The sequence below is a fragment of the Alnus glutinosa genome, chromosome 13, assembly GCF_958979055.1.
Source record: "Alnus glutinosa chromosome 13, dhAlnGlut1.1, whole genome shotgun sequence".
Lineage (NCBI taxonomy): Eukaryota > Viridiplantae > Streptophyta > Magnoliopsida > Fagales > Betulaceae > Alnus > Alnus glutinosa.
Genome location: NC_084898.1, coordinates 12737543 through 12809631, shown reverse-complemented (window position 1 = coordinate 12809631; position 72089 = coordinate 12737543). Strand labels below are relative to the sequence as shown.

At 39.0% G+C, this 72089-nt stretch overlaps 1 protein-coding gene and 1 pseudogene across 1 annotated transcript; one reads left to right on the top strand and one right to left on the bottom strand.

Annotated features, from left to right (window-relative positions):
* Positions 1–35258: 35258 nt before the first annotated feature.
* Positions 35259–44441, bottom strand: LOC133854983 (phosphatidylinositol/phosphatidylcholine transfer protein SFH11). The gene is made up of 11 exons (XM_062291271.1): positions 44000–44441; positions 43783–43882; positions 43335–43601; positions 43142–43219; positions 42886–42987; positions 42731–42780; positions 42521–42629; positions 42371–42451; positions 41562–41660; positions 41419–41460; positions 35259–35456 (listed from the first exon to the last, which is right to left on the bottom strand). The coding sequence occupies exons 1-11, from the start codon at positions 44368–44370 to the stop codon at positions 35421–35423; spliced, it is 1335 nt and encodes a 444-aa protein (XP_062147255.1). The 5' UTR covers positions 44371–44441; the 3' UTR covers positions 35259–35420.
* Positions 44442–48651: 4210 nt separating this feature from the next.
* On the top strand, positions 48652–55366 carry LOC133853904 (uncharacterized; annotated as a pseudogene).
* Positions 55367–72089: the final 16723 nt, after the last annotated feature.

Here is a 72089-nt window from a genome sequence, read left to right as displayed (position 1 = left end):
ACAACCAACCAGGACATAGATCTCATCAATGTCCCCGGAGACAGATGGTAAACTTGATCGAACCCGAGCCAAAAGAAGGATCCGAGCATGGAGATGATGATACACCCGAATATGAGGAAGAGGAGTTGGCTGACCCTGATGAGGGAATACCACTTTCCCGATCCTTAGTAATTCAACGTTTACTCTTGACCCCGAGGCAAGATGATCAATCTCAAAGGCACAAGATTTTTCGTACTCGTTGCACAGTCAACCAAAGGGTATGTGATATGATTATTGATGGTGGTAGCGAGGAGAATGTAGTGTCTAAGGAGATGGTTTCGAAGTTGGGTTTGAAAACTGAGAAGCACCCAGCCCCATACAAGATCGGATGGATCAAACGGGGAACCGAGACGATTGTAACTGAGAGATGCCGTTTCACATTTTCAATCGGTAAGCATTACTCGGATTCTATTTTGTGTGATGTAGTGGAGATGGATGCATGCCACTTAATCCTAGGAAGACCTTGGCAGTTTGACGTGGATGCACAGCAGCAGGAAGGGCTAACGTTTACACTATCTTTCGGGATGGTCGGAAGATAACATTTCGACCCTTACAAGAAGTCGAAAATTCAACTCATTCCAAGGGTAAGCCGGTCCTCCTATCCACTGGTTCAGAATTTATAGAAGTTAAGGAGGCTCAAGACATCATAGCATCGGTGGCCAAGGGAACTCTGGGCTCCGCTTTACAAGAAGTTCCTGAGATAATGCAACTGATATTAGAAGAATTACGAGACATCATGCCTAAATAGATGCCCAAAGGCCTGCCGCCCATGAGAGATATCCAGCACTATATTGACTTAGTGCTAGGAGCAAGTCTCCCAAACTTGCCACAAAATTGAATGAGCCCAAAGGAGAATGCTATTTTACAAGAGCAAGTAGAGGGGTTAATTCGAAAGGGACATCTAAGCGAGAGTATGAGTCCATGCGCAGTACCGGCCTTACTTGTACCAAAGAAATTAGCGAATGTGCGTGGATAGCCGGGCAATAAACAAGATCACGGTCAAGTATCGATTTCCTATTACCCGAATAAGTGACATGTTTGATATGCTATCTGGGGCTAAGATTTTTTCAAAGATTGACTTGAGGAGTGGATATCACCAAATCCGTATACGACCAGGAGATGAATGGAAAACTGCGTTCAAGACTAAAGAGGGGCTTTACGAGTGGATGGTGATGCCTTTCGGTCTTTCAAATGCACCAAGCACTTTCATGCGACTAATGAATCAGGTACTAAAACCTTTTATTGGAAATTTTGTCATTGTCTATTTTGATGATATTCTTATCTATAGTTGCAACCTGATGAATCACATGGATCACGTGAGAAAAGTGTTGGAGGTCCTCCGTGAAAATAAGTTGTTTATCAACTTAAAGAAGTGTAGTTTCATGATGGATCAATTACTCTTCCTCAGATTTGTAGTCAGTGCCGATGGAATCCGAGTGGATGAAGAGAAGGTGAGAGTCATCCGAGAATGGCCTACGCCCAAGACAGTGGGAGAAGTAAGAAGTTTCCATGGGTTAGCAACTTTTTATAAAAGGTTCATTCGAAATTTCAGCAGTATTGTAGCACCAATCACCGAGTGTATGAAGAAAGGAAAATTCAACTGGGGTGATGAAACTGAGCAAAGTTTCTCAATCATCAAAGAAAAACTATGCACGACACCTGTACTTGCCTTACCCGACTTTGACAAGCTGTTTGAAGTTGAGTGTGATGCATCAATCGTCGGGATAGAAGCTGTGTTCTCTCAAGAAGGGAAGCCTATGGAATTTTTTAATGAAAAGCTCGAAGAAGCAAGACAGAAGTGGTCAACATATGAGTTGGAGCTTTATGTTGTCTCAAGAGCTCTCAAGGTGTGGGAGCACTACCTAATCCAACGAGAGTTTGTCCTTTATACAGATCATCAAGCGTTAAAGTTCATCAATAGTCAAAAGAATCTGAATTGGATGCATGCTCGGTGGGTTTCTTATATCCAACGGTTCACTTTTTCTCTCAAGCATAAGTCGGGCAAACTGAATCGTGTAGCTGACGTTTTGAGATGTCCAGCTACCCTGCTGATAACCATGAAAGCTGAAGTGACTAGATTCGAGTGCCTAAAGGAGTTATATGAGGAAGATGAAGATTTTGGTGAGACCTGGAAGTGTTGCAAGGCGGGGCAACCAGTTTCCGAGATACACATTCAGGAGGGGTTTTTATTTCGTGGGAATCAATTGTGCATTCTGAGGAGTTCCTTACGGGAACAAATAATCCAAGAATTACATGCTGGAGGTTTGGGTGGTCATCTAGGAAGAGACAAGACTATTGCTCTGGTGGAGGAGCGATATTACTGGCCGCAACTGAAGAAAGAAGTAGGTAATTTTGTCCGACGATGCCAGACTTGTTAGGTCACCAAGGGGCAAACTCAAAATATGGGATTATACATGCCTCTACCAATACCGGAAACACCGTTGGAAGATGTATCTATGGATTTTGTATTGGGTCTCCCGAGAACCCAATGAGGAGCAGATTCTATAATGGTAATTGTGGATAGATTTTCCAAAATGGCTCACTTTGTTGCTTGTAAGAAAACATTTGATGCTGTTCAAGTGGCCAATCTATTTTTTCGAAAGGTGGTTCGATTGCATGGGAACCCAAAGTCTATCACTTCTGACCGAGATACCAAGTTCTTGTCTCACTTTTGGCAAACATTATGGAGACGGTTCAACACAGCATTGAACTTCAGTAGCACGAGCCATCCGCAGACTTACAGACAGACAGAAGTTGTTAATCGAACTCTAGGTAATTTACTTCGTTGTATTACAGGCAACAAATTGAAGCAGTGGGACCTGGTTTAGCTCAGGCTGAGTTTGCCTACAACAACATGGTGAATCGATCTACTGGGAAGGCACCGTTTGAAGTCGTCTATGGGAGAACTTCGAGACTTGCAGTAGATCTGGCAGCTTTACCTAAGTTACAGGGAGCAAGTGTGGCAGCGGAGCATTTAGCAGAACGGGTGAAAGCTACCCAAGAGGAAGTTTGTCAGCATCTAGAAAAATCATATGCTAAGTACAAGGCAGCAGCAAACAAGGGTCGGCGATCAAAGATTTTTCAAGAAGGAGATCTTGTGATGGTATATCTACGCAAGGGGCGATTCCCGACTGGTGTTTCTGGAAAGCTGAGGAATAAGAAGTACGGTCCATGCAAAATACTTAAAAAGATTAACGATAATGCATATGTCGTTGATCTTCCCGAAGACTTGGTAGTATCTTCAACATTCAACGTAGTAGACATTTTTGAATATTTTCCACAAGAGGAGTCGGAACTTAACTCGAGGACGAGTTCTTTTCAAGAAGGGGAGACTGATGTAGCACATGAAGGTCCCTAGAAGTTTCCTAGAAGGTCCCTAATAAATACTTTTTATTCTTCGATTTCCTTTTAGAATAAGATTTACTTTTACTACTAGGATAAGGTTTACTATTGTTACTAGAATAAGGTTTACTATTACTATTAGGATTAGGAAAGTAAGAACTTATATACTGAAAAATGAAATTGACTTCTAAAAAAAAAGCAAGTGTGTGCACAAAGTGTTAACAAAAATTAACAATGCGGAAAGTAAATAACACAAGGATTTTTGTTAACGAAGTGGAAACTCAAGATGAGAAAAACCACTCCGGGTAGCCAAACCCAGGATATTCACTATTCAGAAGACAAGACTAGATACAAAGTAATAACACTCACATACCCCTAATGCAGTGATCGTACCTTGCTCTCTAACGTGTAACCCAATACGAACGCCTCCCAACTAGGTCTCCTACCTGAAGGGATCTTCAATGGAATCCTTTACCTTAGGGCTGACCCCTAAGATAGACTTCAATTTAAGCGCAGCAACAACACACACAACAACGGCTTTAGAGAGAACAAATCAGCTCTATAACCTTACAGAATAACTCTCTAAGCTCTAATGGAATTCAATACCGAATTCTTGCAGTTCTCAATGCCTAGGGGCCTCTATTTATAGGATAAGGGTTCAAATGGGCGACTGCCTTGATAAATACGGGCGCCGTCCGGACGGTGGTCATAGGTCGTCCGGACGGATAACTGTACGATCGAAATTCCGAAAATTTTGCTGAAGATCTTTCCTGTTTGAGAGCCGCGTCCGGACGGTGAGGCACTGTCGTCTAGACGGTCGCACGTTCGCTGCAAGTAATTTCCATATAAAGGCTTCGCGCGTCCGGACCAGGGGGATGGTCGTTCGGACAGCTGATCTGATGCACACAATTTTCATATCTGATGCACGCGTTTTCGGACCATGCTAACTGGCGTCCGGATGGTTGGATTTGAATTGCGATACTTGCCTTATGGATGAGCGCGTCCGGACGGGAATCCACGTGGTCTGGATGGTTGAATCAATCTTCCCTTATTTGAACTTGGAAAGAAAATCTAAAGCTTATTCGAACACTGAGAGTCGTCCGGACGGGTTGCTGAAACGTCCGGACGGATGCAAACTGTAGTAGTTCGAAGCTTCTCGATATAGAGGAGGGTCTGGACGAAAAACCATGTCGTCCGAACGGATGATGCTTTAGTCTGATGTGCGTCCAGACGGTATGACACGTCGTCCGAACGGCTGGAGCTTTAGACAGCTGAGCGTCCAGACGGGAAGACACGTCGTCCGGACGGCTGGCAGGGAACCGACTTTTCTGTCTTGCAAATAGTGCAGAAACTTCTGAAATACTTTTGAATAGCGGAATCCCTATTAAAAAAACATATTTACATACAAGTGATTTTGTACAAACAGAATATAGCCAATCACACTCTAACATATACTTTAGGTGTTTTTTTTTGTTTTTTATTTTTATTTTTATTTTTATAAGTATATACTTTAGGATTTCGTTTTTAAAGTCGGCGTCTTAAGAGTTAAGTGGTTTGGACTTTGAAAAGTCTTTGGAGTTTGGTCTCTCAACAAAACCCACTGGCCGATTGACATGCTTTTTTTTTTTCTTCTTCTTCTTCTTCTTCTTCTTTCTTAAGCCTACTAAGCATTAAAAGAAACAAGCATCAGCCTTACTACCTTAGCGTGTGGTCCACAAACAGTCAAACAACAAAAGTTATTTAAATGGTATGTTTAATAAAGTGACATCGTGACTCAATTGTCATCGTCTTCCCCGTTTCGTCTAACCTAAACCTAAAACCCCGAAAGGTTGAACTTGTAGCAGAAAAAATGCCAGACGTCTTGGCACCGATTTAGTCGTTTTCACTTTAGTCTAATGAGTGGGTGTCAATTGCCCCTGATGCGGCAAAGGGTGGGCAACCAATGGATCTGAGAGTTTTCCTACCGCGGCAAGGAAATTTTTTTGAGTTTGAGGAGGGGCATTTAACCCTTTCGACCCCCTCCCTCCGCCCCTAGAGATGATAATGGATGGATTTCGTTCCATGAAAGACCTTCATAAAAAATAATTCGAAGGAGATCCCAATTTTTTTTTTTGTACATGTCTATAGTTAGGGCTTGCAAAACGGATTGGCGTGTCGAGTTTGGGTTGACCCACTTTACCCACCAACTCATGAAGCGTCAACCTTGACACGAATTGTTTAGCTAAACTAGTCGACCTCTCTACCTTGACACGACTCATTTAAATAATGAGTTGACACAACACGACCCTTTTATTTGCGTTGACACGACCCAACACGACCTGTTTGACCTGTTATTTGATAAATTAAAAAAAAAAAAAAATCACCATAATATAACCTTGGTTACAACATCCAATCTTTGAGGTTGACCAACACAGTAATTGATGATGGATAAAAGAGGAAAAAGAAAAGAAAGATGGGAAAGCTTTGTACTTTGTAGCTTTCAAAGCTTTAGAGAAGTTCATTTCTTTTGTGATTGTTTCAAAGAAAGCTATATTGAAGTTTACTTTTCTTAGAAAAAAAAAAAAAGACAAAATAACAAAAGTCGTATAGAAGCCACGTTATGGATCCACACTTCTGTGTCAAATTCCTTTCTTAAAGATCTCCTTATGGATTCGCACTTTCTCAAGTGTTGGGGAAATTATCATTCCCAAAGCCAAGTGGGCCCACGACCGAGCCTCGGGCCCATTCGATCCAACCAACCGGGCAAGATCGCTCGGTCATCAGGGTCTCGAATACCCATTGCAGAATCTTATGAATATTCTTGGTACTATGGCTGGGATAAGAACACCTAAATGACCCCAAACATTATCATCTCGGGAAGGCTAGAAAAACATATCGAAGGCCCATAAACAGTTGATCCCGGGAACGACTTTCTCGAGATCACCACGAGGCGATATGGATGAAACATGTTGAAATGTTTATCTTGATATTACGGCCGAGATTTACAGAATAAGGTTTGATCTTATAATCCCTAGCAATTCGCAAAATAACTCTATCCCGGGTTTTCTGGGATTGACCATTATCCCATAAAATATGGGATAATTACCGAATACCTATATGAAGTCAGCTGACAAGGAGTATCCTACCCGAACTGGACTCTTAGAAAGATAAGTCTGATTCCATACAAACTAGGGATTAGACTCCTAATTGAATTATATCAAAGCACTCCAATTATCTTAGAACTGTGTGCCTATAAATAGGTTGGTACCTCAAGTACGAAATTAACTCTAATCTCTCTAATTTTACTCTGCTCTAGTTACTCCCTGAAATTGTCTACAGAATCTGATGTACGCATCGGAGTGAGATCAGTCGGCACCCCCGACAAGTTGTTTACTATTTTACAAATCTTGGAGAAAGCGAATCAAAAGGCGACACGTCACCAAACCGAAAACTGTACTAACAGTTTGGTGCTATCTGTGGGAACTGATTATCATCATTTTTCACACAAAAATCCGCAATGGTGACTATACAAAATACTAGATTTAACACCCATGATGACAGGCAATCCTCAAACCCGAAATCAAAATAACCACCCTAAACAAGGGACTTGCCCAGATGCTGAAGAGCATGGAAGACCTGATAGCCCAGAATGCTGTGTTGCAAGCTGCCTGCATTCCGGATGTGCATGTCCCTAATCTGAAGGTGCATCTTCACAATCCGTAACAATCTCATATAGCAACGATTGTTCCCCCCATTGTGAATCCTGAGAATAGAGAAGACCATAGCCATACTGGCACTCGACGAAGAGGAGGAAAACCGAGCCACCTGGGAGAAGGATCTGGTGAAAGGACTGTTCATCGGGAGGCCATTCCTGAGAATCCTCCCCAAATTGAAGCCGTGAAGAAGATGAAGACATGATCACCAAATTAGAACAGAGGTGTGATCTTTTATCCGAGGTGGTCCAACTACACGACAAGGGAAAGGCTTCCTTGGTGAACAACCTCTTGCAGAAAACAGCCTCGCCGTTCACCAACTAGGTGGCCAACTTTCTTCTCCCTGAGAGATTCAAAGTCCCGAACATTCCAATCTACATCAAACTCGAAGATCCAATTGAGCACTAGGAAAATTTTCGAGCTCATATGGATCTCCAAAGGATACCCGATGAAGTGGCATGCTGGGCCTTTCCTCTCACCTTATCATGCAATGTCCGGGACTGGTTCACGAAGCTTCTCCCAAAGTGTAAAGGTGATCCTAACACAGTTCTTGGCCGGGAGAGAAAGAAGAACGCCTTCTAGTTCCCTGATGTCCTTACATCAAGGCCTTGATGAGTCGTTGAAGGGACTATTTCATGAGGTTCAACTAGGAAAATCTCAGCACGGAGGGTACAACAGATGATTTGGCCTGGAAACCGCCACAGAACCTGCATGAGTTTATGGATAAAGCTCAGGAATTCATAAACCAGGAGGAGACACTCTTAGTCCTCCTAGGATTCGAGCCATCTCGGGCATCAACTTCCGAGATGCCGAAGAAGAAAAAGAAGGTTGATCGGGAAGAGAGATCTAATAAGTGCCAAATATTGTATATTTGGATCCCTTAATTTGCATTTGTTAAACCTTTAGCTTTGTTATTTTCTGATTTCTTGGTTAGTTTTGGTGTTTCAGTGTTTTGTAGGACTTTGAGATAAATTGTAGTATTTTTGTGGGATTTGCAAAGAAGCAGGAGAAGAAGTCTTTAGAGCCATTTAAAGCATGGGTGTTAGGGCTAACGTGGCAGCATCTTTGGAGAATCAAGCATCTGGAAGGCGCACAAGTACTCGAGCGCAATGTCGCTCGAGCGACCCAAATAATCGCTCGAGTGCAATGTCGCTCGAGCGACCCATATAGTCGCTCGAGCGATTATCAGGGCTGACGTGACATGCGTGAATTTCAATGCTCTGACGGCTGCTGACACCCTAAACCCTAGCACACTTTTCTCCTATTAGGATTTTTGAGGAGTAGATGTGCCATTTTGTAAAAATTGGGTTTAACCTAATTTTCTACTATAAATACTCCATGCTAGGCACCACTTAGAGCATCATTTTTTTCTTCAGAACATTGTTTTAGCTCTTGTCTTGTTCTTTTCTTTTGTAAGTTTATACTTCTTTCATATTTCCTTTAATTTAAAGTTATTTAGTTTTTGTTCTTTCTTTCTTCGTCATTTTAATTTGTTTCTTTATGTTTTCAATTAAAGTTAGCATGTTATTTTTAGTCCTAAGAGGCTAAAATCTTCAACTAAGGTTGAAGATGAAACCTCGTCATTGATAACGCACGTTCTAGTTATTTTATTTATATAATCCCATTTTTCTTTTTGTCAAAATATTGTTCAAGTCCAAATTCAATTGATTGATGTATGTCTTTTGATTGAATAATTACTTATTTAAAATTGGATATTTGATGTGTTTCAACCGATGGATACATTGAATCATTCGATTGAAAGAGGATATTCATTGTGATTTGTTTGTCAAAACGGATACATTGGATGATTTAATTTCAATTGGGTATTCATTGTGATTTATTTAATGGTTGGATTCATTGAATAATTTAATATGCATTTTTTTGGGACTTTGAACAATCAATAAGACATAATTGTTTATTAGGTGTATGAATAAAATACAAGAATGTGTTGTTTGATATGGCGAGGTGGATTCTAAAACCTTAGTGTTCTTTTTTAATTGTTCTTATTCAATTTTAATTTAATTTATTATTTTGCTTTATAAAAATCCCAAAAATTCGGCACTAGGTTAAAATAGGATTAATTTAATTAAAAATTAATTTTTACAACGCAATTCCCTGCGGATTCGACCTCGCACTTGCACACACTATATTGCAAACGACTCGTGCGCTTGCGAGTACTTTTAAAACTCACATCAAGCTCCATCGACTTTAAAAGGCGACAACTGGACTCCCCTCAACGCCCCGATCACCAAGGTTCTCATAGAGGTGAGGAGATATCCCACATACCAAAAGCCACCCATTAGAACTGCAGACATGTATTGTGCCTTTCATGAGCAATGACCACAATACCGAGGGATGTATATCCCTCAAGCTCTTGATCGAGAAATTCATTGAGAATGGGAAGCTTGTCTGGTTCCCTGTCACTCAAAGGGATCAGCAGGATCAGGCTCGGCCCCAGCAACCTAGAAGAGACCAGGACCAAGAGCCCAGACGATGAGAAAGAAGTTGAGAAAAGACTCGTGAAAGAGCTAGAGAGCTTACTTCCTGAGTAGACGACTGGGAGAGGCATGAGAGAAGTAGAAACCGAGCTAGACAAGGAGGCCATGACAACCTTCCAGAGATTTACACTTTATCAAGTGGATTCGGCGAAGGAGGAGAGACTAGCTCAGCTCGGACGGCCAATGCTAGGTAGCTGAAGGACTTTCAAGTATATTCTAAAGATAGACCTGCGAAGTCAAGAAGATGTGAAACCCTGGTGATAGGATTCTCTGATGAAGACTATGCGGGAGTGTCACTCCCTCATACCGATGCATTGGTGGTCACTTTGGCTATCGCCAACCACAAGATATTCTAGATTCTGGTAGATAACGGATTCTCGGCTGACATCCGTTTTCAATCAGCCTTCAATCATATAAAGATTCCCCGGGATAAAATTGTCCTAGCCAGATACCACTTGGTGGGTTTTGCAGGAGAACAGGTCTTATCAGTTAGTTCCATCAAACTCCAAGTCATTGCATGAACATTCCCGAGTTAGAAGACTATAATGGTGAAATTCCTGCTAATGGACAGATCCTCGGCCTACAACGCCATCATTGGAAGAACAACACTGAATGAGCTGAAAGTTGTGATGTCTACGCCACACCTGAGCATGAAGTTCCCGACCGCAGAAGGAGTTGGAGTAGTGAAAGGTGATCAAGTGGCAACCCGGCAATGATACAACACAATCTTGAAGAGTCCCTTCGATAAGACAAACCTCGGGGAGAAAACCAAAGAAGATGGAAAGTAGCAATCACAGTTGGAGGAGCCAATCGAAGATCTAAAAGAGTTTGAGATCACAAATCCGAAAAAGAAAATAAGAGTAGGCTTGCAACTCCCCCAAACAATAAAAGAGAAGTTAGTGGCATTCCTACAACACAATAATGATGTATTTGCGTGGAGTTATGAAGACACGTCGGGGATAGACCCCTTAGTAATAGTCCAAAGTCTGAATGTGGACCCGAGCCATAGACTAGTGAAGCAGCGAAGAAAATGTTTCACTTCAAAATGAAATCAAGCCATCACTGAAGAGGTAAAGAAACTACTGCAGGTCGAATTCATAAACGAGGTAGACTACCCTGAGTGGTTGGCCAATGTTGTGCTTGTGAAGAAGTCCAATGGCAAATGGAGGATGTGTGTCGACTTCACTGACCTGAACAAGGCATGCTTGAAAGACAATTTTCCATTGCCTCGGATGTAGGGTTGGAAATTTTTGACACGACCCGCGAACCCGACACGAACACGACGCGGGAAAATAGGGTTAGGGTTTACTGTAATCGGGTTCGGGTCATAATCGGGTCAACCCGATTATGACCCGATTATATTCGTGTCTGGCGGGTCAACCCGCGGGTTGACCCGCCAGATTCGTTTAGGATTATGAAAAAAAAAAAAAAAAAAAAACTAGTCTAAGTGTCTAACGGTAACCCGGCTAACCCGACTAACCCGACTAACCCGAAAGTGAGAAAATCTCAAAAATCAAAATCAGATGATATTCTGATTTCTGAAATTAGTGAAATCTGAAGACTGAACTCGAAACCCAAACCGACGAAACGGTGGAACTGGAACCCTAGCCGGCCCGCACTCCGCCCGTCCGCCCACCGGTCACCGCACTCCGCACGCCCGCCCACCGGCCACCGCACTCCGCACGCCCGACCAGCGCGACTGCCAAGTGCCAACCATCCGGGCCATCCGGCCAGACCGGCCTTCTACGCCATCCCCACCATCTCCGCCAACTGCCAAGGTCTGGTTTTCGACTTTCTGCTTTCGCCACTCCCTTTATTTTTCAATTTTTCTTTCGCTTACATTGTGAATTTGTGGATCACTTAGGGTTTCGGTTGCTTATATTTTGACCATGGGTTTGTTGGGTTGCCTTGAGTCTTGATGACCACTGAAATTAATAGAACAAACAGATGATTAATGAGCTAACATTTTCAATAGCAAAACAAAGAAGATAAGAGACTAAACGGATAATGCAGTAATATATTTGATTGGTTAAGGTATTTGCCCAACATGAGATAAACAAAAAGAAAGTTGACCAAGATGGACGTTCCTTAATTAATTAGTGAAGCTTTAAACCCAATTAATTATCTGTTGATTGAACAAATTTCTGCTTGAGCTATCTATCCATAATCCCGTAAGCTAAGTTCAGGATAATTAAGTCGTCCCCATCAATCGATGAGATGCCATATATGCTCTGCCATTCCATCATATGTGTGACAAAACTTCCCTCTAATTGTCAAAAACAATCATGAAATGCCGCCCTGTTGTTTGTGGTATATATGTTGTGTTGTAATATGCACCCTCTCCTTCAGACAATTTTCTTACCAGTTGTTGTTTGTCTGTGTTTAAATGCCCTGCATGCTTCTTATGATTTTGTTTCTTATCTATTTATCTTCTCTCACGCAGCTCACCAACTTGCTCCCAATCCAATGCTTCTTGACCAAAATTTCTTGTCATGGGGGCTTTTCTTTTCTTTTTTTTTGAAGCATGAAAATGATGGAAACATGTTTTGGAGGATGAATTTCTGTGAAAAATGCCAACCACCCAACCTCCTTACAAATAGATAGATAAAGATTTCTTGATGAATAAATACAAAACATTTAGATAGAAAAAGCATGCAAGATATCTCTCTTGGAAATCACCCAAATGAAAACAATTAAGGAAAAAGAAAGAAAAAGTTGCAAAAGCAAGCAAGCAACACAAAGATGTTGCCCAAAATTTTCAGGCTCATAATGATTGAAGCAATAATAACCATTATTCACATTAGTCCCCACCCCCTTAAAGTGGTAATTGAATTGGATGATCCAGATTTTTTATGCAAAGTTACTTTGTCAGTTACCAATGTTATTTTATTTTCGGTATTTTGCTGAACTATTACAATTGGTATTAACTAGGTAATGGTTTTTTTTAAAAAAAAAAAAAACCTCATATCCTAATTCTATTACGGTGTGTGCTCTACTACAGTACTACTGTCATACATATTGGTATCTGATGCAAAACCAAGACATGACTCCATGAGTTCTTATAATCTTAAGACATTTTTCATTTGCATGGGGTAACATGCTCCTCAACATCTTTGCCTGAGTAATAAGTAATCTTAAACACAATTATGTTCTCTATGGTGCTGTTTTCTTCTAATTTATTTGAAACATCTCGCAGGACCTGTGTTCAATCATGAATCAAGATCAAGAGCAGCCTGAGTAGGTAAAATTATTAGCATTTTAAGTTTCAAGTTGTCTTTGTGAGCTAGATTTTATATATTATCTAATTTGGATTGAAGAACTAATTTACTAATAATGATATTTGCAGATGAGTAATGAAGTACTTGGTGATGATGATATTGTTGGAGACTTTGAAGATGATGTGATTGAATTGACTACGAGAGAAGAAGAAAACGACTCTGTTTGTGTGGAGAAGGAGAAAGGGAAAAATTTGAAAAAAGGCCAGAAGCATAGAAAGACTTCAGCCGTTTGGGATCATTTTGATGCCATTCATGGTAAGGAGGGTGAGAAATTAAAGGCAAAATGCAAGTTGTGTGGTGCTGTGTACTTGGCTCCAAGTACTTATGGAACTGGAAATTTGAAGCGCCACATAGAAAATTGTCCGAGGAGAAGCACTCGTGATGTTGGGCAGATGCTCTTATCTAAAAGTCAGGGATCTCTGTCTGTAAGTAACTCTAAATTTTGTCCCAAAAAATTTAGAGAACTGTTGGTTGCTTTGGTTATTAAGCATGATTTGCCTTTTCGATTTGTTGAGTATGATGGTTGGAGAGAGATGATAAAATACTTGCATCCTGATGCACCTCTTATCTCTAGGAATACCCTTAAGGCTGATTTGAAAAGTTTGCATATGAGGGAGAAGCAAAAAGTTAAAGTTATGTTGAATGGTTGTCCTGGTAGGATTTGTTTAACATCTGATTTGTGGACTTCTTTGACTACTGATGGATATATGTGTCTCACAGCACATTTTATTGACAAGAATTGGGTTTTAACTAAAAGGGTGTTAAACTTTTCATTCATGCCCCCACCACATAATGGTATATCTTTGTGTGAAAAGACGTATAATTTACTAGAAGAGTGGGGGATTGAGACCAAGGTTTTCAGTATAACATTGGATAATGCTTCTTCTAATGATGTTTGTGTTGGTTTATTAAGAAATCAATTGAACATAAAGAAAGCCCTTGTTTGTGAAGGCGGGTTTTTTCACATTCGTTGTTGTGCACACATACTTAATTTGATAGTTCAAGATGGTTTGAAAGAGATTAATAGTGCACTTCAAAAGATCCGTGACAGTGTGAAGTATGTTAGAGGATCACAAATTAGAAAACAAAATTTCCTTTTGGCTGTGAATAAAATGTCATTGGATAGTAGAAAGGGGCTAAAACAAGATGTGCCAACCAGATGGAATTCTACATATCTTATGCTTGAGACTGCTATTCATTATCGGAGTGCTTTTAGTTATTTAGAGATGATTGATTCAAACTATCAGCATTGCCCTACTGCACCTGAGTGGGAACAAGCTACTCATATATGTAGTTTTTTGGCTCCTTTTTACCATGCTACATGTGAGTTTTCTGGTACCAAGTATCCCACAGCCAACCTCTACTTTCCTGTAATCTTTGATATTTATGTAACTTTGAAGGAAGAAGTTGAGAGCGAAGATGAATATAAGAGATTAATGTCAGCACAAATGCTCTCTAAATTTGAGAAATATTGGTCAGAATTTAGTGTAGTATTGGCTATTGCAGTTGCGTTGGATCCTCGTTACAAGCTTGAACTTGTAAATTTCTGTTATACGAGGCTTTATGGAGTTAATAATTGTAAAGAGTATTGTCATGTTCGTGACAAAATGATCTATCTTTTTTTGGAGTACGGTGGTTCCTCATCTACATCTTCAAGCGCCATATCTCTTGATACAATAAATGTTAATTCCCAAGCATCCCAACCACAAGTCAAGGCTGTCAAGCGGACTTCCGCAACGATGAAGGTAAAATTATATGTTTATGTTGTGATTTATGTGTTATTGTTAGTAACTTAGAATATAATATATATACTTTTAACTCCTTAGTAAATTATGTTCACGTTATCTTTTTTATTGTAGGCGTTTTTTAATTCTGGCGGGAATGCTCATGCAAATAAGAGTCAATTAGAAATTTATTTCGATGAACCCAGACTGATAATTGCTGAGGGTGGAGATTTTGACATTCTTCCCTATTGGAAAGGAAATGAATGTCGTTATCCTATTGTAACTGCAATGGCTCGTGATATTTTGAGCATTCCTATTTCCACGGTTGCTTCAGAATCTACATTTAGTGTTGGTGGACGTGTAATTGATCAATATAGGAGTTTGCTCAAACCTGATATTGTTGAGGCACTGATATGCACTCGGGATTGGTTATTTGAAGAGGAAGGTAATATTTGTTATTTGTATATTTATTTTTTTCATTAACTTATATTATTATTTTTTATTACACTAATTCCTCTTATCTTTTGATGTAGAATTGACAAAAATGAATGTTGAAGAGCTTGAAGAAGATATTTTGACTTTGAATCTCAATTCCAATGATGTTTCGGTTCCAAGTTCATCAGGAACAGCTTCTATTAATATTCCTTGACATTGGCTTATATGTGGATGCGTTTTCTTTAATTATGGGTTTTGTTTTGCCCTTACAAACTGAAACTGAATTATGTAACTTATGTCTTGCCCTTAGTAGTTAGTAGTTGTAAAAATTTTATTTTTGTTTAGTTAACTTAAGTTTAACTTGAGAGGAATAGCTTAGCATTTTTCTTTTTGTATTCCTCTTAAATTTTAACAGAATATAGATAATTAAATATTAAATATTTGATAAAGAAGCTTAAATATGGTTGATGAACTTGATGGGGATATAACCGATTATTAACTCAGAATTGGCCCCCCTAGTTGGTAGATTCACTACCTAATATTAGTAAAAGAAAATGCAATTAAGTAGAGTAGGTTTCAAATTTTTTTCATTTTTTGGTAGTTGGTCACTTTCACAAGGCATGCAGAAATTTGGTAAGATAAATAAATATGACAACTTATGCGTTATATTTTGTATAAACCATATACTACAATTCTCGTAATATTCTAACACTATGGGTTGCTTAAAAAAATTGATTAATTTGTTGGACAATTGAAGTAATGGAAATAATGTTGATTTAATTTGCACTTACCAAGAGCCAATGTAATTGTCAAAAATTACTGCAATTTAACCAACAAGATGAATTTACTGCAATTAAATATGCTAACTATTTAATATTGTTATATTGTTATATACTAACTATTAATAACTTAATATGTTAATTTAACATACTAAATATTGTTATCAAAGTATTATAATTAATATGTAATACTATATATATTATACTATGTTTACTATTTACTAATATATTATACTATGTTTCAATGAGTGATCACAGCAGAATTCAAGCCCAAGTTTATGAACAACCTCTATGCATTTATTAATAACATAAATATATAATATGTAAGTATATAAGGCATATTATAAAATATATTACATAACTATAGTTTATAAGTAACAAATTAATAATATGTTATTATATATAACTACAAAGTATAAACAATGGTATATGTATAATGTGAACAAATAGAAAGTCTAATATATTCTATATAACTAAGTAACTATAATATAAGTATAATATATAACTATTGTTAACCATGTGTGATGTGATATATGTGTTTATATATATATGCTAACTATTTAATATTGTTATATACTAACTATTAATAACTTAATATGTTAATTTAACATACTAAATATTGTTATCAAAGTATTATAATTAATATGTAATACTATATATATTATACTATGTTTACTATTTACAAATTTACTAACATCCTCTCATTAGTCTCATATTTGTAGAATATAATCAATATATAGATAAACTGAAATAGATAAAATATTTGTAGAATTACTAGAATATATATTATGTAGGACCCTAACTGGCTAACTCCCTAAGTAACAAAGTGTAAAATTGTAAATAATAAAAACATATTATTAGGAATTCAAGTGGTTTTTCATTTTTCTTAAATTTTCGATACATTAGTTAATTTAGTTCTAATCTATTCGGTTTAATTTTGCTTAAATATTAGGAATTCTCGTGTCGGGTCGTTTCGGGTCATGTCGGGTAAACGGGTGACACGATTATTAGTCGGGTTTGTCGGGTCGTGTTCGGGTCGCGTATCACAACCCGATTAATAATCGGGTCGGGTTCGGGTTGACACGTTTAAATAATCGGGTCAGTCGGGTTGACCCAAACCCGACCCGAATGCACGAATTGCCCACCCTACTCGGATGGATCTCCTAGTAGAGTCGACATCTAGACATGATCCCCTCAGCTTCATTGATGCCTTTTCTGGATACAACCAGATACACATGAATGAAGCAAACCAGGAGAAAATGATGAGTGCCAAATATTGTGTATTTGGACCCCTTGATTTGCACTAGTTAGACCTTTAGCCTTGTTATTTTTCTAATGTTTTGGTTAGTTTTTGTGTTTTCTGTTTCTGTAGGACAATAAGAGAGGAATGACAAATTTCATAAGAAGATAACTGGAAATTCGGAGACCCTGACAAGTCGATCGATAGAACTTAAAATTCGATCGATCGAATATTTGCCCGAAGTCGATCGATCAAAATAAAAGTCGATCGATCGAATTTTCCCAGAAACTGCTTTTGCAGAGCGCGCCAGAACGCCCAATCAGAAGCCAAAAAGCAGTCCTCCCTCTGATTTCCGCTGCAGAACACGCTGGTTTCGTGTTTGGGGTTGTCTCTAGCTGCAGAAGAACCCTAGAGGAGGGTAGAGGAGTCATTTCTTGCCATGGCTTTCCTCTATAAAAGCCATAGCCATCCCCTTGTTGAGAGAGTAGTAGAGAGAGTAGGAGAGGAAAGAATAGAGCAGAAACTCTGTAGTTAGTTTTAATTTCGTGCTTATTGTAGTGTAATTCAGTAGTTTATTTTCAGAATACTTTCTCTTTGTAAAGCTTTTCTTTCATTTCCATGGTTGTTCATCATTTTCTTGTGGTGTTCTTAGTCATGGAAGGCTAGTAACCTCAACTAGGGTTGAGGATGAAACCTTTCCATTGATGACACTCACAACCTTGTTGTACCACTTGCACATTTAATGATATATCATGTTAGTTGTTCAAGTTCCATTCATTTAAAGCTTTATCTTTTGCAATGAATGTGGTTAGTGGTGGATAGAGGACATTTTATGTGTTTCAACCGACTAATACATTGTTTTATCGGTTTGAAGGATGATATCCATTGTGATTGAATGATACATTGGATGTTTTGATTTCAATCGGTACTCTTTGTGATTTGTCAATGTGTTGGATTCATTTAATGGTTCTTGGGTTCATGGTTAAGAAACTTGAATAACACCCAAAGCTTAATGTTCTTTGGGTGTTCAAGTGGAAACCAAGAGTATGAGTTGTAGGATTTGGTTTGGTGGATTCCTTAACCTTAGTTCCTTTTATTTTACATATTTTATTACATCTCTTTCATTTAGTCTTTTGTTCTTGAATCAAGTCTCAAACCTTTGGAACTAGGTTAAAATGAGGTTGATTAAGCAAGATACCAATATTTGACCATTTCCCTGTGGGATCGACCTCGCACTTGCATAACACTATATTGCAAAACAATTCGTGCACTTGCGAGTACTATTTAAAACACATCAAGTTTTTGGCGCCGTTGCCGGGGAAATCGGTTCAAAAATTGGTTTTTGTTTGATTGATTTTGTTTTTCTACTAGTTAGATAGATTTTTGTTTCATTTTTACTGTTGTTTAGCTTCTGTTCTGCATTCTAAGTCTTTTCTTTGTTTTTCCCGGATCTGTTCTGCAGCTTCTGTAACTCACTGGGTGCCTTGAAGAATCGATCGATCGAAAATAAATTCGATCGATCGACTTTCGATCGGTCGACTTAGAATCTGCACTATAAAAGACGATCGATCGACAATATATTCAATCGATCGACCTTCGATCGATCGAAATATACTTCGATCGAACGATTTCTTGCACAGCAGCAGCTCAGAACTAGGTAAGTATCACTGTTCCAGTTTTTTTTTTTTTTAGGCCATTTTGTTCATTTTTGTTCATAATTTGTTTCTGTTTAATAGTATTTTGCTATTTGTTTAAATTTCCTTTTAGTTCATTATAACTTAGTTCAAATTCTGTTTAGTCTGTGTTTTATATTATCCTCAATTTGTTTTATTTTGTTCTAAAAAAAAAAGAAGAAGATTTTCTGTTCTATTTTTGTTTCTGTTCCTGGCCCTGCAAATTTCGAACATTCGATCGATCGAATAAAAAGTTAGATCGATCGACTTTCGATCGATCGACCATTACATTCGATCGATCGACCTCAACTCATAAGGCAGCTCCTGGATAAGATCAGTAGCAGAAAATTTTTACCAAAAATTCTTTTTGGTCCCAACTTGTAAGTATTCTTATCTTTATTTTTACTACTGTCTTAGTGTAAATTGTATGCATTTGTGTTAGTCTTTCAAATTTATCTTAGTTGTGTTATTTTTCTTTGTTATAAAAAAAAAAAAAAAAAAAAAAAAAAAAAAAAAAAAGAAAATATTTTGCTAGCAAGGGTACTTAGCAATCTAAGGGCAATGTCAAGGTGAATTCTGGCAAGGATTGGTCTTGGGATTTAAGTGTGTCCATTGTGACCCCCCTCACCTACCTGGGAATTAGCCTAGATTGTACTTTGGAGAACTTGGTTCCCTATTAGCAAATTGTTTTCTTTGGATTAAACATTTGTGTATGTTTGGTGTATGCTTGGTAGACGATCATTGAACTTAGACTTGACATTGTTAGATCCCGAAATTGAAAGAACTCTTAGGAGAAATCTTAGAAACTCTGTTGAGATGGGAGATAACATGCATGCAAACGAAAATGAGAGGAATCGGGGAGAAAACGTGGATCACACTAGAACACTTAGGGATTTGTTTGCACCCGTTGCAACGAATTCTCCTTCATGTATCGTGTTACCCCCAACCAATGCCACTCATTTTGATCTCAAGCCTCATGTCATTCAACTCCTCCCCGCATTCCATGGTTTGGACCTCGAAAATCCTTATAGCCATGTGAAGAAATTCAAGGACATCTGTGCCACCTTCAAATTTCAAAATTTTTCTGAAGAGTCTGTGCATCTTAGGCTATTTCCTTTCTCACTCCATGATAGGGCCAAAGCATGGTTGGATTCAAACATGCCTGGTTCCATCACTTCTTGGGAGAACTTGCTCAACAAATTCTACAACAAATTCTTCCCCATGTCCAAAGTCAATGAGTGTAGGAAGGAGATAAGCTCATTCACTCAAGAAGAAGATGAGAAATTTTCTGAGAGTTGGGAGAGATTTCAAGATATGCTGATTAAGTGCCCTCCACATGGATACGAGAAATGGAGACTGGTGCAGTTTTTCTATCAAGGATTAACTCAAGCCAACCGCAGCATGATCGAGTCAATGAACGGAGGGGCATTTCTGAGTTTGACGGGAGAGGAAGCGTATAGGACCTTAGATCAGTTATCCGACAATTCCCAACAGTGGGATTTTTCAAGCTGTCGAGATAGAGCTGCTCTTATTCAGAAAAAATGAGGCATCTATGAGGTTAAGGAGGATGTAGAATTAAAAATGAAGATAGATGCCCTCACCAAAAAGGTCGAAGCCCTAGTTGTTAGCAAATCCATGAGTGCTGCCAACCCATTCCATGCTGACTGCTGTTCCATCTGTGCTAGTCCCTTGCACTTAGCACAGACTTGCCCATCTTTGCCAGCTTTTGTCGAGTCACCAATGGAGCAAGTGAACTCTTTCAACGATTATCGAAAGCAAGCCAGTGGACCTTTCTCTGAATCGTATAATCCAGGGTGGCGGAACCACCCTAACTTTTCTTGGAAGCAGAACCAGCCTATGGCTCAAGGGGGAGCTCCTCACCAATCTCATACTCAATACCCCCCTGGTTTTCATCAGCCGGTTCACCATCAAAACCGTCCAGCCCAGCCAGCACCATCATACCAGTCCCCCACTCAAGCCCCTGCCTCTTCTTCACAACCATCGTTGGAAGACACTCTTAAGGCCTTCATCCAGATTACCGGCCAATCCATCAGTGACGTGAAGAATGCTACCATGGTGAACACTCAAGCTATTGCCAAGATGGAGACCCAGATCGGGCAAATTGCTAGTCACCTGGGGGAGAGAGAGAAGGGAAAGCTCCCTAGTCAGCCTGTGCCGAATCCGAAGTTGCAATTTCACGAGGGAGGATCATCAAATGCAGTGCATGGGCAGGAGCATGTGCAAGCCGTTGTCACACTTAGATCAGGGAAACAAGTGGACAACCAAGTGGTTCAACCAGAAGAGAACCCTGCTGCACAAGGAGAACAAGGAAGCAGGAGCGTCGAGAAGAAAGATGCCGAGCCATCTACATTAGCTCCGACCGTAGAAACTCCTCCTCCTAGGCCGTTTATACCTAGGGCGCCTTACCCTGATAGACTTCTTGCGCCAAAGAAAGGAGGAACATTCGAGGACATTCGGGAGGTATTCAAACAAGTGCAAATCAACATTCCATTCTTGGATGCCATCCAGCAAGTGCCGTCTTACGCCAAGTTCTTGAAGGACTTAATCACGGTCAAGCGGAGGAACAATGTCCCGAGGAAAGTTTGTTTAACCGAGCAAGTCAGCTCAATCCTCCAATACCGGCTGCCCATCAAGTACAAGGACCCTGGATGTCCTACCATCTCTTGCACAATAGGAGTCAGCCACATTGAGAAGGCCCTGCTTGACCTTGGAGCCAGTGTCAATCTCCTACCCTATTCAGTTTACCTGCAATTAGGATTAGGAGAATTGAAGCCCACCTCTATGACATTGCAATTGGCTGATCGGTCAGTGAAGATACCAAGGGGAATAGTGGAGGATGTTTTGATCAAGGTGGATAAGTTTTACTTCCCCGTGGATTTCATAGTGCTTGACACCGAGCCGGTACAGAACGTTGGAGTTCAGATACCGGTAATCCTAGGGCGACCATTCTTAGCTACGGCTAACGCCCTGATCAATTGTAGGACGGGGGTAATGAAGATCTCTTTTGGCAACATGACGGTAGAGCTGAACATTTTCACCATCAGCAAACAGCCGAGGGAGTGTGATGAGATCAACAATGTCTGCCTGATCGAAGAAATCCTGGAGGAAAGCATTGAAGAATCAAGCATTCAAGACCCCCTGGAAGCATGCCTTGCTCAATTTGAAGAGGATCTGGACTTGGATGTCCTGCTTGAGCAAGCAAATGCTGTTTTGGAGTTTGCTCCTCTAGAGAGCAAGAAGGAAGAGGAGGCAGCAGTACCTGAGCCTCCAAAGAAGGAACTTAAGCCCTTACCGGACAATCTCAAGTATAAGTTCCTCGGTCCAGTAGAGACTTTGCCTGTAATCATAGCTTCAGATCTTCACACCGCTCAGGAGGAGAGGTTGTTAGATGTCTTGAGGGAGCATAAGGAAGCTATAGGCTAGACCATTGAAGACAATAAGGGAATCAGCCCCTCGGTGGTGATGCATAGGATACACTTGGAGGAAGACACCAAGCCATCGAGGGAGCCACAGAGAAGGCTCAACCCGACCATGCAAGAAGTCGTCAGAGGAGAAGTCATCAAGTTGTTGGATGCTGGCATCATCTACCCCATCTCTGACAGTAAATGGGTGAGCCCCATTCATGTCGTGCCCAAGCGAGCTGGAGTTACAGTCGTGCAGAACAAGGAAGGCGAGTTGGTTCCAACTCGAGTACAGTCTGGATGGAGAGTCTGCATTGACTACCGCAAGCTAAACACCGCCACCAGGAAAGATCACTTTCCTCTTCCATTCATTGATCAAATGGTGGAGCGGTTGGCCGGGCACGAGTATTATTGCTTTTTGGATGGTTATTCTGGATATAACCAGGTCCCTGTGGACCCTGAAGACCAAGAGAAGACGACCTTCACTTGTCCGTTCAGAATGTTCGCCTACCGACGCATGCCCTTTGGCTTATGCAATGCACCAGCTACTTTTCAGCGGTGCATGATCAGCATCTTTTCTGACATGGTAGAGCGTTTCCTGGAGGTGTTTATGGACGACTTTTCGGTTTTCGGGTCATCTTTTGAGGAGTGTTTGCACCACCTCACGTTGGTTTTGGAGAGGTGTAAAGAGAAGAACCTAGTGCTCAATTGGGAGAAGTGCCATTTTATGGTGCAACAAGGAATCGTGCTCGGGCACGTCATCTCTCGTCGGGGGATTGAAGTCGACAAGGCAAAGGTAGATCTGATATCCAACCTTCCTCCCCCACGGACGGTGAAAGAGGTTCGCTCTTTTCTGGGCCATGCAGGATTCTATCGGCGATTTATTCAGGATTTCAGCAAGATCGCCCGGCCCTTGTGCAAACTGTTGGTAAAGGAGGCCCCTTTCATTTTTGATGAAGACTGCAAGAAGGCATTTGGGGCCTTGAAGGCAATTCTGACGTCCACACCCATCATTCGGCCCCCAAGCTGGGGTACACCTTTCGAGATCATGTGTGACGCGTCCGATTACGCCGTTGGAGCTGTATTGGGGCAGCGCATTGACAAACTTCCCCACGTCATTTATTATGCTAGTCGGACTCTGAACGATGCCCAGCTGAATTATTCGACCACTGAGAAGGAGCTGCTGGCAGTCGTTTTTGCTCTGGATAAGTTTCGATCCTACCTATTAGGATCGAAAGTCATCATCTACTCAGATCATGCGGCATTGAAGTATCTTTTTTCCAAAAAGGATGCTAAATCTCGCCTCATCCGGTGGATTTTGCTCTTACAAGAGTTCGACATTGAGATTCGGGACAAGAAGGGTTCCGAAAACATGGTGGCTGATCATCTCTCGAGGATTACCGTGGACTTCACAGAAGAAGCCGCCCCCATCTCTGAGACCTTCCCCGATGAGCAGTTGATGCATATTGCTCATACTCACTCACCATGGTTTGCTGACATAGTGAACTATCTTGTCACCGGTCAAATGCCTTCGCATTGGGGACGGCAAGATAAGTCCAAATTTCTGTCCATGGTGAAGAATTTTTTCTGGGACGATCCTTACTTGTTCAAGTATTGTCCCGATCAGATCATTAGGAGATGCATTCCCGAGCCTGACCAATCTAGTGTCATTTCCTTTTTTCATGATCATGCCTGTGGAGGCCACTTCAGTGCGAAGAAGACCGCTGCAAAGATTTTGCAGTGCGGATTTTACTGGCCTACCATCTTTCAAGACGCTCACACTTATTGTGTTGCATGCGAGCGCTGTCAGAAGCTAGGGAGTATTTCACGTCGGAATATGATGCCCCTCAACCCGATTCTTATTGTTGAGATTTTCGATGTATGGGGCATTGATTTCATGGGACCTTTCCCAAACTCCTTCGGCTATCTGTACATTTTGGTTGCTGTGGACTACATGTCCAAATGGGTAGAGGCAGTTGCTTGCAAGACCAACGACCACAGAGTTGTGGTCCAGTTTTTAAAAGACACTATATTTGCTCGTTTGGGTACTCCTCGAGCAATTATAAGTGATGGTGGGAAGCACTTCTGCAACCGGGTCTTCGAACAGCTGATGAAGAAATATTGCATCACGCACAAGGTTGCCACTCCTTATCACCCTCAGACGAGTGGACAAGTGGAGGTTTCAAACAGAGAGATCAAGAGGATTTTGGAGAAGACGGTGAACCCGTCAAGAAAAGATTGGTCTCTCCGGTTGAACGATGCATTATGGGCATACCGGACAGCGTTCAAGACACCGATTGGCATGTCACCTTACCGTATCGTGTACGGGAAAGCATGCCATCTGCCTGTGGAGTTGGAGCACAGAGCTTACTGGGCCATTAAGCAGCTGAATTTTGATCTCACAAAGGCTGGCTCACAGAGGAAGCTCCAACTCAATGAATTGGAAGAGCTGAGGAACGATGCCTATGACTGTGCTAGGATGTACAAAGCACGGATGAAGAAGGCTCACGACCAGAACATATTGAGACGATCTTTTGAGCCTGGTCAGAAAGTCCTTCTTTACAATTCACGTCTGCATCTGTTCCCAGGGAAGCTCCGATCTCGATGGACAGGCCCTTCATAGTTCGATCAGTGTTTTCTTATGGGGCCATTGAGATTGAGGATCCAAAAAATGGCAGCACGTTCAAGGTGAACGGGCAACGACTGAAGCCATTTTTGGAGTTACAGAGCTCGGAGGTTGAGACGACCCTTTTAGAGGACCCGAGTTACTCGGAGTGATTGTCGTCAAGATGTAAAGTCTGGCTGAAGACTGAAAACTTAGCGCTTGTGGGAGGCAACCCTCATCATTTTTTCCCTATCATTTGATTTTCTCTTTTTGTGTGTTTTAGTTGTGATTTTCAGGACAGTGTCTGCCGTTCAAGTTTGGGGGAGCGCTTCTCTTACAGTGTGCCCAACTTGCATCACCCTTCGGTACTGTATCTCTAGCCACATTGGGGACAATGTGTTATTCTAGTTTGGGGGTGGGGTAGACATTTCTGTCTGTTTTCATTTAATTCTTGCTTTGTTGCCTTGCTAATATTCATTCAAAAAAAAAAAAAAAAATAATATGCCTTATTGTTAAGTTGAGCATGGTTACATCTTGATATGGTTTGCACCTCATTGGTATGTTTAACATGTTGAATTTTGTATATCATTAAAATCTAAGAACTTTTGACTCATCTTTGGATTAGAGAGACTTGACATGTTTAATTTATTTAGCACAAGCACATTAGCATTGTTTCTGTGGGGTATGAGATTTGAATTAAAATTTATATGTCTTGAGATTTGTAGGATGACTTGTTGATGAATCTTTGGCTTATTGTTCAAAAAAAAAAATTTATCACCAATTTGACTTTTCATTGAGTAACCGGGCCCCTTGCCTCATTAAGCATTGGGTATTCGCGTAAAAAGATGAGAATTTCAGCTTGGATGATTGTTTGGCTAGTTTGACTTCGTAGCCTTTTTGACTTGAGTAATTAAGCCCTTAGGGATGTCTTTACATCTAGTGCCCTAAAACCATCTGGTTTGGGAGTCACTGGCCCAACACTCGTTACATAGGTCAATTAGAAAGCTTAAGGGAGTCAAACATTGCACAGCCGACACAAAATAATAATAAATGATAATAAATATATGATGAGCCTTGGTTATTTGACGGAAGTCCTGCGAATTTTTGGATATATGTGCTTTGAGGAAAATCGAAACCCCATGATTCTATGCTATTCACAACTTACACTTTTGAACATGTGTTGTCTCAATTTTCCATCTATGAGTTGATCGATTTTTGATAACATGATAATGTGATATTCATTTTGTTAAACATGCTCATGATGTGTGAACCATGTGTTTGAATGATGATTTTCGCTCAATTGATAAATACGGCATTTCAATGTTTGTGGGTACCATTTTTGGCAAACCCTCATGAGACTTCACTCGTCCACTAGGGAGTCCTAGGGGTTTAAAAGGCTTATTGCATATGCTAAATGCAATCGTTTCTCCCACGAAAGAGGACTTATGTTTCATGCTTTGATTTTATTTTTCATCTTGTTTTTGCTAAGGGACTAGCAAAATGTAAGTTTGGGGGTATTTGATGAGTGCCAAATATTGTGTATTTGGACCCCTTGATTTGCACTAGTTAGACCTTTAGCCTTGTTATTTTTCTAATGTTTTGGTTAGTTTTTGTGTTTTCTGTTTCTGTAGGACAATAAGAGAGGAATGACAAATTTCATAAGAAGATAACTGGAAATTCGGAGACCCTGACAAGTCGATCGATCGAACTTAAAATTCGATCGATCGAATATTTGCCCGAAGTCGATCGATCGAATTTTCCCAGAAACTGCTTTTGCAGAGCGCGCCAGAACGCCCAATCAGAAGCTAAAAAGTAGTCCTCCCTCTGATTTCCGCTGCAGAACACGCTGGTTTCGTGTTTGGGGTTGCCTCTAGCTGCAGAAGAACCTTAGAGGAGGGTAGAGGAGTCATTTCTTGCCATGGCTTTCCTCTATAAAAGCCATAGCCATCCCCTTGTTGAGAGAGTAGTAGAGAGAGTAGGAGAGGAAAGAATAGAGCAGAAACTCTGTAGTTAGTTTTAATTTCGTGCTTATTGTAGTGTAATTCAGTAGTTTATTTTCAGAATACTTTCTCTTTGTAAAGCTTTTCTTTCATTTCCATGGTTGTTCATCATTTTCTTGTGGTGTTCTTAGTCATGGAAGGCTAGTAACCTCAACTAGGGTTGATGATGAAACCTTTCCATTGATGACACTCACAACCTTGCTGTACCACTTGCACATTTAATGATATATCATGTTAGTTGTTCAAGTTCCATTCATTTAAAGCTTTATCTTTTGCAATGAATGTGGTTAGTGGTGGATAGAGGACATTTTATGTGTTTCAACCAACTAATACATTGTTTTATCGGTTTGAAGGATGATATCCATTGTGATTGAATGATACATTGGATGTTTTGATTTCAATCGGTACTCTTTGTGATTTGTCAATGTGTTGGATTCATTTAATGGTTCTTGGGTTCATGGTTAAGAAACTTGAATAACACCCTAAGCTTAATGTTCTTTGGGTGTTCAAGTGGAAACCAAGAGTGTGAGTTGTAGGATTTGGTTTGGTGGATTCCTTAACCTTAGTTCCTTTTATTTTACATATTTTATTACATCTCTTTCATTTAGTCTTTTGTTCTTGAATCAAGTCTCAAACCTTTGGAACTAGGTTAAAATGAGGTTGATTAAGCAAGATACCAATATTTGACCATTTCCCTGTGGGATCGACCTCGCACTTGCATAACACTATATTGCAAAACGATTCGTGCATTTGCGAGTACTATTTAAAACACATCAGAAAACATCATTCATCACCGACCGAGGATTGTACTGCTACAAGATGATGCCCTTCGGCTTGAAGAATGCCAGAGCCACATATCAAAGGTTAGTAAACAAAATGTTTCAAGATCAAATAGGCAGAAATGTTGAAATTTACATCGATGATATGATGGTGAAAAGCATACAAGCAGCCGGCCATGTAGAAAATCTGAGAGAGACCTTTCACACACTGAGGCAATATAAAATGAAGCTAAACCCAGCTAAATGTGCCTTTGGAGTCTCATCCAGAAAATTCTTGGGATTCATGGTGTCACAGAGAGGCATTAAGGCCAATCTTGAGAAGGTCAAAGTCTAGAGATGCAACTGCCAAGGACCATCGAGCAGTTGCAGCAACTGACCGGGAGGATAGCTGCCCTAAACCGATTTATCACCCCAGTTTGGGATATTAGGAAAAAATTGCACTCCCAACTCTTCAAGCTCCAAAAGTCCTCGATCCGGGACATCAAGAAATGTTGAAGTCACGGTCTCGGGCTGAATATTGAACCGATCGGGATTGAGAACTAAAGCTCTAAAGTTCTTAAATCCCCAATTGAAACCTATAGCCCAACCTAGGTCTCGGATCCATGGCACGAATGAGAGTTGTTGTAGCAGCCTCTGTAACTTTGCCTTGTAATGGTGGTACTTCTTGTACCGGTGCTCGGAATGCTTTTACTACTCAACTACAACTTTCTTCTCAGCCACATCCTGATCCTTCTCGGCTGAAGCTTGCTCCTTTTCCCCCCGGGTGGTGTTCAGATCAACAGCTAGTGTCACCCTTTTGGCCTGAAAAGCACTAAGCTCTGCAGCTATACGGTCTTTAGCCTTATTGGCCCTAGTCAAGTCGTTCAGAACTCGATCCAATGTTGCCTTAGATTCGAGTGCCCAAGCTTTAAGTGCCTCACGTTGTTTTTGGCTCTTCGCGAGCTCCCAATCCCAAGCCTCGATCTCCTGATCTCGAGCCTTAACCTCATTCTCGAGGCTTGCGATGTGGGCTTGCATCTTGGCAACTTCCAGTAAAGGGTTGGCATTCATATATGCCTAGAACTTTCGCCACAATGCGGCCACCTTGACTATAAACTGAAATCCAAGAGAAACAAGTTAGTAAAAAATTAACTAAGTACAGGAAAGAATTTTAGCCCTAGAAAAGAAAACCTTACTAGAAAATGAGAACGAACAAGGACTTCAGCAAACCTCTCGGGGTTTGTCGTCCTAGCACCAGTGAGGAAGTCATCCAGAATAATTGAAGTGATGACCTCTAGTGGCCATCCCAGAAGACCTTCTCTTGGGGATTGGATCGGGGATCTCCGGCCAGAAGAACCTACTCCACCGACAGTTGGCGTTGAATAGGAAGGATCATTCCGAGTCGGCCGCTGCTCTTCATTCCGGATTCGTTGCTCATCTTTAGCCCGAGTTGGTTGATCCTCTTCATTCCGGGCTCGTTGTCGATCCTCAGTTTGAATATTCACCTCGGGATGGACTGGCACAGAACCGGAAGGACCTTCAACCCGAGAGGATCCAGATTCAGCTTCGGGAGGTGGAGGAGAAACGGAATGATCCTGATTCATCTCTTCCACCTCGTCTTCCTGCAGAAAGTGTTCGACACTTGGGGCATCCCGTGCAGATATGGGCTCCTCCGGGAGTTCATTCTCCGGGCGACCAAATAAGCTCTTCACTTGATCAAGGCAATTGCACACATGATCGTTTAGAGCCCTGATCCAGGACCTTTTTGCGACTCCTCCGACTATGTTTGTCTCAGCACCTTTGCGCTTCCTCACGCAAGTCTTCATCCAATGAGGAGTATCCGATTGTTGACCAGCTTCGACATTTCACTCCTCAACTGCCCGATGAGGGGTTAGACTTCTTTCCCCTTCGGATATCTGCTCATCTGTCACCTAGAAGCTCGGAGTAGGCACCCTTTTAGTTCTGGCAGCTTCCCGATCTACTAAAGCTGTTGGCCCCAAATCTTGTGAAGTCATGGGAGAAGCCTTAGTGCGAACTTTAGGCACGACTTCTCGAGCTATAGTTGTAATCAGTTGCTTCGCTGCCTGCATCGAAAGTACACCCCTCGAGCTAGAAGCAGCCAAAGGTTGTCTACGAGTCTTCTTTCCAAGGGCCTTATTCACAAGGGCAGAGCTAGAATTTGGAAGTTGGGGGGGCCAAATTGAAAAAAATAAAATAAAATGAAATAAAATTTGGGGGGCAAAACTAAGAAAAAAAAATAGGGGTAAAATTTTAATTTTAATTTTTTTTGGAGGGAAACCTTGGGGCTCTTGGTAGCTCCACCCCTGCTTCTATTCGGATCACCACCCAGTGTAAAGGCCTCGAGTACATCAGTCCTCTCTTCTTCTTCTTCAGTGATCTGCCCTTTTGGTCGAGCAAGACCTTGTCCTCGGGAATGGCGTACCCGAAATGCTCCCTCAAAGCAGTATCTGTGACAATCTTGTCAAATTCAATGCCGACCGTTTGATTCACTCCCTGCCAGAAGAAGGAAATCATCTTGGCAACTTTAGACCAATCGACAATGTTCAAGTGTGGGGGCTCCAGCAAATTGTGAGCCAAAGGCCTCCACTCCCGGGGAATCCTCTAATCCTCGGGAAGCTCGTCTGTGGAAGAACACTCCCACTCCCCCGAAACTCGTAAGATATGCTACTCCCAAAGCTTGTTGTTGGAATAACTGTTCTTTAACCAAATGAAGATGGGGGTTCTGGCAAACCTAGAGCTCCACTAACCCATCACACTTCATCTTTGGCTGGTAGACGTTGAAGAACTGTGGGATGCTCATCCGGGTTCCGAGCACCATCTTCAACAGAATGTAGGAGGCAAAGAGATACCTCCAAGCACTCATGACGAGCTAGCTCAGGGCGATCATCAAGAACAGGAAAAGCTCCCTAGCAATCTTCGAGAATGAAAGCTGGAGTCCAGCCATGAACATCTTCTCAAAGAGAGTGACGTCCCAACATCTGATTGTCCAATTAGCTGGATCTTGAAAGTGGAGCCGGACGGACGAGCCGATCTCATAGTTATGGCAGAGAACACACTCATTCTCTACAGATAAAATCGCCACCCAGAGATTCTCGAGAGGCACCAGTACCGGACCTTCTTCGACCTAAGCTTCCCCGGTTGGAATCTACTCCTCTTGGAGCTCGAGATGAGATTCGTGCTCGAATTCGGAACCAGAAGACATTCTCAAAGGGTTTCGATTTGAAGGGAGGAAGGCTTGAGAGGAAGAGCACTTGAAAGAAGCAGGAGCAAGAAAGTTGAAAGTGTGACAAATGAAATGTGAAAGAAGATATATATATATATATATATATATATATATATATATATATATATATATATATATATATATATATATATATATAGGAGGTGTATTTAATGCGCCAGCCGGGCACTCGTACCCAAGAACCGAAGCAACACCCATCAAGTCACCAGATGTCAACACGTGTACCTGAGAACCGAAGTGTCACCATCAAGTCAGCCGCCAACACCGAATTGAGATTCGAGGAGTCATCATTGATATGACGCTTCGAATGACAACTACCTGAGAATCTAGGTGTCATCATTCCTTTCGGAAAAGTCAGCTACGGTCTAAGATGCAAGTCTTGAGGAAGAATCTGAAATACATTGCCCTTATTTAATTCTCTTGAATTCAAAATTCAAATAAGAGAATTGAGAAGTAACTGTTGGGGAAATTATCATTCCCAAAGCCAAGTGGGCCCACGACCAAGCCTTGGGCCCATTCGATCCAATAGACTCGGCAGGACTGCTTGGTCATCAGGGTCTCGCATACCCATTGCAGAATCTTGTGAATATCCTCGATACTATGGCTAGGAATAAGAGAACAGCCAAACGACCTCAGAACATCATCATCTCGGGAAGGCTAGAAGAACATATTGAAGGCCCATATCCAGTTGATCCTGGGAACGACTTTCTCAGGATCACCACGAGGCGATTTGGATGAAACATGCTTAAATGTTTATCCTAATAATTCGAATGATATTTACAGGATAAGGTTTGATCTTATAATCCCTAACAATCCGCAGAAGAACTCTATCCTGGGTTTTCCGGGATATACCATTATCCCATAAAATATGGGGATCAGGAGACAAGGAGTATCCTACCCGAACTGGACTCTTAGAAAGATAAGTCTGATCATACAATCTAGAGATCAGACTCCTAATTGAATTATATCATAGCACTCCAATTATCTCAGAACCGTGTGCCAATAAATAGGCTGCTATATTAGGTATGAAATTAACTCTAATATCTCTGATTTTACTCTGCTCTTATTACTCCATGAAATTTTCTATAGAGTCTTACTTGGGCATCGGAGTGGGATTGGTCGGCAGTTGGCACCCCCGACAAGTTGTTTACTATTTTGCAGATCTTGGAGACAGGGAATCAAAAGGCGACACGTCACCAAACCAGAAACTGTACCAACATCAAGTGTGATGAAGATTTTAGCAATGCCTTGGGAATTCGCTACATACTAAAACACATGAAGCTATTTATTCTACTAATGTGTCGAAAAGGTTTGCGGAAGCAGAAGAGCTTCACGACTGACGAATGCACTCTCCCCACTCTGCAAATAAGTAAAGAACGAAGAAGTTTTCTTAAAAGTTTCCAGGTTTAGCCATTTAGGAATTAGGACATGATCCTTATGTGAAGACGTGAAGTGAAATCGTTTATGAACTGTTTGGCATTACAAATGAAATTTTATTCCATCCGGGTTTTTTCTAAAACCCACCCACCCGCCCAAAAACCCGGATTTTGACCCGAATTTTGAAATTACTGGTGGGACCCAGCGTAGAAAAAGTTGACTAAAAAAATATTAATATTAATAATTTAAATCAATATAAAATAAAAAAAATTAATATTAATAATTTAAATAAAAAAAAATAAAAGAAATTAAAAAAAAAAAAACAGAGGGGTGGCTACCGGCTGGCAGCCACCCCCTTGGGGGAGGCCGCGCGGCCTCCCCCGACTACTGGGGGTGGCCGCGCGGCCACCCCCGACCCTGGGGGGAGGCCGCGCGGCCACCCCTGACCCTTGGGGGTGGCCGCGCGGCCACCCCTGACCCTTGGGGGTAGCCGCGCGGCCTCCCCCGAGTACTGTGGGTGGCCGCGCGGCCACCCCTGACCCTTGGGGGAGGCCGCACGGCCTCCCCCGAGTACTGGGGGTGGCCGCGCGGCCACCCCCAAGGGACCCTTGGGGGTAGCCGCGTGGCCACCCCCGACCCTTGGGGGAGGCCGCGCGACCACCCCCGACCCTTGGGGGTGGCCGCGCGGCCTCCCCCGACCACTGGGGGTGGCTGCGCGGCCACCCCCGACCTCCTCTGGGGGTGGCCGGGCCACCCCCAAAAGGGTGGCAGCCAACCCTTGCTTCATTTTTTTTTTTTTTAATTTTTAATTTTGATTTCAATTATTTTTTTTAAAAAAAATTATTTATTTATTTTTAATTAAATAATCAATATATAATAAATTATTATTATTTAAATTATTATTTCACACAACTTTTCAAAATACCAATCATTATACACAACTTTTTAAACTATCAATCATTTCTTACCATTAAAATATAATATTTTTCAATCTCAAAATTCAACACTCAAACACAATTTCTTACCTCGATATTTGTAAATAGAATTAGAATTCAATTCTAATTCTCAAAATTCAATACCCAAACGCACCATTAAGGTTTTTCTTTAATTGTAATCTTAAAATATATATAAATGGGTTAACGGTGGGTCAAGCGGGTCAACCCTTTGATGCCAAACTCTAACTTTTTAATTTTGTATCATGTTCACGAGTCATGTTAAAAACTGTCAACCCTATCTGTAATAAACTAGAAGGCTTTTGTATTCGAAAGGGAAGTTATTTTTAAAGATGATTTTATAAACATAACTTTTGTATACAGTTATGACTTATAACTTTTTCTTAATATAGAATTAAGTTTAAGAATTGTTTGTTTTTATTTTATATAAATGTGCGCACACACATAAAAATAAATAAATAAATAAATAAAAAATCAAGTTTTCTTCCTGAAATTAGGGGCTGACTTGGCCCTTGATTTTTCACCAACAATATCAAAAGATTAAAAATAAAAAAATAAACAATAAAAAAAATAGGGATAATTGCACTGTTGGTCCCTGTGGTATGCTATAATTATTTTTCACTCCCTATGGTTTAAAAAGTGCATGAAAGATCCCTGTGGTATGCAATAATTACATTTTACTCCCTGAGTCGATTTTCCGTCCACCATTTTGACAAAATCTGTTAACCCTACACGTCAGCGCCACGTGTCGCCAATAAGGCGACACGTGTCCATCTCAATAAAAAAATATAAATTTATTAAAAAATAAATAAATAAACTTATTTTTTTAAAAACAAAAACAAAAAAACAAAAAAGAAAAAAAAAAAAAAAGGCAGGCCAAGGGGTGGCCAGGCCACCCCTAGCCAATGGGGGTGGCTCGATAGTAGATCTAGGGGTGGCCCGAAGGCCACCCACCCCCAGGCTATTGGGGGTGGCGCGCGGCCACCCCTTGGCCTGCCTTTTTTTTAAAAAAAATAAAATAATAATAAGTTTATTTTTTTTTTTTAATAAATTTATATTTTTTTATTAAGATGGACACGTGTCGCCATCTTATTGGCGACACGTGGCGCAGACGTGTAAGGCTAACAGATTCTGTCAAACTGGTGGACGGAAAATCGACATAGGGAGTAAAACGTAATTATTTTAATTCACATAGACTTCCCATGCACTTTTTAAACCATAAGGATTAAAAAATAATTATGACATACTACATGAACCAATAATATAATTATTCTAAAAAAGAAATATAAGAGTTATGTCAGTTGCCCACTTCAGCAGATGGAATTAACCATGCTGCCAGCCCATGCCTATAAATAAATAATTATTACGTACCGCGCTGTTCCAGCAAGTGGTGTGCTGGCGAAGTAGGTGAGACCTACTACCCAATCACAAACACAAATGGCTTCACTTCTAGTTTTAAACCCCCCCACCAACCACATTTTACTTGGCCCGACTTGTTTTGCAATTACCAAAAAGAAAAAGAAATAGAAAAAATCTCAAACAGTGATAGGATATGATCATAAATTCATATATAAAAAAAAAAAAAAATTACATGGTTCCTGTTTGCCCTATATGTTTGTTGGGAAGCTAATGATCCCCAAATGTACACGTCAGAATCTGGTCGTACAATATCGTACGTTTGATAACAATAATTTAGAGACTTTTTTTTTATTTTTTTATTATATATATATATATATATATATATATATATATAATGTCTGCTTAATGGATTTGTCTACCTTGTAGTCATCCTCTTTGAGTCTTTGTGAAGCAAGTAATGATATTAACCATTTTTTTTAATTTTTTAAATTGATGTATCTCTTAAAATTATTATTAAATTTTGACTTAATTGTAATTTTAAAAATCACATCAAATTTGAGAGGATAAAAAGATGATACCGAACTTGCATTTCTCGTGTGAATATCTTTTTTTTTTAATTGGTCATTTTTGTGGAAAAAAAAAAGAAAAAAGGAAAAAGAAAATGGGTAGCATTGTAATAATGGTTTAATTTCTTTAGCGCATGAATGTGAAAACAAATATAGTATTAGAATCATTTGTTATATATATTTTCTTCATAAATTAATTAAATTTTGTCTCTCATGCTTTGCTTAAAACTGTTAGGAAAAAGATGCAATGCCTAATTATATAAGTATCATGATCAGCTTTCCACAATCATTCGAAAGAGAATGAATACTCAGTTATATATTCTTAACAAATGACAATCAACGATATGATTGCTCTCTACTTATTTGACATCAAGACTGACTTCTTAATTCCCGGCCAATTAAGTTCAAACTGATCTTCTCAATCTTCTATATTCTGTGCGAGTCCTTTCAACACCTTTGGGAGCAAACAATATTAACAAAAATTTTAGAAAATAATGATATGAGATAGATTCCCATTGAGAACCAGCATTATTGATACATACATTCACACACGAAAAACTTTATTTATTATAATCGATATTTTATTATTTTTACAGTCAGACTCTTTAAATTTTAGAGTTAAAGACATATTTGATACATGTGGTTTAAAAACTTTAATTTTTTGTATCTTAGTTTCATTTCGCTTCGGAGATAATACTTGGGTTTTGAGAAAATATTGACTTAATACATTCGTTTATTTTTCCGTCTAAATTTTAATGGACTGCAATATGTCAACCAATGAGGATTGACACGTGACACAATATTAAAAAAAAAAATTAAAAATACAGATCGGCCAGCCTGGGGGTGGCCGAACCACCCCCGCGAACCATCCCCAAGGGCCAAAACCCCCCTTCTTCAATTTTTTTTTTTTTTTCCATGTGGGCGGTCGAACCACCCCCATGTGGGCGGTTTGCCCCCAGACCGGTGGCCACCCCCATTTTGGCCAAATGAGCCACCCCTCTTTTTCTCTTTTTTCTTTTCTTTTTTTTTTCAATTTTTATTTTTTTTACATTTATTATTTTTAATTTTTTAATTTATTTTATTTATATTTATTTTAAAAAAATTAATATTGTGCCACGTGGTAACCCTCATTGGTTGACACGTGGCAGTCCGTTAAAATTTGGACAGAAAAATAATGTCTTTTTCCAGAACTCAAGTATCATTTGTAAAGCGAAATGAAACTGAGATAACAAAAAATAAATTTTTTAAACCACAAGTACCAAATATGTCTTTAACCCTAAATTTTAAAAAGTGTCAATTTAAACTTACCATCTTTTTAGAAGTTTGCAATGTCAACCCTCTCATTCAAATTCAGCATTAAATCTAACAGTTGATGAGTGACATCTCCAAACTACCCCTAAGATGTTTATAAAATTACAAAAATACTTTGATTTAATAATACTAAAAAAAAAAGGCTCGCAAAAATACCAGACCCACAGCGGGTCACTCGTGACCCACAACTGTGCTATTCTTTTTCTTTTTATAGAAAAATATGAGTATTTTGGACATTTCACTTCATCTGTTCTGAATTTGGACGGGAGAGTTGACATTGCAAAAGCGGTGACAATTTAAAATGATGAAGTGAAATTCTCTTTTATTTATATCTTTGAGACTCACTATAGGATTTAGAGTAGTTTTGATTGATTGCCTACCTCAACTGTAGGGCAATGAGTTCTTTATATAATATCAATAGTGTTAGTCCTTTAGTAGGACTGTACAATATTTGAATTTAAGCTTTATCACTTAAGCTTATCAATAACAGAGAATTATAAACCTAATGCTATACAACTTCTAGCCTAGATAATAGGATAAGCTATACAATTTCTAGCCTAGATAATAGGATAAAACAAATCCTTTTAAATCTGGACAGATGTATCTTTATCAGAAGATCTAATACGCCCCCTCAAACTCGACGTAGGCACCCTGACGTTGAGGTTGAAACTAAGCTGGAGAAATCGGCTTGAAGGAAGTGGTTTTGTTAGGACATCCGCAAGCTGATCTTTTCTAGAAATAAACCGAACTTCTAGGTACTTATCTGCAACTTGATCTCGAACAAAATGGTAGTCTATCTCAATGTGCTTTGTACGTGCATGATAGATTGGATTGGAAGTGAGATAAGTCGCACCAATGTTATCACAGTATAAGATTGGTGCACGTGGTAGGGAGACTCGAAGATCACGTAAGAGAGTCTGAATCCATATCAATTCAGCAGAGGCATTTGCAAGAGCTTTGTACTCGGACTCCGTGCTTGAACGTGACACAGTGGGTTGCTTCTTGGAGCTCCATGAGATCAAGTTTTTACCCAGAAAAACACAATAACCAGACGTCGATTTCCGGTCATCGGGACAGCCAACCCAGTCAGAATCCAAGAAAGCAAGAAGCTGAGGTGATGAGCGTTTGTGAATGCAAAGAGTGTAGTCAACTGTGGCCTTTTAGTAGCGCAGAATGCGCTTGACAGCAGTCCAGTGAGGGTCTCGTGGATCTTGCATAAACTGAGATACCTTGTTGACAGCAAAGGCAATGTCCGAACAAGTGAGAGACAAGTATTGAAGTGATCCAATAGTGTTGCGGTATAGTGTAGGATCCGTAATTGTAGAGCCTTCAAACTTGCTGAGAATAGAAGAGGAAGACATTGGAGTGGCAACCGGTTTGGCAAGCTCCATATTGGTCTTCTTTAGAATATCAAGGATATACCGTTGCTGAGAGAGATGGAGACCATCTGAGGACCAAGTGGCTTCAACACCTAAAAAGAAATGTAAAGGTCCAAGGTCTTTGAGAGCAAATGATAATTTCAGATCCTGAATAAGCCTAGAAGTAGCGCCAGTGTGTGAACTTGTGATGATTATATTATCAACATATATTAACACAAACATTTGAATCCCATGAGCAGTGTAGATAAAAAGGGATGAATCAGCCATGGAGCTTTTGAATTGTAGTTCTAGAAGACGAGTGCTTAGTCTGGAAAACCATGCTCTTGGCGCCTGCTTCAAGCCATATTAGGCTTTGTGCAACTTACAAACAGACGTAAAATGGGAAGGATGCTGAAACCCAGGAGGTTGTGCCATATACACTGTTTCTTGGAGATTGCCATGGAGAAAGGCATTGCTGACATCGACTTGATGGATAGCCCAGCCTGCAGAAACAACAATGGAGAGCACCGTTCGAATAGTTATAGGCTTAACTACGGGGCTGTAAGTTTCTGAAAAATCGATCCCGAGTTGTTGGTGGAACCCTTTGGCTACTAACCGAGCCTTATACCGTTCTATTTGCCCATCAGCCTTTCTCTTGATCCGAAAGACCCATTTGCACCCAACTACGTTCATGGCTGGAAAGGGAGAGACCAGGGACCAGGTTCCATTTTGAAGGAAAGCATCGAACTCTTCATTCATGGCCTTTCGCCATTGAGGATGCTGACTTGCTTGAGTGTAGCAGGTTGGTTCAGGTTCTTGACCGTGTAGGAGAGCTATGAGTGCTTGAGGAGGTGGATACCTGACTCTGCCATTCGTGAATGTGGTAGGTTTGAAAATTTTATTCTGTGATCGTGTTATCATACCATGTACCCATGAGGGAGGAGGTGGCTCGGATGCAGGAGAAGAGGCTAAGATTATTTGAGTATGGGAATCAGTGGCTGTTTCTGGTGACGGGGGTGGAGATGGAGATGGTTGTATGAGAGGAATGTTGGGTGCATCATTGGTTGCTGGATGTGATGGTGGCAGAATGGGGACAGATACTGAGTTTGGAATGGAGGAAGGAGAAGAGGGGCTGCTGGGAGTGGATGTGAGGAATGGAAACTTGGTTTCATTAAAAATGACATGTCGGGCAATGTAGACTTTGCCTGTTGGAAGGTGAAGACACTTGTATCCAAGATGGTTTTTACTGTACCCTATAAAAACACAAGAAGTGGATCGGAAGGCAAGTTTGGTGGAATTATAGGGACGCAGGAATGGCCAACATTCACAGCCAAATGTCTTTAGAAACTTATAATCGGGTGAAATTTGGAATAAACACTCATAAGGAGACTTGTACTTAGTGACTTTGGAAGGGAGTCTATTGATTAGATAAGTTGCAGTTTCAAAGGCTGAGTCCCAAAGGGTTAAGGGAACACTGGCAGTGGCAAGAAGAGTGAGCCCTGTTTCAACAATATGTCGGTGTTTCCTTTCTACAGATCCCATTTTATGATGGGTATGTGGACAGCTTAAACGATAAGACACTCCCAATGCATTTAAAGATGTTTGAAAGGGACGAAATTCGCCACCATTGTCACTTTGGACTGAAAGGATTTTGGAACCAAAATAAGTTTCAACAAGATGTTTGAAACGAAGAAAAATTGCACACACATCAGACTTTAATTCAAGAGGATAAAACCAGGTGTATTTACTGAAATCATCCACAATACTTAAGTAATAACGATTGTTGTTTACAGAAGTGAGGGGGGCTGGGCCTCAGACATCAAGAAATAACAATTGTAAGGGAGCACTGGAAATAGAAGGACTGATGCTGAAATGAAGACGATGACTCTTGCCCTGCTAACATGAAGAACAGATTGTGGAGAGCTTTGAGGAAACCACGGGCAACTTATTGGATTGGATAACACAACTGACAATAGGGGGAGCTGGATGACCTAACTGGAGATGCCATTAATCCAGGGAGACCTTTTCACCTATGAAGGCAGCAAGGGACTTGGAAGAAGGAGCATGAGAGGAGGGCCAAGGATAGAGACCGAGTTTACTCGGGCCTTGGAGGAGCAGCTGGCGGGTTTTGAGGTCCTTAACACAGAAAAAATTTGGGTGAAATTCAATAAACACATGATTGTCATGGGTGAATTGATTTACAGAAATGAGATTTTTTTTTTTGTATTTCAGGAACATGTAAGAGGGAGAATAATTGAAAGGTATGTGAGGGTGTAGGTAAGAGACCACGACCAGAGTGTAAAATTTCCAAACCTTGGCCATTTCCAACATGGATTTTGTCCATACCAATGTAGTCCTCAGCATGCAAGTTGAGATTGGAGAGATCATTTGTCAAATGAACGTTGGCACCGGTGTCCGAGTACCATGACAAGTCGGTGGCAGGAGAGGTGGAAGCCATGTTGGCATGCAATGAAGGAGAGGTAGGCTGATAATCCTGCTCAAACCGTAACCAGCAGGTGGCTGCTGTGTGGCCTTGTTTGTGACATACTTGACAAGTGGGGCGTTGGAAGGAACTAGGACCAGATGAAGGGAACTGCTGAGGTGGCCCTCTACCACGGCCACGAACCCTACCTCGGGAAAAATTGTTGCGATAGCCTGGATTGGAGCCACGATTGTTGCGTGGATGGGAGGGACTTTGACGTTGGGCAGTGTTGGCAGTAGAGATGTTCAAATCAATAGCAGATTTGTGTTGTTCCAACCGTAACTCATAAGATAACATATAGCCATAAAGATCATTAAGAGAGATGGAGTCTTGCCTTGTAGTCACATATGTGACAAGAGGATCATAATCTAGTCCAAGGCTAGCAAGGATGTTGGAGACGAGTTCCGAGGCATCGACAGGCTTGCCAATGGCAGCTAATAGATGAGAAAATCCCTATGCTTTTTGGAAGTAAGCGGAGATTGATTGAGCACCTTTCTTCAAGGTGGCTAACTGCTGCTTGAGTTGCAGGATGCATGATTGGGATTGAGCGGAGAATAGTGTCTCCAAAGTGAGCCAGACTTCTCAGGAAGTAGAGAGGCCAATGACATGAGGTAAAGCATCTACGGATAGCGATGATATGATGGCGCTAAAGATCATTCGATCTTGATGGTACCAGGTTTGATAACCGGGATTGGCAATAAGGAGACCAAAGGTTGTGTCTGGGACAAGCTGAGGCGGCCGTGGTGTTGAACCATCGACATGCCCAAATAGATTTTGGCCTTCTAGGAAAGGGACCATGAGGAATCGCCACAAGATGTAGTTTTCTTGGGTAAGCTTCTCGGAAATATGATGATGTACATTCTGAAGGGGTGTTGGGGCGGAAGAGGTAAGGATAGAAAGAGGGGGTGAGGTTAGGGTGGACGAGTCGGTTTCAGTAGTTGGAATAGCCATAGATGTTAGTCTTGGTTGGCTCTGATACCATATAGGATTTAGAGTAGTTTTGATTGACTGCCTACATCAACTGTAGGGCAGTGAGTTCTTTATATAATATCAATAGTGTTAGTCCTTTAGTAGGACTGTACAATATTTGAATTTAAGCTTTATCACTTAAGCTTATCAATAACAGAGAATTATAAACCTAATGCTATACAACTTCTAGCCTAGATAATAGGATAAGCTATACAACTTCTAGCCTAGATAATAGGATAAAACAAATCCTTTTAAATCTGGACAGATGTATCTTTATTAGAAGATCTAATACTCACCATCTTGATGCCTCCAAGTGCCGCTTCCAGTGCCTCAATTTTCTGGTGACGATCATATATATATAAAGGGATGTCAACATCATTCTGCATAGGATTTAGGTTATTTGAAATAAGACAGACATGCAAGCATTTGCTCAACTCACTGTCTTGGTTTCTTCAAGTGCATCTTCCAATGCCTGGATTGTTTTTAATGCAAGCTTGTCTGCATGTTTTCTTTCCACACGTTCTGACTCTTCATGTCTCTGCATTTGAATTCAATTCAGCCCTTAATCCTCACAAGTACAACACAAGAGGGAAGGAAGCTTGAAAGAAAAAAATGAGTATATTTTAACCCATTAAGAAAGACACTTGTAGACAATCGTTAAGCCATTGAAAGTTCAAGTACTAGACTGTAAAAGATTTTTCAGATATTAGGGTATAATTCCTTAAGCTATTTCTTGAACTTTAAGGGTTGGTTCGAATGATAAGTCATTTGGCATTGATACCTCATGAAGCAACTGTTATAGGGTGGAGAAATGGGTATTTTGGCTCGTTCCATTGTAGGCCTAAAACTAAACAAATTAAATGACTATACTAGTCCACTCAAAAGGAATAAATCCAACAGAAATAGGTCTAAGATTCTTTGACCCCTCTTGAATGCAAACAATTCTTTGGGGACGTCACACCTGCAAGCAAAAGCCCAAGTTTTACCCAATTCGTGTAAAGGGAGTGCTTTGCATGGTATCCCGGAGATCTAGTCCGGGCGAAGCCCCAAATATCCCGATTATAAAAAAAAATAAAAAAATAAATACAAATTAACAAAAAAAAAAAAAAAAAAGTTGCTTGCTCCTGGCTGGGGTAATCGGAAAGAGTAATGTTTCTTGCAAATTGTACACACTTTGTACACAAATGCAAATAGTTTTAAATATATTTGGTCAGAATCTAAATATTGTTTGAAAATGAGGTTGCTTACCATATTCTTCAAGAAGGCTTCTGAAACCACTGTACCACCGTTTTCTCCATTATCATTTATATCTTCTGTTGTGGAAACTGCCTGTGAAAAATAAATGAAACATTCACCTTAACTATTATAAGATGGAAATTTGTACACTGAGAAGTTAACCTGCAGTATTTCTTTGATCTCTGGATTGTTCCAGGGTCCTTTGTCACTTAATAAGCAACCCCCATAGTCAGAACATGTGCAGTTCCCACCCAGAAAGTTTGGCAAATTACTGCAGAATTGAATCAGCCAATATTAGCCCAGGTATTTAAAGAACATTCTTAAGCTGAAATATACATGTACAGGCATCAATCAACAAATTAAACAAGTTACCTAGAATCAATGACTTCTAGCAGGTTACTAACATAGTTGTTCCCAAGCACCTGAAACCTCACATGTTAAACAATTAAGCACTCTTAATTTGAGAAGGAAACCGCTAGCAAATTACCCAATTCCAGGAGATCAACATTGACAAGAAAACTTCTCACTTGAATTTTTGCTATTGTTCTTGCATCCATAAAGGTCCTGATAGCTTTCCACAGCATCCGAAACCCAGAGCCAGCATTAATGATAAATAGTTTATTTAAAGTCTGTAGGGCGAATATCAGCTACCAAAATTTAGTATGCTGCAAAAGTGCACATAACCTATTCTGGATAGCTCTTGATCTGTCTGAGCTTGTAAGGAATAGTCTAGAAAGATTCAAGATGCATGGTGAGCTTGACAGAGAATGATCTTGCACTTACCTCTGGATAATAATTGCTATCGATCTTCTGGATTTCTGTAAACAGATATCTTGCAGGCTTTGAGAAATTAGACATTCCCTACGCAAAAGTACAGCAGCTGCTATGAAAAGGTCTTAAATTGATTCAATTCATCTAAAAGAAAAAACACTTAAGAAATCAAATCAAAACAGAGAAAATGAGAAGAAATGCTCACCACTCCATTAACATCCAAGATACTAGTGGTGGATGCTATGTGTGTCTTAGCTGCAATTGAACATGCAGGGTATCTCAAATTTGACGTTTTCTCTTGTTCTGACACATGATACTTAACAAATCTTTCTATTGTAGTTATTTGCAGCAGGGAATTAAGGTCTACCATCCCAATCCTTTCAATATATACTGGTCTACCATATCTATCAACTCCATGATATCCATGAGGATACCATTTCTTTACCTCTGCATACTCCTTAAACATCAATTCCTGCATCATGTTCCAAGAACATGAATCTCAAAAGAATGATTATACAAGACAAGATCACTATCAATATGCTTCTACGTTAAAAACAGAGAGTCAAATTAAATATGAATCATTAAAACAACTACAGTACATATGTTGTTTTTTTTTTTGGGCACCCAGTAAGAGTTGTTTAATTGGAGTTTACCTTTGGAATTGCATCAACCCCGAGATCTTCACGCCACTTGAGATAATTCAAAAACATCTCCTTTGCTTTTGAAAGATTAAAATCCCTCATACGTAGAAACCTGAAATTGTAAGAAATTAACAACCATAACAGAATTGAATTACTAATCCTCATGCAGAAAGAAACAAGAATTAATGCAGTATATATTCTGCAGTAAAAATAAAAAATAAACAAATACCGTAGAAGAGTATGATAGTCATTGTGCTTTCCCAATGGCTGGCCATCAACTAAAAGCAATTTACGGAAAGACTCTACAAGTTGTTCATCTTTTGGATCATGAGCTCCTTCAAGAACCATTTGCATGCTTTTGGTCCTGACAATTCTGGTTAACGAGTCTCGAAACTTGAGCGGGAAAGACATTATAGACTTGAAGCCGAAATTTGAAGGCTTGTATTCTTGTTGAGGAGGGAGATGCCAGCGGGTTTCAATGGGCGGATGGATAGATTTAGTCCTCCCAGTGGCACGCTGAGATTTATTTGAACTCAAAGACTCTTCTTCACCACCATGTTCACCACCTGTCGATACAACTATCTCCCTGTACTTTTCCATGCGTGAGCAACAAAAATTTAGAAGAATACAAAATGATATATATATATATGTTGTATGATTTTTCACTTGAAACTTCAACGTGCTCCTCTGGTTTCAACTCTCAAAAGAATGAGCAAGAAGATAGAATTAATGGAACAGTGGCAGAAGAATAAAAGGTTGTGGAGAAAGAATCATGAAAAGACATGCATGCTTTGATTCGCATTTTCGAATGTTTGTGTTCCAAGGAATTGCGTTTATCATGTTTTGGTCGAGGCGATCGACAAGTTTGGAGTATGTAACTTCAAATGTGGTCTTGAGAATATATATATATATATATATACAGGTACCTACAAACAAATAGGTTACAGAGGATTTCGAATAAGAATACAGTAAAAAAAAAAACAAACATACAAACCCGACAATTATACGTAGCCTTAATTAGCACAAAACAAAAGCGTACAACTTGTTTTCCAGATTAATTTAGATGGTTCGCATGTTAATGTAATGAAACATATATAATCTTCGTGAAATGGGCATGCGGCGACGGCCAAGAAGTTACTAAGCTCCAAACTGATATAATCAAATGAGGAGAATTTTGAAAGAAATCTAAAACCTAAAAGAAATAAAATGAGGAATAATAAAATAAGAGAAACAAGAGATTTTACATGGTTCGGTCTATGACCTACGTCTACAGAGTAAAGTCCAAAGGACTACATTGTTGCTCTTATTGCTTGATCATTTACAACACAAATGCTCTATATTTATAAGAATATAGAGAAAATACAAAAGGGTATGTAAAGAAAATATAATCAAATCAGAATTGAACGTATTCAAATCTGATTTGATTATAATCAATTATAATTAATGAAGATTAATTCAAATCTTCCAATATATGGAGAGTACTGTAATATACGGTATCAATAATATTCTCTTACATTCCCCTGCAAACTCAAGGTAGAAGATTCTGAAATCTTGAGTTTGATTTTTTTTTTTTTTTTTTTTCCCTTTATGTTGGGTCCGATATAACCCAAGTAGGAGAACATCTTTCCCCTTCTTCTTCTTCTTCGAGCCAACTGGGTATGGGCTTAAAAGAAGACCACAAATGCCAAAATATAAATAATGGGCCAATTATGGGCCAAATGTAAAAGCTAACTATGAGTTGAAATAGGGCTGGGTTTGAAACAATACCACAAGATCAAAAATAAATGCGGCTAACTATAAGTTAAAATGGACATGAGTTTGAAACAATACCACATGCTAAAGAATGGGTCAATGACCAAAATAAGAGCCAACAAAGGGCCAAAATAATATGGGTAACTTGGCCTCTCTCTTTTTTTCACTGATCTCCATTTATTTATTTATTTTTTTCAGCTATTCTTATCTAGGATAGGGAAGATCCAAACCAAGCAGAACCAAACAGTAACAATCTTCTCCAACCAACTCGCCGGAGACTGCCAGAACCTGCCAGAAAATTGCCGGTACGACTAGATCTCGTTGGATAACACCACAGATCGCCAGAAATGTCGTCGGTAAACTCAAAAGTTGGCGGAAAATACCACAAAAGCTGCGGGAAACAACTAAGACCACTATTAAAAACCGCATACCGACCGAAAATTCGTCCGAGATGCCATGACAGTGCAGGGAAACACCACAAAGTCGCCGGAAAGTCATGAAACCCACCGATTAGCGCTTGAGTATCTGGAATTTGGAGATGGCACATGAACCGGATCTGTAGAAGAGGAATACAACCAAAAGTAGAAGAACTGCACGACGGCATAATCTGTTTTCTTTTCTTTTCTTTTTTTTCTTCTTCTTTTCTTTTTTTTTCTCTCTCTAAGATGCAACTCGTAAGCAAATACATTTGAAAGATTTGCAAATAAAACAGAATAACATAGAATAAGGCCTTTGGATAGGCTTGGCAATTTTTGACACGTCCCACATGAGAAAATAGGATTTGAGTTTGGCTTTATCGGGTTTGGGTCATAATCGGGTCAACCTGATTATGACCCGTTTATAATCATATCTAGCAGGTCAACCCGCGGGTTATGACCCGATTATTATTATTATTATTATTATTATTATTATTATTATTATTATTATTATTATTATTATTATTATTATTATTATTATTATTATTATTATTATTATTTTTAACGTCACTTTTGGTCCAAGGCAAAACCCTACCCACGTAACCCGCATCACTTTACTTTTCAGTGTTTTCACTTCACCATCTTCACGCCGCATGCCGCACGCCTCCCCTCCTTGGCTCCTTTCACACTTTCAGTCTTCCACCATCACTTTTCTTTTCACTTCACTGTCTTGACTCTTCACAGGCATAGCCGCACAGCCGCATAGCTTCACTTTCGGATCGGACGTACTCACGAGTTCACACCCACGGCTTCATGCGGCCTTTACTTTCGGGTTCACTGTTCACACTCACGGCTTCACGCCGTCTGAGGTTCAGCGAATCAGCGGCTAAGTGCTATGTCTTTTCGAGTTTTCGGTTTGCGAACTTGGGAGCCCTAGATTTGGCGCTTGTTGGCTGTGAACACGGTTTCCCGTGTGATCTGGGTTTGCAAACCATGGCCGAATTGTGTTGTTTGGTTCTTTTCTATTCTCCTGTGACTGCAGTGCGGATTGAGGTTGTGGGGTGGGCATGGGTTCATCGAGTTCGTGTCGTGTAACTTGGTTCACAATTGGGTCGTGTCCGGGTTATAAGTTTTGACTCGATTAATAATCAGGTTGGGTTCGTGTTGAACCCGATTGTGTTATCAAGTCAGTCGGGTCGACACGAACCCGACCCGCAAACCCAAATTGCCAAGCCTAACTTTGGACTTTGGAGAACCAAAGGTATTGAACACTACAATTTACATTTGCACCGAGAATTTGTTTTTTTTGTAAGATGCGACCAGCAAATACATGAGAAGATTTGTAAATAAAATAGAATAACAAAGAAGGTCACAGAACCATTGAAATGAAGAACACTGGCGTTAGCCTATAGCTCTAATATCATGAAAGAAATCTAAAACCTAAAAGAAATAAAATGCGGAATAATAAAATAAGAGAGACAAGAGATTTTATATGGTTTGGTCTATGACCTAAGTCCATAGAGTGAAGCTCAAAGGGCTACATTGTTGTTCTTATTGCTTGATCATTTACAAAACAAATGCTCCCTATTTATAGGAATATAGAGAGAATACAAAAGGGTATGTAGAGAAAATATAATCAAATTAGAATTGAATATATTCAAATCTGATTTGATTATAATCAATTACAATTAATGAAGATTAAATCAAATCCTCCAATATATGGAGAGTACTGTAATATACAATATCTATAATATTCTCCAGCAAATTTGAGGTTGGTTGAAACCTTATCTAATATGCTTTTCATAGTTTGTTTCATTATGATCAGTTACAAAGTCCCAATGATGCAGCACCATAGAAGCCGAATAAATAATAGAAACTCGAACAAAGAAACTAGCTATGGAGTCACACCAAAGCCCTTAGAGAAGTCTCAATATATACACTTGAATGCTTTCTTTAAAATGAATTTACCTTCCTTACATCACCTTATATATGTTAGTTTATATTATATACTGTACATATATACCTTGAAAAAATTTCAATGCAAATTAGACTAATTAAGTAAGTGATTAAATGAAGAATGAAAAAATAACACTTAGAAATCTAATGAAGTCTGAATTTCAGACTGGTGTTTGCATGCAAAAACTGGTGTGTCCAGACAGGTTGGACAAAAAGTTTAATTTCGAATGTGTGTCCAACCAGGGTTCCCTTCATGTCCGGACAGGGTGCAAATGGGATGCCTCTGGAAGGATCGATTTTCGGACATTCCAAGTTAGGGGCGTCCGGACGACTCACTAGTATGTCTAGACGGGCATTTATATATATATATATACTGTAACCCGCGATTTCACCTCATTTTCCCAATTTTCTATTGAGAATGACATAATATATGGCCATTCATTGACAAAATATTGTATTGGTTGTATATTTGTTTAGTTGCCTTTTGTACTCAGACTACCTAGAATAGATCAGGGCGATTGTAGGAAATCCCTTGTATAAAGCTACGTCTCCTAATTCAATAGAATGCAATTCAAGGCAAATATTATTTTCCTCCTTTTACATGGTATCAGAGCAAGGAACTATAACCTAGCTCTCTACCCTCTTTTTTGCCTTCTTTTCGCCATTGCCCATCATCATGACAAACGAACAACCTTCAAATGGAGGTAGGCTTGTTGCTGCAAATCCATTTTTTCTTCACCATTCCAATCATCCAGGAATGGTGCTTGTTTCCAAACCCCTTGGTGGGGATAATTATTCGACATGGTGTAGAGCCATGACAATTTCTTTGAACGCCAAATCCAAGTTAGGTTTCATAGACGGGACCACCACAATGCCGTTTGCCACAGCCAAACTAGGCGACTATGCTGTGTGGAAAAAATGCAACGATATGATCCTCTCTTCGATTCTCAATTCACTCACACAAGATCTTGCAGACAGTGTTATTTTTTCGACCACCGCCAGGAGGTATGGGAAGACCTTCAGGATCGTTTTTCTCAAAGCAGTGCCCCTCGTATTTTTCAGATTGAGGGGGACATTGCTTGTCTTGCTCAAGATCAGATCATTGTTGCGGCTTATTACACAAGACTAAAAATATTATGGGATGAACTAGGATCCTATAATGACACTGTTTGCTCTTGTGGGGCGGACCACAAGAGACACAGATTGATGCAATTTATCATGGGACTTAATGAGTCCTACAGTGCAATCCGAGGGCAGATTCTATTGATGAATCCACTAGCTGATGTTGCCAAGGCTTACTCTTCCATTGTCCAAGAAGAGAAGCAGTGAAGCCTAGGCACTGCATGTGAGACAACAGAGAACTCAACCATGGTTATCCAAAGGGGTGAACCGGTGGCTCTAGCTATTTGACATGGACAAGGTTGTTCTTCTTCTTATTCCAACTCATCTAATCAAAAACCTTTGCATTGCTTTAATTGTGACCGTGACCATCATGTGCAAGAAACATGCTGGAAATTGAATGGGTATCCGGCAGAACACCCTAAACATGCATCAAACAAATCCAATCAAGGAAGCACGTCTTTTAAGCGCAACCATAGCCATTAGCCTTTAGTCAACAATGTCAAGGAGGGTCCAGTAATTCAGGATGTGCCGTCGGTGACAAATGGGCTCTCTGATTTGCAACTCCAGCAAATCTTATCTATCATACAGGGTAAAGGGACAACACAATCTGCTAATCCTAAAGCTAATGTTGTTGCTACTTCTTCAGGGTTACAAGCACTGTTGCGCATCCATCAATTAATTATTGATAGTGGTGCAACAGACCACATTACTTCATCTCCAACTTTACTTGTCAACTGAAGTAAGAACACCCTTTTGCCACCAGTTGCTATGCCAAGTGGAGAACAGGCTCCAATTACATCCATTGGGAATTTACCTTTGAATTCAATTGTTACTTTAAAAAATGTACGTGCTTGGTGCATGTGCCTTCTTTTAAGGTGGATTTAATGTCTATGAGTCGAATTACCAGAGATCTCAATTGTTCAGTAACCTTATTTCCTTATTGGTGTATTTTGCAGGACTTGAGGACGAAGACGACGATTGGTTTGGGTAAACAACGAGATGGACCTTATTACTTGGTTGCGTTAGCATTAGAGAAGCAAAAATTTCAACCTCCTTCCGCAACAGCCGCTTCTTGCCGTTCACCCAATTCTCAGGTCGCCTCCTCCACCGCTTTGTGGCATCGCGGTTTGGGGCATTTGTCTTCCTTTAAATTAGATTTTATGGCAAAACATTTGCTTAATTTCCCTTTCTAGTCTAATAGTGCTTGTCATGTTTGTGCACTTGAAAAACAAAGTCGGCTTCCATTTTTTGTTAGTTCAATTTCATATGCTAGACCTTTTGAATTAATTCATTGTGACATTTGGGCCCCTATAAAATTGCCTCTTTTTCTGGTGCGAAATATTTTTTGACTATTGTGGATGATTATTCTAGATTCACATGGGTTTTTTTTATGCATCACAAAAGTGAAACACAACATTTACTTGCCAATTTTTTCTCATTTGTCCAAACACAATTCCATGTTTCTGTAGCCAACATTCGGATTGATAATGGTGGAGAATTCTTTTCTGTGCGGGAATTTTTTAAACAAAAAGGGACCACTTATCAACATTCTTGTGTCTATACCCCTCAACAAAATGGGGATGAAGAGCGCAAGCACTGCCATATTCTTGAGTCAGCTCGCGCTTTTCGTTTTCAAGCCCACCTTCCTTTACATTTTTGGGCAGAATGTGTTTCTACAGCCGTTCATTAATCAACCGTTTGCCCACACCACTCCTTTCTCACCAAACCCCTTTTGAACGACTTTATGGCAAGCTCCCATAGGGAAATTTATGGGGGAAACCCAAAAACTTGCCCCTCGCGCCAAACATTGTCTTTTTCTTGGCTATCTAGTTTGTCAGAAAGCTTACAAACTCTATGACTTTACAACCCATCAAATGTTCACTAGTCGTGATGTTGTTTTTCATGAAACCATCTTTCCCTATGAGTCCATTCCATCCACTTCCTCAAATTTAGCAATTGTCCTTCCTCTTTTTGTATTCGACAACTATCACCAATCAGATCCTTCCCCACATGTCCAACCGCTCTCACCACCGGAACCCGTTTCTCCCATCCAACAACCCTCACCACCCGATACAGTTTCTCCTCAGCCACCAACTGCTAGTCCTCCTCCCAAACCCATTTTACACCGTTCTCACCGACCTCATCACTCTTCCACGGCTTTACGTGATTATGTCTGCAGCCAAGTGATACCTCCCAACCATTTGCCGCCTTTGTCATCAAGTCCACAAAAAGGTATGCGATATCCCCTTTGCAATTTTGTCTCTTATCATCGTTACTCACCACAACATTACTCCTTTACTGTTGCTGTCAATCAAGATATTAAGCCTACATCTTATACCGAAGCAGCTTATCATTCCCATTGGCAAGAAGCAATGCAATTTGAATTGGCTGCTTTAGAAGCCAACCACACTTGGTCCCTCACTCCTCTTCCTCCTGGTAAGACGACTATTGGTTGCCGTTGGGTTTATAAAATCAAAAGGCACTTGGATGGCACTATTGAGTGTTTCAAAGCTCGTTTGGTTGCAAAAGGTTACACACAACTTGAAGGTATAGATTACCATGACATTTTTCTCCCACTGCTAAAATGATTACTGTTCGTTGTTTCTTTTCTTTAGTAGTTGCCCAGAATTGGTCTCTTCAACAACATGATGTCCACAATTTTTTTCTCCATGGTGATCTCCAAGAAGAAATTTATATGTCTCCACCTCCTGATCTTCGGCGACGGGGAGAATCTAGTGTGTCACCTCCACAAGTCGTTATATGGCTTAAAGCAAGCTTCCCGACAATGGTTTACCAAGTTTTCTACAGCTATCCAAGCTGCTAGATTTGTTCAATCCAAAACAGATTACTTGTTATTCACATGTCGGAAAGGCAAATCTTTTACAGTTTTGTTGATATATGTTGATGACATTCTCATTATGGGTAATGATGTCAATGCCATATTAGGTCTCAAGCAATTTCTGCATAGTCATTTTCGGATTAGAGATTTGGGTAATTTGAAGTATTTTTTGGGCATCAAAGTTTCCCTATCAAAGAAAGGTATTTCCATCTTGCAACGAAAATATACTTTGGAAATTCTAAAAGATGGTGGAATTTTGGGTTCTAAACCTGTGAACTTTCCCATGGAGCAAAACATAAAACTCTCAGATTCAGATCAATTGCTTAAAGATCCATCTTAGTACAGGCGACTTGTTGGACGCCTAATTTATTTGACTATTACCTAATTAGATATCACCTATTCGGTCCATGCGCTAAGCAGATTCATGCATGCACCACGCAAACCACACATGGAAGCTGCCTTGCGTGTGTTGTGTTATTTGAAAAGTAGTCCAGGACAAGGTTTTGATGTGGTCTTTTGTTTACCAAAATATATCAATAATAAAATTAACCACTCACAATAGAACGAATCCTTGTAGGATAAGGCTATAGAGAGGGTGTCAAACCTCAAGGACTGTAGGGGTATGGTTATCAAGCTTTTCGAAATTAAATATAACTTAATTTAGAAAAATGTTTGATTTGATTTTGTTTTCTAAAAATAAATACATAAAAGTAAAAGACATAAATTTAAATAGAATATGGATGAGATAAATAATAGGGGATTGATTTCACCTCTCATCGCATAATAATGGTTAATCATAAATTAATAAGGGAAATTCATACTACGCATGATATAGGGCTCGTCTCACTCGAGTAGTTAAGAAATTACCTCTAAAGAATAAGTATAATCCATCTTCGGTTGGCACGGACCGTCCACCTAACCACTAAGATGCGGTACAACCCATCTTCCAGGTATGGATTAACTACGTCTTTAATAGGATACACACAATCAATGGAATAGTATAACCCATCTTCGGTTGATACAAACTGTCTACCTAAATTACACTAAACTATGGCATAGTACAATCCGTCTTCCCTAGGCATGGTCTATCTAACCCTCTTGATCACATGTCAATTAAAACCATTGTATAACAATCATTCACATAATCACAGAAAATATGAAAGATTGAGTTCAATCAATATAAAAGACTTTCTAAGATAAGATAAGAAATTCATAATGATTGAATATAAACATTAAGATTAATTCTCACAGTTATACAACCATCATGCATATAGAAAATTCCAAATTAAAATAAAATTAAACCATTGTTACTTGGAAAGGGCTACATCAATACCTTATTAGGAATTTAGCCACTCATTGTAGTGCTGGGATGGCCTCCTGCCATGTTCTTCTCCTCTTCAACTTGTCAAGCCTCCAAGAAGAATTTTTTTGTCTAAATCTAAGCACAAACCCAAGCACCAAGCACCAAGCACCAAGCACCAAGCACCAAGCACACCTCCTCTTGAAGCTTATGGGTCTATTTATAGGGAGCACACAAGTCCTAGAAGCCCTTGGAATTCCAGAAAAATCGCTCTTGAGTCTTCTTGTCCAAGTAGGAGATTGAAACTTCAATCCAAGTAGGAAAAGGAATCCAAATTCGGCCAGAATTGCGGTCTTTTATTACGGGGCGAGTTTGACATAGTAAATGTTAGAATTAGGGAAAAGCTATTTCTGTCATATTTGTTTCATTTTTTATTAGCTTTCCAATGCTACCAATTTCATTGCAATACGATATCTGACACAAAATTTATGATCTAAATACTGAGACATGTGCAGAATCCAAATTTGAATCCAATCTGATTTTGACTCTTAGTGGAGAAATTCCGATTTAATCATTCTCTTGATTTGATTAAACTTAACCACATCATATAAGTCTTCTATTATGATTGGTTAAGCTTACCAATATCTTTTAGGTCTTCTCAAAGTGTGCTTTAAGCCCAAAATCAATGGAATTAATTGCATCTTTATTTAAAACTTGAAAACAATAAAACAACACAAATTCAAACAAATAACAATGCTAAGGAATTAACATATATAAGTTAAGGGGCTTGAATGTGCAACATTTGACGCTTATCAGGTTTGTTTTTCCCTTCTCAAAATGATTTATCTTTACAAGCTTTTTCTGATTCAGACTAGGCTGGTTGTCCAATATCTCGTAGATCCACTACGGGTTATTGTGTTTTTTTGGGATCCTCTCTTATTTCCTTGCGGACAAAAGGCAGAAAACCTTATCTCTCTTGTGATAACCCAATTTTTTTTTTTAATATATATATACACAAATCATTTAATAGACATTATTCTCTTAAAAACATAAATGGATCTTCATAGTGGCACCACTACTTGTCGCTTAGCCAGCATAACGTACACATTCCATAACATGTACTTGATAATCAGAGTTACATTTAACAGCGGAATACAATAATTAATGTGCAACGAAACACATATCATAAGCGGAAATACATCTAATACATAACTGTTATCAACAACAAGAGCCACCAAACTATTTATTTTATTAAGTCCTTCAAAGCATTAAACTCTAATTTATATACCCAAAATACAGGCTCGCAAAATACATGTGCCACATAGGACAAGAGCCAATAAACCAAATTACCCAAAAAGTGAACTACTCATGAGTCCATGACTTATGACTATCGCGATATGCTCCAATCATAGCATCCTATACGCTAAGTATGCCGATCTTCATCTATATTCGCTAAACCTGTAGCCACAACATTAGAGTCTACACGGTTGTGGGGTTAACCACATCCACACAGGTGGAATTATGAGCCCACCGTCTCAGCATGAAACATACTAAGACCTCAGTGACATTAAACTGACTGAGTTTTCACAAAAAACCAACGTTTTTCTTTTAGTCTTACGTACACCATAATTGTTACCCATTTTCTAAAATTTTGTCTTTTTTTTTTTTTTTTTTTTTTTTTTTAAAGGCCTGTAGTTGATACAATAAACACCGACTTTTAAGAAAACATTCAAAACATACTATGTAGTTGGACCCATATGTAGAAGTTCCAATTACTTGGAAGCAACTACATAGAGACTCATCTATAATAATACTTTTATGTTGGTAGCTCAAATGCACAGAGATCTAACGTTACCAACAGTGATAACACCGTGCCTCAGGACAGTACGACTTCATGTCTATGGCACATAGTTGATCATGCGGGTACTAGAGTAAAACTCCAATATACAAGCACGTCTTATTGATGTACCAATAACAATCCATCTACCTACTCCCAAAACACACTGATACACCAACCAATAACGTCACATCCAAGTACAACAAGCTTAAAACATGCTATTTCGCGCTTTAGTGCGAGCATACTATCATCCCCAGAATACGGGTAACACCGAATCCCAGGGCATTACAGCATCATGCCTTGAACGCCAAGTGATCATGCGAGCACTAGAGTGGAACTCTAATATGCAAGCACGTCTTATTGGAGAACAATAAGATTTGCCTACCTACTCCCAAAACACTGTATTACTCATACCCAAACAATGAAAATACATTTGTACATCCAAGCTCAATGTTCTTAAATCATGCAACCAAACGATAGAAGTATATATAAGCTGTTTACCATTAAAACTCTTAGGCATACTAATACGTCTAGAAAAACTACACATAATAATCATGAAAATCACACACAATATAAACCATGTTATAGATGCTATGCATGCAACTGGGCTGAAGTGGGACTTGGGTCCCCCAAGGTCTATTACTGAGCTACTGCTAAGTTACTGGGTTATTGCATGTTGTATGCTCTATGTTCGATGCCTGAGCAGTAAGTATTGCATTACTGTATCATGCTGTTAAATCATACTTTGCTAAACAATTCAATACTTCATCCAAATCATGCAACACACAATACTAGATTCTGAAACTATCCTTGATATATTTGAACATACTCTAAAGTACTCAAATCAACCAAAACAGATACATTTAACATACAGTTGATTCGGATATATAAAAAAATAAATATACTTTGCAATTCTATAATATATAAAAATAGTAGTTTCTCAGTGAGTAGAATATCATCTTTGAAAATAAATATTGACTTCTAAAAGAACCAAGTGTGTGTTTATATGCAACAAAATATCTTAAATGTGGAATTTAAATAAGACAAGATATTTGTTGAAGAAGTGGAAACTATGTGAAGAGAAAAATCACTCCGGGGTAGCCAAACCTAGGAACTCCACTATCCAAAAATAAAGCAAGTTACAAAGTAATCGTACTCACAAAACCTATTGCAGTAGTCATACCTTTAACTATAACACGAAGCCCATCGTGAACGCTTCCCAACCAAGTCTCCTACTTGAAGGGGTCTTTGATGGATTCATTTACCTTAAGGCCGACCCCTAAGTTAGACTTCACACGAACTATGGAGCACACACCGGCAACGGTTAGAGAGCTAGCGGATCTTCGATTCTCCCCAAACAAGCACTATGGAATTCGTTACATAATTCATACAATTTACAAGCCTAGAGCCCTCTATTTATAGGCTTACAGAAAACCTAAATCTGCTTAAAAACGAACTCTGGCTATAGAGCGTCCGAAAGGAAGCTAGCCTCGTCCAGACGGTCTTCTGCGACCGCCTTCTAGAAAAGCGCAAATCTTTCCATAACATGTATACGTTCGGACGGCTTGACCGAGCGTCCGGACGGTCTTCGCTATAACTACTTTCCGTGTTTGAACGAAAGTCCAGAATATTCTGAAGAGCTGGACAGCGTTCGAACGTGTTGCCACGTCATCCGGACATCTTGCATAAACTTCCCAAACAGTGTCAACTGCTGAAATCCAACTCTGTGTAGAAATTGGAGAAGCTTGAACTAGCATCTGGACGGTTTTGCTCTGACGTCCGGACGTCTTCAACGCTGAAGCTTCTAAACAGTGCGGGGCGTCCGGACGCCTTCAAAGGCTCTTTCGGACAGTTGCACAGGAACCAGTTTTTCTGTCTTGGAATTTGCAAAGAATCTTCATAGACGTCTTCTAGAAACTGGTCATCAGTCACATGTTTTGAAATGAACCCTATCTATATACATGAAGTCTCTAAATAAGAATTGCAACTATTACATAAAGTGTTTTTGTCATCTAGAATGTAGCCAACATAAAATACTAACAAACTCCTCATTTGGCCATTCTGGGACAAAAAACACTTGACCGATTTGGAAATACATTCCCGGTCCAAAAACAACAAAATATACTCCCCCTTTTTGTCACAAAAGGACAAAGGGTAAACAGAGTATTAAGAAAAACCATAAGTGTTTAAGAAATACACAAAGTCTCATAACAAATTAAAATTGTTCTCAAAACACAACAAAGAAAAAAATGTCAATCCTCATCATCAGGCTTGGGGTGATGATACTACAGGCACTCCTTTATGTCAATCTGACACTGTTTGACACGCTCTCCGATAAGATTAACTTCCCGCTGGAGAGCTCCCATAGAAGACATAAGCTAAGCAAAAGTAGCTTCAATATTGAAGGAGGGAGGCACAGCATGTGATGATAATGCAGCTGATGTGGGGGTAACTGGGGGAGGCTGAGGAACATCTCCTTGAGCCTCATGCCGCAACTGCGCATTGGACTTCATGAGTGTCTGTATGCCAAGAGGATCTGGAATCCGTGATCTGGGCTCAGAGTATGAAATATCTGTCACAACCTGAAGACAGATTTGAGTGATTAAACACTCAAAAGACAGACTGGTGTTCTTCTAATCACGGACCTCGAGCATAGTATGCAAGATGTGCTTGCACAAGCAGAAAGGAGTCCTCATCACTATGGCATAAAGAAGGGTGGCCTTCTTGAGAGTAATCTCACTTCGACGAGCTTGAGGCCAAAGGTTGGTTACAACAACCTTTGCTAAGAACCGATGTATAGGAGCAAAAGCACCAATATTGATTTGAGAGTGTGACTTCTCTTCTCTCTGTGGTCTCGTGCCAAAGAAATCATGCAGAAAGTCAATGCTGGGAGCCTCAACACCAGGAGGAAAAGGAACTCTTGAGACTGGTAAGACAAGTACCCCGATCACAGCACTGATAAGCTGGGGATCAATCTGAATCGTTTGTCCTCTGACCATAGTCTGCATGATCAGTCATCTGTCGTCATCCTGGATGATGATCATGTTGCCATAGAATTCCCGCACCAGTCTGGGAAAGGCCAAGCAGGCACAATTGTACAAGTACTCCCACTGGTTCTCCAAAAGCATCTGACCAATAGGGAGTCTGGATCCCTCAAATTGACGCGGAGTAGATTTCGCTCCTATAGGACCTGCTACTTTTGCATGTGGAGCCGCTTGTCAGCAACTAATTCTTCAATTCTTTGCCTAACTTGGGGTGGGGAGTCGTCTGAAGACATATTTCTTGGGCTAAAAAAAATTCACAGAAAAATCCATGAAAACATTAAATCCTGTTAGTCCAAAAAAAACTTGGGCATTATGACGGCTGTAACAAGGACTATCCCAAAAATTACTAACACATAGAAAACCACAATAAAACATCACAACTCAGATAAAGACAGTCTCTCAACCCAACAACTGAGAATATGAGCATATAATCCACATGTTAAACCACACAGACTAAATATGTGAAAAAACTTAAAAACAATCATTATTTTAAGCATAAAAACTTAAAGAAAACAGTAAAAGGGTAGAGAAACATACCTGGGTTGGAGAGAAAACACAAATAGGACAAGTGCACGTGAGAATTACACATAAAAAGTGCAAAGAAAAACGCATAAATCGACAAAAAAACCAAAGAGAAAGAAGAGAACATCGGGCGGCGCAGTGGGGAAAAAGATTTAACCCTACAGGGTTCACCGTCCGGACGGAACATAAGTGTCGTCCGGACGTAGTGTCACATAAGTGATCGCACTAACACACCCATCCGAGCAAGGAGAAGGAACGTTTGGACAAAACAACTTCACCGTCCGGACGACCAGAAACACCGTTCGGACGCTTCAGACAGAAAAATCTGAAATATATATATATATTCCAAAAATAATTTCCAGAACACGCATGTATAAAAAGCTGATAACACAGTTCAAAAGTATTTTAACACAAATGCTAAAATATAATAGAGAGTTAAGAAATTTATCAAGCAAAAATTTTCCTGCATAAGAATTTTTTAAACAGACTACTTAACTCATGCAATGCGTGTGTGTGTGAAGACTTTCATAGTAAGGTATGATCTTCACAGATATGATTTAAAGCAACTGAAATTACTTAAAGAAAGAATTTTCACAGTTGGATCAGTCAAAAGTCAAACCTTATTTTATTAGGGCCTAGCCACATTTATCTGATACACTCTCCCTAAGCTGCAGCACTTTTATTTTACTTCGTCCTTTAGTGACCGTCTATTTTCGCAATGATTTGGTCACTGACTGTTTCTATAGGGACGAGTTCAAGAACAGATTTATAGTACAAAAGCAGTGGATCTTTTTATTTATCCATATTTAATCAGTTTTGAATGCTTTTTATCACTTGGTGCTGCAACCTAGAAGGAATGCCAGAATTTATGGATTCTAGGTTCAACTAGTGAGTTAGTCAATTTGACAATCCTAGCACATAAAAATCTCTCAAAAAGACTTTTCAAAAGCAAAAAAATCAGAGGAGAAAAAAATGTATCTTAGGGGATCCTTGGATAGTGCATATTTTCATCGCATGAGAAAAGTAACTATCTATCAAATAGATGCAGTAGGGAAACTTTGCAAATATCAAACAAGAACTCTCAGTTATATAAAAGCAAAAAGAGTAATACACCAAGAACTGAGACATCAGGTAAAATACATAAGATATCTGAAAAGCTAAAACTAGGAATAAATGTCTGCATCTTTCTCCCCCCACCCTTTTTAAAAAAATAAAAGCAGAAAAAAAAAAAAACAATAAAAACAAAAAACAAAAACATGCTTCACAGTAAAGAGGATAGCATAGTCCAAGCATGTAAGGTAAAAGCAAACCTGACCTCAGGGAGAGAGGTTTGATAGTACCAAGATAGAAAAGCAGCCGCTCGACGTGCTATTTCTATCATCCCTATATTTTACCTGCAGAATTTCCTCAAGACAAATAAGAGGAAATATAAGGATAGAAAAGATGGTTCCAAAACAACATGCAAAGATTTCATAAGATGATATAAAAATGCTATGCAAGTGTACCTGTCATGCTCTAGGATTTAGGAACCAAAATCCTAGGCATGTGTGACCTCACCTACTAGGTAGGTCCGCTCCCCCTTAGGGGGTGGGTGTCATCTTTCTTGTCCTGTCCTTCCTTCTTTAGCTGTAGTGTCAGATATCTGACCAGATCTTGCATGAAAGAACTGACAGAAGATGTTCCTTCATAGAATTCATACAAATTACAAGCCTAGAGCCCTCTATTTATAGGCTTACAGAAAACCTCAATCTGCTTAAAAACGAACTCTGGCTATCGAGCGTCCGGACGGTCTTCTATGACCACCTTCCAGAATAGCGCAAATCTTTCCATAACAGGTATACGTCCGGATGGCTTGGCCGAGCGTCCAGACGGTCGTCGCTATAACTCCTTTCCACATTCGAACGGAAGTCCATAATATTTTCAAATGCTGGACAGCGTCTGGATGTGTTGCCACGTCGTCCGGACAACTTGCAGAAAATTCCCAAACATTGTCGACTACTGAAATCCAACTCCGTGTAGAAATTGGAGAAGCTTGACCTAGCGTTCGGACGGTGTTGCTCTGACGTCTGGAGGTCTTCAACACTGAAGCTTCTAGACACTGCGGGGCGTCTAGATGCCTTCAAAGACTTGTCCAGACGGTTGCACAGGAACCGATTTTTCTGTCTTGGAATTTGCAAGGAATTTTCATGGACATCTTCTAGAAACTTGTGATCAGTCACATGTTTTGAAATAAACACTATCCGTATACATGAAGACTCTAAATAAAAACCGATCATCGTATTAATTTGCAACCATTACATAAAGTGTTTTTGTCATCCAGATTGTAGCCAACATAAAATACTAACACTTGTCGTTTTGCTCTACTCAGGTATGAAATATTTTCATCCTCAATGAGCCGTCCTCTTCGACATCTTCAGCACATTGGGTAGTAAGCATTTTGCGTATAACACATAATAGAAGGTTGGAGCACTCCAAAGTTTTTTTTATATATATATAACATATAACCTCGCTGAAGTAGGAGTGACGTAGGACCATTCGCACCCACCTCAATAGAGTAAGCCCTAAATACCTACAACAATCACATGCAAACCACAAGAATTTACTAAGTCTTAATTAGTATAAAACAATTTAAAGGTTTGATATTAGATATTCATCAAGAGGCTGCTTAATGCCACTTCAAAATAATGTTTTTTTTTTTTTTCTTTTTAATAGATACATGAAAAAGAACTACAGACAACAAAAAAGAAAAATACAACAAACTAGGGCTAGACAACCTAACAAGAAAAACCTAAGAGAGCAAGTACCCTGAGGCAATGCGTGATGACGCGGGCCTATTGATTTTTCACAGGGATGCCAAGAACCTTGGCCACCAATGAAGGTGGTTAAAAGTGCATAAAGAGTCCAGAGGACCCAAATACAATTACAGAGAAAAACATGAAGAAGAGAATGACAAAGGATTAACAAAAAGCAAAACGCCCAAAAATACAGAAAAGGGAAAACAACGCAGTAACGGCAGGCAGGCGAAACAGGGGATGGGAATCGCCGACGTCGACACGTGTGCTAGAAGACCTCTCCCCAGCAAAGGAAGCAGCAAGCTATCGCAAACCGCCGACAGCATAGGCGGGGGAAGGCGGGGAGGAGGACCATGGCCACCACGTGCCGTCGGATGAGAAACGCATGTTAGCACGTGCAAGCCACGCTCCGGTGTGTGAGCATCCAGAGGGGTTGCAGCTGGTGGCGACGGATGCAGTAGATGACGGGGATCCCGATGGAGAGGGTCATGTCATGCTGGATGTTGAGCAGGAGCACAGATCTAGATTTGGAACCTTCGATTCAAGATCTGAACCAAACATAATGAAAGACACAGTGGAGGAAGGCGGAGACCTATGCGAGCAGCGTTGATATGTTGAAAAGCTGATAAAGTGCCTCCAAAGAAGACACAGATAAGGCTGCAGAGAACTCCAGAATGATAGGGGCCTCCAAAGAAGCGTTAGCATAGGGAGAAAAGGGGCTGAAAGAAGAAAAAAAGGGAGATGGGTTTGGGCGGAGGGAATTTTCAAAGAAAATGAGTTTAGAAAGAAGGAGGAGCATCTCTCTCCGGCAAAATTTTTGAATCAAACGATTGGATCCAACAGAAGGCATAATTACTTCAAAAGAATGTTAATATCATAAAGGAGTGAGTAGATATTTGAAATCTTGTGGGTAAATTGTTACTAGAGCAAAATCTATGAGCTTGCTTTAATGCCACTTCAAATATAAAAAATGCATCTTGCTCAGAAAAAATAAAAATAAAAGAAAAATCATTATGTGCATCCATTCGTCTTTTCCTCTAACAAGCAATAGACCCCTATAAACGACACAAATGAGAAGGGCCCTCCAAGTTTCCCTCCTCGATTATTTTTGTACCCTTTTGCAGATTTGCTTTTTGCTTAAGAAATTCAACCATACAAATATTGCTCTTGTCCCTAAGATTGATAATCCTTCTTCGGTTCATCATTTTCGGCCTAGTAGTCTTATAAATTTCAACTACAAGATTATTTCCAAAATTTTGTCTAATAGATTTAAGCCACTCCTTCATAAGATTATCTCTCCAACTCAATTAGCTTTCTTGAAGGGTAGGTCTATTCATGATAACACTATTCTAGCTCATGAGGTTTTCCATACCATGAAACAGAAAAAAAGGGAATGGTGGTCTTATGGCTTTGAAGCTTGATATGGAAAAAGCATTTGATTCTATGGAATGGAATTTTCTTCTTCAGATTCTTAAATTGCTTGGTTTCCATCCTACTTGAATTAATTGGATTAGTCAATGTTTATCTAAATCCTCTTTTTCTATCATGTTGGATGGTGCACCTTATGGTAAGTTTTTTCCAACGTGTGGTCTACAACAAGGAGATCCTCTCTCTCATTTCCTTTTCATCCTTGGTTCTGAAATTTTATCAAGACTTCTCCTGAAGGAAAAATCCTTGGGTATTCTTCATGGTATTAAGATTTCAAGATCCAGTCCCCCTATTTCTCACTTATTTTTTGCAGATGATGTCTTGATTTTCTCCAAGGCAAATCCAATGGAAGTTTATGCGATCATTAATTGTCGCTCTACATATTCTCTTTGGTCTGGCTAAAGTATTAATGTCTCAAAATCTGCAGTCTTCTTCAGTCGTAATTGCAAGGATTCTATCAAGTCCTCAATCAATGCTATTCTGAGGTTGCCTCCTATCCCTGCTCAAGCTAAATACTTGGGTCTTCCTCTATTTATTGATAAGAAGAAGGCTGATTCTTTCATTGATCTTAAAAAGCGGATTTTAGCTAAAGTTACAGGATGGAAAACAAGAATTCTCTCACAAGAAGCAAGAACCACCTTGATCAAATCAGTGGCTAATGCTATTCCATCTTACACAATGTCTTCGTTTCTTCTCCCGAAACATTTTTGTTATGATATCGATATGATGCTACGGAAATTTTGGTGGGGTTTTCCTCAAGACAAGCATAATCTATCCCTATTATCTTGGGATAATATTTGTAAACCAAAAGTTTTGGGCGGTTTAGGCATATGTTCTATGGAATTCCTGAATAACTCTCTTCTTGCAAGATTAGGATGGAAGCTACTTTCCGAGGTCTCTTTTGTGGGTTGAAGCTCTTAGTGGAAAATATCTTTCCAATGGCATTTCTTTTCTTGTTGTTGATGTAAAGCCTCAATCTTCTTGGAAGGGTTTATTGAAAAATAGAAAATTGCTTCTCAAAGGTGCTTGTTGGTCCATTTCTAAGGGGGACTTTATTGATGTTTGGAAATCTCCTTGGATTCCTTCCATGCCCTGTTTCAAACCAAGGTCTAAGGAGAATCTGTTGGTTTTCCTAGCTTATTCTATTGCGGATCTTATTCTTCCTGAGGAGAGGTTGTGGAATGTGGATCTTCTTCATGATCTTTTTGATCCTCTTACTATCCAGAACATTCTTCAAATCCATCTCCCCCGCATTAGTACTGAGGACAAATGATCTTGGATTCCTTCCCCTTCTGGTATTTTTACTGTTAAATCTACTAGGGAAGTTTCATTGACACCTTCTACCAGAGTTCATCCCTTTACATCGGTTGTTTGGCAAGCTCTTTGAAGTCTTAAGCTTCAAGCCAGATTAAAACACTTATTATGGAAAATAGGTTGGAATATTCTTCCTCCTAGAGATAATATTGGTAGGTTTATTCATTCAGAAGATGCTAATGCTTGGGTTTGCCCTTTTTGTAATGGTACTATGGAAACTCTAAGCCATATTTTCCTGGACTGTGCACTAGCTAAGAATCTTTGGAGATCTGCACCGTGGGTTCTTAACATCTTCTATTTTTCTTCGAGGCCTATATCTGACTAGATTCTCACTCTTATCTATCCATCGACTCATTTGGATATTCCTTCTACAGATTCTCATAAGTTTCAGCTTTTTGCAGTTCTTGTTATGGACCTCATTTGGCAGTCAAGGAATAAATTGATCCATGAAGGTACTCTGCCTAATGCAGGTCTTGCCACTCAACATCTTAAAGTTACCTTACAATCTCATTACTTAGCATGGCAATCTGTTGCCTTGTCCTCTCTTTGGCAACCACCTTTCTCTGGTTGTCTCAAAGGGAATTTTGATGTGGCCATCCGTGATAATTTTGCTGTGACAACGGCTGTGATTAGTAATTCTTCTAGGGATATCATTCTTGTAGTGACTCAAAAGCTAAATGTCTCTGATGTCCTCATTGGTGAAACTTCTGCAGCATTTCTTGTTACTCGGCTTGCTGCTTCTGTGGGTACTGGTGATTTTCTGCTTGAAGGGGATGCTCTTCTAATAATATTAGCTGTGAATCAACCTCATCTTTTTTCCTCTTAGCATTTTGCTCCTTTAAATTCAAATATTAGACTTGATCTTGCTGCCTTTCATAGCTGGAGTACTATGAAGGTTTCTAAAAGTGCCAATCTTCAAGCACATATTTTAGCTAAATAGACCGCTACCCACCTTGTGTTTGGTAGCATTCCCACTGAATCTCCTATTCTTTCTTCCTTACGGATCAAGAATGGGAAGGATCCACTCTATATCCCTTTCCTTATTCAATTAGAAAAAAAAAAAAAAAAAAAAAAAGTGAACAAATTAAAAATAACAAATATTGCTGTTAGATACTTAGCAAATAAACAAAAAAGGTTAGAATAAAAAAAAATTAAGATTAATAAGCAATAGACAATGAATTAAACCTCAAGATATCATAGGTTATAAATGTGATATGACTGTTGAGATTTAAATTATTGGGGTAATTACTTTTTTCCACATCAACTATCAGTCATTGTCAACATGCCCCCATGAATTGACATTTTGCCCAAAAAATAGCATCAAACTACCATCTTTACATATTTTGGCATCTTCCGCCAGTTTGCTTATCTCTAGGGTGGTCGCATGACCACCCTAGAGGTTGTGGGTGGCCCCCGAGCTACCCCTAAAGGTGGCTCCGGTCACCTCTGGGGTGGCTCGCAGCCACCCCGGATTCAAGGGTGGCAGAGCAGCCACCCTAGAAAAAAAATAGGGTGGCCGCACAGCCATCCTAGAAAACAGCTAAGGTGGCCGCGAGCCACCCCATAGGTTGCCGAAGCCAGCTCTGTGGTGGCTCGCGGCCACCCCAGGTTTTGGGGTGGCTGATGAATGTCAAATATTGCATATGTGGACCCCTTAATTTGCATTTACTAAACCTTTAGTTTTGTTATTTTCTAATGTTTTTTGTTAGTTTTGATATTTTAGTATTTTGCAGGTCATTGAGAGAAAACAATAGCTTTAAGGTGAAAGAAAGCACACTTTGAGAAGACCTAGAGGATGTGGGTATGTTCAACCAAATCGAGGAGAGGACTAAATCGGAATTTCTCTAATTGGAGTCAAAATCGGATTAGAATTCAAATTCTGCACATGTCACAGTATTTTGGCCATAACTTTCAGCTCAAGTATCCGATTAAGGTGAATCAAGTGGCGTTAGAAAGCTAACTCAATTTTATACAAATACTTATGAAATAGGATTTTCCTAATTCGGACGTCTGCTATGCTAAAAGTGCCCCGCAATAAAAGGTCGCAAATCTGGACGAATTTGGAGTCCTTTTCCTTCTTGGATTGTGTTTTGAGTTTCCTACTCAAACTAGAAGACTAACCTTCAATTTTTTTAGAAATTCTAGGGCTTCTAGGATTTTTTTTCTCCCTATAAATAGACCTCTAAGCCTCATGAAAAAGAGGGTGGGAAGCTAGAGACCAAATATATTCTTTTCTTTTTAGTTTAGTTTTTTTTTTAGTTTAGGATTTATTTTTCATAGCCATGTGTAGCTAATTTTTCAACTAAGGTTGAGGATGAAGCCTCACCATTGAAGAGCAACAATATTTTCATGTAAGTTTATACTATTCAATTTTATTTGGTTTAATTTTTCCTATGTTTTACTTCTTTTCAATTCGTGGGATGATTCTTGGATATCTTTTGTGATTCAAGGATACATTTGATGATTTAAGATAATTTCACATAATTGATTGCTTGGGTTTATATTTATTAAAACGTTGGATATTCATTGTGTTTCGTTCTACGGATACATTTGATGATTTGGTTTAAACCGGATATCTTTTGTGATTTGTGCAAAAAACGGATTCATTGAATGATTTAATGAATTTTATGAAGCATAGTAAAACATACATAAGATTTGTATGGTGAGAACTTCGGATGTGTATTGATGAACATGAGAATATGTTGCTATGATTTGGTGGGTGTAGATTCCAAAACCTTAGTACCTTTTCTTTTGTTTTATTTTACTTTATTTAGTTTGTTTTCTTTTTATCAAAAATCAAACCTTTTTTGGAACTAGGTTAAGATTTAATTAATTTAGTCATAAATTTGTTTTCAAGAACAGAATTCCCTATGGGATCGACCTCGCACTTGCAAAACCCTTTATTGCAAACGATTCGTGCACTTGCGAGTACATTTAAAATTCACATCAGTGGCCGTGCGGCCACCTCTTAGGCCCGGGGTGGTTGCGAGCCACCCTAGAGATGGCTCTAGGAGTGGTTCGCGCCACCCCTTTAGTTTTTTTTTTAAAAAAAAAAAAAAAAAAATTAATTTTAATAATTTTTTTTAATTGCTATAAATGACATTTTGGTCTTCAAACTAAAATTAACGCTAAAAAATGGCATATTCCATCTAAGTTAACAGGATTCTCTGACGAAATGGGCCAAAGTATGTAAATATGGTAGTTTGATGCTCTTTTTTGGTCGAAGTGTCAGTTCATGGGGGCATATTGACAATAGCTGATAGTTGATTGTGAGAAAATGTAATTACCCCTAAATTATTTAATTTAAAAATTAATCCAATTAAAAAAAATAAACTGTATAAGATTGAATTTTCCAAAAAAAATCTAAATAATATTATGTTAATTAATCATAAAAACTTTTATATATATATATATATATATATATAGACAACCTTTTTATATGGATTCTACAAGTTTAAAAAGAATGACAGGAAGATGATGTTTTTATTATATTTTATATTTTGGCACTCTAAAAGGTGGATATTGAAATACAAAAAGAATATTTTAATCGTGTTTATTTTTTGAATAATATAAAAGATTTATAATTTTGTATAAAACGTGGAGAACATCTAGAAGCACACGTATGGCGACAGCTAGCCGTGCGAGAGTCTTTGGAAATTGCAAAGACTTTTCGACGTCATCTTCACACTCCAAAAGCTCCCTGGCGGCATGCATGTCAATTGTCATATTTATATTTGGTCACGTGTTAGATGGCGACACTATACTATTACTATAGTCTACCTAAATTATGACTACTCTCTTACAAAAATAAATAAATAAAATTATGACTATATTAATAAAGGTGAAATGAATGGTTGAAAACTTCACACCTAATAATCAAACTAATTATTGTAAAAATAAAACCTTTTATTTTAGTTATTTTTTTTCTTTTTATATTTTCTTTAATGATTTTTTATTCTACTATTTACTTGTAATTAAAAAACAAAATTATGTGCAAAAAAGTGTAAAAAAGAATAGCGAGAGAAAGAGAGAAAAAAGGAAACAAAGAAAAATAATAATAAAAAACTTTTTGTAATGTGAATAATGAATAGGCAGAAGAGCCTATTTACTATTCACACTATGAAGAAAAAATATTTTTTACCTATTTTACTGAATACGAAAAATGACTTATAATAATCAAATTTTACTATTATAAATCATCTGCTTATTTTGTTGAAGATGTTCTAAATAATTTATATGAAAGCTAACAAACGAGCCAAAATATAAAGCAATAGCTAGTGAGAGAAACTATGCGGTATTGTAGAGGATATTCACCCAAATATCCTAACCTAGCATATCATCAACAACTATATTTTGCAATCTTCTGTCATAATCGTTCGTCTCTTTATTTAAACACCCTATGTCGTCATTACTGGCAGCTTTTTGTCGTCCTCGAGCCAAGCAATCGCCCACCACTGCCCAACCTAGTCAAACAGCCGACTAGCCCATTGTCAACTACTACTCGGCCCAAGCCACCATCAACAACCATATTTGGCAATCATTTGCCTTCATCAGCCACTGTTTGCTGCCATTGCCAACCAAATCTATTGTCAGCCATTGTTTGATCCAGCCTATCACTGGCAACTATATTCGACAATCCTCTGACATTACCGGCCATCGTTTGTCATCGTCTTCAGCGGTCCTTAACCGCTACCGACCATCCCAAGGGGGTGAAAACGAATACATATAGTTTTTTATTTGTACTTTAAAAAAAAAAAAAAAAAAAAAAAAAAAAAAAAAGCATAATTTTTTAAAATATTATTTTTATAAGTGAACATATTTTAAAAAATTAGGTTGAAATTTGATTCCATTCGGATAAGAAAAATTGCTGTATATTATTTGAGTGCACCAAATGTATCATTATTATGAAAAAAATAATAAATAAGAAAGGTAAAGAGTTTGACATAATTGATGTTTGTGAATTGTATAATAGAAAAGAGTTTAAAGAGGGGTTAGGAAGAGTGTATTAAAATAGAGTGCCACCTACGACTACAAGAATGGTAGGATTGGATTAGGGGAAGGGGGAATAAAGTGAGAAAGAAATTAATGATAAAGTTAGATTATTGGTAAAAGTGGGACCAGTGAAAGAAAAGTGGAGTCTACCTGACAACTGTAGATGCATTCCCACACGTCTGACGTCTGACTACTGTTCATTATCCCCACTTCCGGACAGCTGGTTTGCACGAGTGACTTTGACAACCCTTCAAGCAACAAGGCTGTAATAATATTACTTTCTTTTTTTTTTTTCTTTTTTCTCTTGTCTTTTTCTGGTCAAGGATGTGACAAATTTTTAGATTTTTTTTTTTCCCAAATAACTGTGAAAAATAAAGATTTTGAACTACATAAATTAATAAAAGTAAAGTAAAAAGGGTAAGAAAAATTTCTGAATTATTTGACAGTAAAACAAATATTAATTTGTCTTTTAGACAAATATTGTCTCTCACTTATACAATAATTTTTACACTACAAAATACAATAATTCTATCATCAAAATATAATACTGCCTAAATGTAGTGTACAAATTACAAATTTTGAATACTATTATAAATAAAAGAAATTTTGTAAGAAAAAAAAAAAAGAAGAAAAAAAAAAGATACAATAAAATATGCAGGAAAAATATATTTTATAAATTACATAAGCAGTTTTTTACTCTTTCTAACAATTAAAAAATGTAGTTTTTGCCGAATAAAAAAAATTAAATATTTAAAAATATGATTGTTAGAATAACAGTTGTACACATCAGAAAAATGCACATATAAATAAGAAGTTCGTGTGTGAAGACGTGCACGTGTGAAGTGCTAAGTGCGTTTAAAGCGACACGCGTGCGTGCATGCGACGGCTAGTGCTTCGCACTGGGTGATACAACTAGGGATGAGCAAATCTCCGTAGAACCCGCACCGCACCGCCCCACAAAGCCTAAAGCCCGCACCCATGGTGCGGGCCACGAGGCCTTATTTGGCCCCCCCCCACGCGGTGCGGGGCGGGTTGCGGGGGGGCCCTTGAATTTTCGCGGGTCCCCACCCCTCCCCTGCCCCCGCCCCGCAGATTTTGAGAAAAAAAAAAAAAAAAAAAAAAAAAAAAAAAAAAAGAAGAAGGGGCAGGAAAATCACCAGCTAGCCACGCAGTCTGCACTCTGCAGCCCTTTCAAGTTGACTTACAGGCTTACAGCTTACTTTCGTTCTAAGTTCTAAACCTAACCCTAACTCCCTAAGCATCACTCCGCCGCTCGCCTCACCAGCCCTCACGGCTGCACCCCACTCCGCCACTCGCCTCACCAATCACCAGCCCTCACGGCCTGCACAGCCCTCACTCGCTAGTCATCGCCTCACGCCCTCACCTCCCCACACGCACAGTCGGCACAGACACACCCGCAGGCCACAGTAGAGGAAGGGAAAGGCTATAAGGAGGTAACAATTACCTTCTTCCTCATCGTCTTCTAGATCTGTTGTCCCTTTTTTTTTTTTGCTTTTTTTTTTTTTTTTTTGTATTTAGGTTTTTGATCTAAATTTGGACGATTGAATATTTTTTTCTGCTTGTTGTGGATCTAAGATTTGGATTAATTGATTGATAAATAAGATCGTAATAGCTATTAATTGTGGTTAAATCTCCGTGTTGTTGATTCCGGTGATTTGAACTTTTGAATTTTGTGTGGTAATCGCTATTCATGGTTCAGATTTTTTTTTTCTTAAACAAAGCTCTTCCTCTGATCTATTACTTCTATGCTTGATTTTTTGCTTTTCAAACAGTGGGTTCCGAGGTTATTCTTTGGTTATTGTTTTTGCCTTTTTTTTTTTAAGAGTAAGATAAATACTTAATCATCCAAAAAACTCATAACTTTTCAATGTAGGGTAAAAAGTAATTGAAAAAAAAAAAAAAAAAAAAAAAAAGGAAAAGGTTGAAATATTCAAATCGAAGGAAAACTTAAATTTTCATAAAATAATTTTTAACAATAACAACCGGGGAAAAGGGGGAGAGATGATGAAGAAGGTCTTTTTCACTCTTGTTTCTTACATTAAAAAAAAAAAAAAAAAAGAAAAAAGAAAAAGAAAAAGGTCTCGCTTGCATAACAATAATGAGAAGCAACCCATATGACAATGGAATGTTTTCCAAAATTAGGTCTTCTAAAACCTTGGTAGTGGACCAAGAGGGGGGGAAAAAAAATTACAAATAATACCATTCACAATAGGAGCAATGGGCCAATCAAAAGAGAATGAGGCTGACCACTACTTTAAAAGCAAGGAAATCAGCTTAAGCCTCATTCTTCATGGCTTGTGCATTTTGATATGCAAAATAGCTAATTAAAACTTACTTTATCTATTTTAGCTAACATGTTTCAAAATGTATCATACATCTAATTATTTATTATTTTTCTACATCATTTAAATATTATTTTTTATTTATTTTTTGTCTTTCTTAATTTATTTTAATTATGACGAACATATTTTTCAACCATAGCCTTTTTCAAATTGTCATTTTTTTGGATAGTTATTGCTATAAATTCAGCAAATTTTTTGTTCTCATTTGAGGGGGTTCGCATGAGTATGAATCTAAAGATGACAAACATAAATTCTATCATTTTTATAGACACTCTAAAATACAATTTCTCAAAGTCGGAGATATATTAGAAGAGAAATAATAGACATGGGACATTTGACTGTCCCATGTCCGTCATTTAATATTTAAAAAATGTATTTTTATTAAAAAAATGAAAAAATGCATAAAAGATAAATGAATATATATATATAATAATATTAAATGACCGACACAAACAATCATTATTACTCATATTAAAATTTTGTTATGGCGTAAATGAGTTTCGATGAAAGAGACTGAGAGAGCGAGGGGTAAGGAAGAGTGGAAGAAAGATAAACAAATAAAAAAATATATGTGAATTTTACATTTAATTTACATAATCAGATAAAGTGATCTTTTAGTGAATTAATTAATTATTTTAACCT

Bases quoted from the DNA above. Each gene is read 5' to 3' on its own strand.
- LOC133854983 (XM_062291271.1), bottom strand. From the start codon at position 44,370: ATGGAAAAGTACAGGGAGATAGTTGTATCGACAGGTGGTGAACATGGT. The intron at 43,883-43,999 runs GTATTTGTTTAT...TTACAATTTCAG, and splicing joins GACTATCATACTCTTCTACG to GTTTCTACGTATGAGGGATT. The intron at 43,220-43,334 runs GTGAGCATTTCT...ACTTTTGCGTAG, and splicing joins TCTTGGATGTTAATGGAGTG to GGAATGTCTAATTTCTCAAA.